The sequence below is a fragment of the Homo sapiens genome, chromosome 1, assembly GCF_000001405.40.
Source record: "Homo sapiens chromosome 1, GRCh38.p14 Primary Assembly".
Taxonomy (NCBI): Eukaryota; Metazoa; Chordata; class Mammalia; order Primates; family Hominidae; genus Homo; species Homo sapiens.
This window is the reverse complement of record NC_000001.11, coordinates 209,301,100-209,356,425: the sequence shown is the minus strand read 5'-3', so window position 1 is coordinate 209,356,425 and position 55,326 is coordinate 209,301,100. Positions and strand designations below refer to the sequence as shown.

General features: G+C 41.4%; 1 long non-coding RNA gene across 1 annotated transcript; it reads right to left on the bottom strand.

Annotated features, from left to right (window-relative positions):
- Nucleotides 1–27,893: 27,893 nt before the first annotated feature.
- Nucleotides 27,894–30,970, bottom strand: LINC01696 (long intergenic non-protein coding RNA 1696). Its single transcript, NR_135085.1, has 3 exons — nt 30,846–30,970; nt 28,954–29,078; nt 27,894–28,135 (listed from the first exon to the last, which is right to left on the bottom strand). It is a non-coding gene; the product is annotated as a long intergenic non-protein coding RNA 1696 (long non-coding RNA).
- Between the last annotated feature and the right edge of the window lie 24,356 nt (nt 30,971–55,326).

Sequence of the window (55,326 nt, the reverse complement as noted above, 5' to 3'; positions counted from 1 at the left end):
GTGGTGTCAGAAAGGAGTCAAATGCCTACTCCCAAACACAGCATCACTCACTCATCTTGGTTTAAATCTTAAAGGGATAGGAGAAGAAAGAACTTTCTTGCAGATGTGCTTCTTTACCACTGAAAGGAAGCAGCCTTCCTCAGAAAGTGACAACCTCCTTGTTGAAGAAGTAGAACTGAGGCAGGGTCTGAAAGAGCCTTGGGAAGAAGACTCTGGCTCTGGAGGGAGTTGGATTCTATTCTCTCCCAACTCTGAATCACATGACCCCATAATCCTTAGATATAAGCTGGGTCAAGCAGGCTTGCAGTAAACTGTGATCACAAATAGTTAATGGGGGAAACGGTCTCGGCCAGTGCAGTTGAAGATAAAATTAAAGAGCTTGAAGAACACATAATGGGAGGGAGGAAAAGAAAGACTAATTGGTAGAATAAAACCCTGCCCTAAATCTACAGAAATCTTAAATCCACAAAGGTGCAGGATTATAAAACCCATCCATAAGTAACAAGGTGATCCACATAGATTTCCTTCAGCTGTGCGAGAGAGCAGGCTGCTAGCTATGCCCGCTCTAGCTTCTTCCAACATGAATTTGCCGGTTCTTTTCCTGCTCCAGTTTGTCCTCATTTAAATGAAGCTGGTTATGTTTGCACCTCCTGGTTTTGCCTCTGTGCTCGTATACCAAGGAGTTGCCCGTCCCTGCTAAGCAGAGGCACAATCCAGGCGGGAGAAGCAGGGGATTAACATTTGCATGTTGTGTCTCTGTTCCAAGAGCTGTGCAAGGGGTTTCAGCATTTATGGTCTGATGTAATTAAAAGTCATTCTCCACACCCTCTTCTCTTCATTCCCTGGAGGGATTCAGGGAAGGAAGGACATGAAACTTGTCATTGGCTTCTTGCCTGTCAGCAGCTCACAGAGCTGTGGGAGGACAGGGGCCTTTTCTGGGAATTGCATTAGGCAGCACACCTGACCAGGAGTTTCTTGTTTTTGTTATTTTAAAATAAAATCTTGGGGCCGGGGACGGTGGCTCACACCTGTAATCCCAGCACTTTCAGAGGGTGAGGCAGGCAGATCACTTGAGGTCAGGAGTTGGAGAACAGCCTGATCAACATGGCGAAACCCCATCTTTACTAAAAATACAAAAATTAGTCGGGTGTGGTGGTGGTGCATGCCTTTAATCCCAGTTACTCAGGAAGCTGAGGCAGGAGAATCGCTTGAATCCGGGAGGCGGAGCTTGCAGTGAGCCGAGACTGTGCCACTGCACTCCAGCCTGGGTGACAGAGCGAGACTCCATCTCAAAAAAATAAAAATAAAATAAAATAAAAAACAATCTTGATACTAAGTTGTGATAGATCCTGGCCACAGTTTGCCTGTGACTCTTCTACATAAATTCAGCAGCCCAAGGCTGCAACTTTACATGGACATAACTAAAGACTAGTGCTTGTAGTGGACTGATCCCCAGAGGCAACCAGATGCAAATATCGCCAATGTTTTCTCTTCTATGGCCTTCCTCTGCTTTCCTGTCTACTTACTGTAGCGGCCAGTAAAGGCACCAAGCTTAGGGCCGAGGAGCTTTTCAAATATTTTTCTTAGGAAAATATGAAAAAGCCCTCCTCCCCACAACAACAACAAAAAACCCTCACATTGGCTCCATAATTCAAAAAGAAAACCAATGTTTAACTACTGTCTACAAAACATGCCAACTAACTCAAAAGCAACTCAACTCTTAGCTACATGTAAATTTATTTAGTGTGGGATGTGGGTGCATTTTAGTGTCTTTGAAGTAATGCAGGATGCGACCTCTAAAATAAGCTTGCCTGAGGCCCAGGAAAGCTTTGCAGCGTTCTTCTACGTGGCTTCTGGGAAGGCTCCAGCCCCTACAGAAGTAGTGAGGCCTTCAGCGGTTTCTCCTGCACCTGCTTCTGAACACTAGGTGGCAGCACGGAACTTCCTAAGTCTTCTCCAGAGGCTGAGTACAAACCTGAGCAATTCCACCTTAAGAAGGGCCATGCACAGAACCATGCAAAAAGTGCAGTAATTCTTGGACGTGGCTAATCTCTATAATTCACCAGATTGCAGATACAAGTGACAGCTGCAATAGGGGTGATGTTCTCTCATTCGCTGTGTCACCGGGATGCTATTTCGAATTTTCCCGAGATTAGAAAAAGGATTCCAATTGCCCCCAGGGCCTTGCCGTGTAATTTTTATCAGTCTTGATCTGTGAGTTCCCCTAGGCAGCGCGTGTGCCTGTATGTGTGTGTGCGCTCGCGCGCGCGTGCTCACACGTGTGTGAATAGGTCCTTGGTGAGATATGAGGCTCTTGTGGACCACACAGAAGTTGTTTCAGAGGATGAATTTCCAGATTCATCCCCAACTCCAAGACTCTTGCCTTCTCACTTGTTCATTCCTTCAGATTCAGTGGTGCAGCGCCAGCTTCATAGCCATACAATCTGTGCAGTTGTACGTTGCCTGGTGTTCAGCAGGTCCCTATCTTTGATTTCATATTCTGCTGTCACTGTCTTGAAATTCTTAATACTTCTTGAACAAGGAGTCCTTCATATTTACTTTGTACTGGGCTCCATATATGTTATATAGCTGGTCCTACTGTGGAAAATTATGGCCAGAGGTAAATTTCTCTCTAAGATGTGACTCTGTTCTTTCTCAGCATCATCTCAATGACTGGCTTGTCTTAGACTTGAGAATGGGAAAAACGTGGGCTTTTGGTCAGATGTACTTGGATGCAGGTTGGGAGCCTGCTACTTACTGCCTATGTGACCTAGAGCACATTTGTTAACCTCTGCAAGACCACCTCATCCTTTAGAAGAATACAATCGTCCTTTCCTCATAAGATGTGGTGAGTACGAAGTGCTAGGATCCATGCAAAATGCCTAGCACACAGTAGGTATTCAACAAACATTCCTTTATTTGCCCCCATCTCTCCTGGAAATCACCGTCAATTATTTCTACATTATCTCCCCTGTCCAGAGTACCCAGCCTTAGTTGGAGTTAAAGCTTGGTTTTATTTACAGTGAAGCAGGTTTAGGGCAAATGTTCAGTCTCTAACCCATCTCGCTGTGAGTTGAAAGCAGTTTCTTATTCTATTCAGGTCTCTGTGTTGAGCGAGATGCATGACCAAACTGTGGTTATGATTTCTGCACCACGGGAAAAACTGGCTTTACAGAGCTACCTACTGTTTGGGGAACCTCTAAAGAGAGCTTCTGATTGAAATGCCATCTTCAAGGAATTTCCCTTGTACTAATTAGCTTAATATGTTGCACTTGTATAATGTGTTTTTCTCCTAGGATCTGTGGATACTTGGCAAACAGCCATTAATCACATCCTCTTACCTTGATGTCAGATGACTGCAGTTGACACATTCATATCCCTGCCTGGATAGGGAGTTGGAGGGCCCTGGGTCTGAGGCCTGCCTCTGCTCACCATTTTTGTGTGGTCTTGAACAACTTTTCTGGACCTCAGTTACTTCATGTGTAAATTGAGGTTAATAAATTATATTTGGAAATTGATTCTATGGCTAAATTCTATGAAGATGAGATAGTCTCCAAATAGAACACTCTTTATAAAGTAGAAATAATTCCGCAATGCAAAGGATGACAATATTACATTTTGACAGTGAAGTTCAGGTTTAAATTCCAGTGCTATATTGAACATTATGCTTTTGTAGGCATTGAAATTTCCTCTTGCGAGGACTGGGATTGGATATCCAAGAGGCAAATGGAAAATTCCTTTGACCACTAAGATGTTAATTGGCTTTAAGATAATGTTCTGCAAACAGTCCATTTGCCCAACACTAACAAAAAATGAGTACACACCGGAGGCTTGATGAATTCTCACTGGGCCTTTTCAGGACATCCTTAGGTCCAAGTGACTCTGTGTCATCCCACCTATCTATTGATGAAGGTCAGGCAAACTAGGGTCACCACTTGTGACTTGAAGCATTGCCCTGTCTTCTCATCTTGACAGTAAGCTCCTTGAGGGAAAGTCGGGGGTAAAGTGGTATTTGCCATTACATACTGAACATAGTCTCTGCATCAGTAGGCCCTCAACAATGACTGCAGTGTGAAAGGGGATGGCTGAGTTAGTCCACCACTGCCGACTTCAAAGGTTCTCCAAAAAGCTCAGCAGCTGTGTAAGAAGAAAACCGTCCGGTAGTGCCTCTGTGGCCTGAGCTAAAGTCTCCCATTCAAGAACAACTTTCCTGTACCAGGCTGATGCTGACTTAGCCTTTAACCTGCGAGGTTCTTCCTCGATAAATGCAGTTACTTTTGGTGATTTCGTTAGTCTTATGAAGGATTTTTGGTGACTGGTGTGGGAAAGTTTATCAAAATTGTACCCCACATCTTTCAAAAGGGCCAAAGTGCTATTATCCTATTAAAAATCAGAAGGCCTTTCAATGTGAGCTTTGAGAGAATAAGGCTGTAGTTATGAAGTAGCTGGAGCTTCTCACTATTAAACTGCAGATATGATCTCAGACTGCTTTATCATTTAATTCATATGCTAAGTGTATCTATATGAATTTCTACTTATATATTCTTGTATGTCTATATGCTTTTTAACATTTTTGAGCCTATCCCTTTCTACCAGCTTGCACAGTTCTTCCCATAGACATCAGACAGGAACGAAACTGACATTATATATTACTGATCATTAAAGATTGATACTATCTCTCATTTAATGAAAGGAGATAGCTATTTACAACATTGATTAAAAGATGAATTTAGTGTGTATCGTGTAAGCTATAGGGAGAATGGGGAATAGACCTTAAGCCATCTGTCCCTGACTAATCATTCTGTTATGATAATTAAGGCCACAGTTTTGTTTTTGTTTTTTTTTTTTTTTTTAAGTTGGCCCCTGGAAGGGAAGCAAAGCTTGGAATCTCTTGGAGTTAAATAGCCTCTGAAGCAAAAGGTCAATTTCTTTTAGCCCCAAATCATGAACCCCCTTTGGTATAACACTCACTCCTCATCCTAATTGTCTTTCTTCCTGGCAGGAGGCAGCTGACCTTGACCTGATCCACGGCACTTTAACTCTGGTAGAGATGGGGCTGACTATGCCACTGAAACCTTTTGCTGGGGAGGGGGAGTCATAAGGAATCTTTATTTTGGGCTGAGGTTTTTCTGAAAACTATAAAGCTGATCATCCCTAAAGAGAGCTTGACTTCACTCCCAAGCTCTACTTCTTGTCAAAAATCTACTTCTGTTGTCAAAAAAGGAGCCACAGTAAGTCATTTAGTCCATTCCTCTGTTTCTGTGCTGTATTTTGTATAAAAATTCCAGAAAGGTGGAATAATAACAGTCCCCATGCTTGATAGCACTTTAGTGTTTACCAAGCATTTTACATACATCATTTCATTTATTGCTTTCCACAAATACTTCAAATTAGTTATTACTGTCTCCATTTTACAAAGCAAATTGAAGGTCAGAGAGGTTGCAGCATGCTGAAAGTCAGGCTGCTTGTAAGAGCCAGTGCCTGGGCATGGACCTTATCTAATGTCCTTTCTACAACATGACTGCACCAGACTATCTGGTGGATGTAGGCTCTTTCCAGGCAAAAAATTTCCACCACTTCCTATTAGGTCCCCTGGCCCTCAGAGATACCTAATATCAATTTCTCCTTCTGTACCTAAACCCATAACTTTTGTTCTCTTACCTAATGCGAATAGGTTTCCAATCTTTAAATAATAATCTTAGACCAGCCTAAAGTTTAGAGGAGCTGTTTTCCTAGTCCTATCTTCTCAACAGTGACTACTTCAAGCTGCTCTAGCTTTTTCTCCTCCTGCTTTGGAGTCAATCAGTTCTGCTACTGGACAAGTCATTTAACTGGCATATATTTTGTCACCTGCAACAGGAGGATGATGCCACCTCTCTTACAGGATTATGACGAGAAAATTAGAAAATGCATGTAAAGTGCACATATGAAATGCACAATAAATCAATATGCTGTACTTACATTTTTTCCCCATTCCTACCTTTCCTTTACCTTCCTCTCTGGTGTTTTTGTTGTCCTTGAAGATACCCAGAGAGAGGACGCACTCCCCATTTAAGTATGTAAATTGATAGCCTGGCACTTTTCTAGGAAAGGGACTCTATTTGGACAAACTTCTCCAAACAAATCATGGAGAGAATCCTGGAAGTACTTGAGGGGCTCGTCAGAGGTTAGCAGTCTCTCTGCTGGCTCAGTGCCTTGTATTCTTGTATCATCCGCATGCACCAATTATGGGCCTAAAACATAGCCAGGAGACGCCACCTAACAGCATTTGATTTATCAGTTTTATTAAACACAGATGCCTTTAATGTGGAGTTGTTTGTAGCTTGTGCTGGATTTCCAGCTACTTTATCTTATCTACTGGCCAATGTATGAATTATCTTCAAAGGACACGGCTTTTGCTTTTTATCACACTTTCTCTCCAACTACCAAGGAAGAGGTCACTTGGGAGACACATCCTTTCATGGCAAGAAAGTAGCCTCGTAGATCAAACGTGGGTTTGTTCTGGAATGGCAAAGCAGCCAGGCCAGGCCTAGAGGAGGGGCTGGCATCGCTCAGAAATGCTCATCAATCACTCACCAAACGGGACCCATGGATAAAGGCTTTGTTGGGAGATGAGTCTCAGCAATCAATTTAGTGGAGGGAGGGAGTGTGGTGCAGTAGGAGGTGCATCCACTCTGGGGCCAGACCAGGTTTCAATTCCTGTATTTGCAGCATACTAGTTTTATGTTTTTAAGGCAAATTATTGAACCTCTCTGAGCCTCAGAAACTATATCTGTAAACTGGGGTTCATACTGGCTTCCTGCTAGCATCCTTGTAAGCACCGATGAGATCATCAACCAGTATGCATTCCTTTCCCCTTCCCTTGATAATTACAGCCTCAGCTGAGGGTCTGATGTTGAGGGCAGGGGTGAGTGAAAGGGATGTCTGTGGGAGGCCCAGGAGTCTCTGCTTCACTGCAGTTTGATGATTGTACTGTGCCTACTCCTTAAAAAGATAAAAAGCCTTTCCTGCAACTTGTATTAATACTCAACACATATTTCATTCTTCCATTTTCCCCTATTCTGTTCTAAGTTGCATGAAAACAGTGCCCTGTTTTTATCCATCCCTGACTTTCCTGCAACACCTGCCATACAGGGCAGGTGGTCAGAAAACGTTTTTGAGATAAAGTCAAAGGGACTCTTTTTTTTCACCTCTGTGATTACAGTATTTTGTTTAGTTTCTGTCTGGCCCAGCAGACTTAGGAGGAAGGTTCTAAGCGTGTTGGCTGCTGCTATTAGCTTTTGAATTCTAGGCAATAGCTTTATATTCTGAGGGGGAGAAGTCAAAAACCACTGAATGGTGACTAAACAGACCAAGGGTCCCTGCCTCATGTGAGCCGGCATGAGTCCTGGCTTCGCATGAACTTGGGAAAGCTATGTAAGCTCTCTGAACCTCAATTCCTCAACCATAAAATGGGGATGATAATAATGGTATCTACTTTACGGGGTTGTGGTGCAGATTAAATGAGTTGCTATCTTTAAAACCTTAGAATAGTGCTTGGCCATAGTGAATGCTTCTTGTGTTTGTTTATGTCACGACTACTATTATTTCTATCTAGTTGTGTGATGGGTAGAGCAAGGTGAGCAGGGCTAAACTCTGCCAGTTATACTATTCTGTGGGCTTTGATGAGCTCAATGGAATAAAAAGGAACAAGAAAGGCAAGACAAGGCAGAACTTGTGTGTGAGTGGCCTGGACCTCAGTCAATCTTCTCTGATGCTGGGCTCTGAACCAGGGTGGGAGTGAGTTCATGATGGATTTGGGGTATCCAAGGGAGAGAATACAGTAATGGATTCTTAGTTTCTGTTTCTGATTGGGCCAGTAAAGCCCCTTCCTCATCCCTCTTTTCCACTTATCACTAGAGGCAGAAACTAAAAGCCATGGCTTCAGGCTGCTAAGAGCCTAAAACAAAACAAAACAAAACAAAACAAAACAGAACAACAACAAAATAAGATGAGTTGGACAAGCTTGATTTAAACTTTGGATGACAACATTTGTCCAGGTAGTTGCTTTTTCTTTGGGTTGGATGCCGAAACAAGTAGAATGAGTCCTGCGATCCCCTTAGCAGATAGCTCTTCTGGCTTACAGAAGCTAATCACATAAACACTGGGAAGAATTCCAGCTCCCCAAAACTAGAAATAAAATTCAAAGATGAGGGTCAAGGTGGGAACTCCTATCTCGGGAATTTTTAACTCAGAGAGTTAAAAATCTGGAGGCTGAGGCTTGAACTTGTGGCAAGAATTATTCAGGTTTTGTTATTATTCCAAATAGTTTTTACCTTCAGGGGAAAATGGAGCTGCAATAGAAGTGTGAACTTAGCTGTCATTTTTGGCCTTTAGCACACTCTGTCATCAAATACTTAATACTTTGGTAAATATGACTCGGTGGTATTGGGTGGTGGGGGCAGGTGGGGTTCACAAAGCTTCGTGCTTCGAGCAGCAACTGTCTTTGGGATGGATAAACCCTCAAAGGAATAGCAGAATTTGATACCTACCATAGAGCTATGGAATGCAGCCCCAGGAGAAACACCTACCATAGAGAGCAGCACTTATAACTTTTGTGGGGTGGGGTAAGAGGGTGGGGATAGAAATAAAGTAATTTATTGCTGGCAAAGGAATGTTTTTCTTCCATCAAAAGTAGGATTTATTGTCTGTATAATGTGTGACATACCCAGATTGGAAGAGTGGTATTTTGTTGAAGATGGTTTTGCCTGGTAAATCCACTCAGGACACCAAAATTATTTAAAATATTAAAATAAACATTTTGTCTTCTTTACAGTGAATACATGCTATTATAGAAAATTCATGCACGAAAACATAAAGAAAAATTAAAGCTTTTCATCATCTGACCATCCAAGATAACCAATTAGCATTTTGTTACAATTTTAGATGTTTTCTATACTTTTTAAACATGTTTCAAAATGACACATTAACATTTTAATTCTGACTTTTAATTATGAAGCATAAGCATCTTCATGTTGCTAGAAATGTTCATAAAATGATGGTGATGACATTACAATTTTCTATTTATTTCTGTGCTTGAATTTACTAAACTATAATAATGCTGGTAAACATTTCATGTCACTTCCTATGTGCCAGATATTGTTCTAAGTGTTTGACATACATTAACTCATTTGATTCCCAAAACCACGTTGTAAGGCTTGTACTGTTAATATTCCCCATATTACAGAGAAATAAATTGAGAGGTTAAGTAATTGCCAGAGGTCACTTGACTGTTGAGTGATGGGGTCAAGATTTGAACAAAGGTAGATAGTGCTCTATGGACAATTCATAGCCCCTCTAGGCTGTTCAGCCACTGTACTGCTGTAGACCTTCAGATCATGGCTAATTTTTTAAGTGAATAAAACTTTTACGAAAGATGTGTTCTCTTTCCCTTACAAGTGACAACTCGGGGCACTGGGCCCAGATTGGCCCTTGGGGTTGGGTGTAGAGATGACAGGGCTGCTGAGCCTGGGAGATAATTTGGGGAACAAATCTCAACACGAAACTCCAACTATGGTGGCAGAGTCTGAATTAGAACCTTTATTTTCTGATTCTTTCCTAGCCTGTTTCTTTCAATGAAGAAAGGCAATGTAATCTTTTGAAAGATCAATGTCTAGAATGAGCTTTTGTGGGCAAAAACTATGGCTTATTAATTACAGAGTATTTTCTCCCTATTTCCATGTTTATAATCTTACTTAGCAAATATTGAGGTTTTTAAACAGCTTTTTAAGTATTGGGAAGGGATTTCGCATTCTTCTCTTTGCCTTGGACCATGGCAGTAGGACGATTTATCTGACTGGGAGACTGGATGACAGGCAGGGGCACAAGGATGGTTTGACCTCTTGCAGGCCTTCTCAGCCCTCTGTCCCTGCCCTTCTGCAAGAGGGTCTAGTTGTCCTTCTGTCTCTTGGGCCTTGAGATCTTTAGCTCAGGAAGACATGAGGCAGTCAGCTCTTCAACCCCCACTCCCCCCAACTGAGCCCTGTGGATTGAGCATGAAAGAAAGCTGTAAGGAGCTTTATTTTGACCACAAGTCTAAGATTCTCCAATCTTGTTTCACCAACAAATAAATTTATATTTGGACTTCCTTATACTTCCAGGGCCTATTTCTCAACTGGTTTAGAATCCATAGAGAGAGGCATAAGATTAAAAGTCCTTTTTAAACTCGGCCTTGATCTTTATGCATTAGAGACAAAAAGTATTAGGTTGGTGCAAAAGTAGTTGTGGGTTTTGCCATTAAAAGTAATTACTTTTGCACCAACCTAATGTTGATGGGAGAGTCACAGTTCCCCTTTCCCCCTAGACCCCAAACACTTAAGAGAACACAGTCTTGGCATGCTCAGCTTCTCCCACCTCTCATTCTCTAGGAAGGTTTCTACCTTGTGAGATATATTACTGAATCCCTCTGAGGCCCAACTCTTGGACTTCTGTGGTGCAGAATTCTGGCAGTGAGTGGTGAGAGACCGAAAGGAGAAGCAAGGACGGAGGGGTTGCATATAAAAGGACAGATTTACTCATGGGAGGAATGAAAGAATAGAGACAGAAGAATAGAAGAAGAAGGAGAAAAGTCAAGAGCTCACCTAGACAACCAGAATGTCTTCTTGAGGAAAGGATTCAGATCAGCTAGGGCATGTGGGAGAGAGTTAGAATCAGAGGAATGGAGAAAGAGAATTTTAAATTTTTACTGGGGGCTGTGCATTGGGTTCCTTTGACACTTTTATTGAAAGAGACTCTGATAAACATTAAAATTCTCAAAAAACTTAAAGAGATTGGGTTTCTTTGAACGCGAATCTAGTTGAAGAGTGGGCCATTTACTGGGTTACATACATCTCCCCAAATGTTAAATCTAACTTGATAGATGTGATCAAATGGGAAATGGAAGAAATACCCCAAAGTATCCTGAACCCTGGGATGGGTAGCTGTGGATATATTCAAGGGCTGGGGTCAGTCTCACTTTGAACCTATGCTGTTTTATCCTAAAACTGGGCACCTGGGGAGACACCCTCAATGTCTCCCTGGTATCCACTTGTATGAGATACTGAGGATATGTTGGGAGAGATTATGTCCTAGAGAAAGAAGATCGAGGAGTACAAGCTTGGTCTGGGACAATACCTCAGTGAGAAAGAAAGGGAAAATTCTGATACCTATTCTTCAGGGTCCAGATTCTACAATAAATTCAATACAAGAAGTGGTGTTACAGAAAGCTCTGCTTCACTGGTTGTCACCAGCACCAGGCAACGTCAGAGAGTCCTGGAGCACTGCAACCAGCTTTGGCAGAGAGATGGTGTGAGATCTGAAGCCTCTTCCGAGGGATCTGCACCTCCATCTCAGGTGTCTGTGGCCTCAGCAGCTGTCAGAGAGGAGCTCAGAGAATCAGCAGACACCACCTGCAGTTAGAGAGATGTTTGTAATCACACGAGGACAGAGGCACAAAAACTCTGTTCTGTGACTGCCATAGAACAGGCTAATGGAGAGTGAGCAACACAGCTTACTGTTTTGTTTGTTTGTTTGTTTGTTTGTTTTTGAGATCTCACTCAGTCGCCCAGGCTGGAGTGCAGTGGCATGGTCTCGGCTCACTATAACCTCCACCTCCCAGGTTCAAGCGATTCTCATGCCTCAGCCTCCTGAGTAGCTGGGATTACAGGCGCAAGCCACCACGCCCGGCTAATTTTTGTATTTTTGTAGAAACGGGGTTTCACCATGTAGGCCAGGCTGGTCTCAAACTCCTGACCTCAAGTGATCTGCCTGTCTCGGCCTCCGAAAATGCTGGGATTACAGGCATGAGCCACTGCTCCTGACCTCACAGCTTACTTTTATTTTTGTTTTTCCTCTGCACACAGGTCAGATAAACCTTACATTATCTCTCTGGGATGAAGGAGGGAGAAACTTTCAAATAGGTGTCAGCTGTACAGCAAAAAGTTTTGAAGAAGTTTGGCAGGAACCCCAGTCAGCAGTTCCATCCGAGTTCCTGACATCAGGTTGGCAATATCTGGATTCTAGACCTAGGCAGATGGACCATTTACCACATGTCTGTTTTTCCTGGCTCTTGTTTTCCAACAGCACTTGCAAACTTGGATCAGGCTATTAATGGATCTGACTCCTAGGCACTCGGCACTTTACACAGATAGGCATCCTTACACATGCAGTTTCTGGTTATTGTAAGGACATGGAGGAGTAGAGGAATGAGGTCCTTCTTCTCTAGTCAAGTATGGTACCCTCTGCACACCTAAAGCAGGCTTGGCTTTGCATTGGTGCTGCTGGCATAGATCTTCACAAGACTCTCAATGCTATGTGGACACTTGGCAGTGCATTCTGTGGCAGTGTGGGGTGGCAGAAAATAATCAAAGATCTGAGCCCTCACCTTAAGAAGCTGGATTTCAAAGTGGGAAATCCAGTGGGGGAGGGGAGGGTGGTCACTGAAAGGTTTTCAGTTCATCTCCAAAACCACAAGACAACAAATTTAAATACAGATGGTACACACTGGCTGTTAAGCAGACCACACTGGGCAAAAGTGCACTTTGTTCCAAAGAGTTAGCAGCATGGTTTAGAAGAGAAACAAAGACACACATGTACAAGTTAAATCTCCATGAGAACTTCCAGAACAGACAGCGCTGACAGCAGGCTCCATGGCTCTCTTTGTTTGTCTCGTGCTGGTATTGGGTCCTAGATTGTAGAGGCCAAATCTGGCTTCACAAGGCCATGCTCTTGTCAGACCATGTGCAGAAGCAATATGTCCCCATTTGGGTTGGGCAATTATGGACGCTATACTCATATGTCCCTAGGCAAGTACCCAGCTGTCCTAAGCTATCATTTCCATATAAGGAACAACATAAAGTTGAATAAAAACGCAAATCTAGCTGATTTACTGGATTCTTGATGTTACTGCTGGCAACAAGCGCCTGGTGGCCACATCGTTCAGGAGGCAGGGCTCAGCTCTCTCTAATGTATGCTATTGGAACTTGCTGGAAATCAGTTTATTTGTGCTGTGGTCTTGAGATTCCGTTTTCCTCCGAGGCTCAGATCAGAAGCGGGGTATTAAACTTTATCCCAACTCTTTGCTCACACAGAATAGTTACAAGATATCTATGCTTTTAAACCAGGAATATCAGAGCATGGGATAAAGGAGGATTGTGAGAATTTCTGAGCTTAGACTACCTGAAATGTCTGGTGAAGACTTTCACATTCTAAAATAGAGAGGAGTTGCCACTTCACTTAGGTTCGGTGGAAATGTAACCTTCTGGGTTTCTGGAAAAAAAGTCTCAGGATCTTACAAGCAGACTTTATATGAACATTTGGAGTTGTGAGAATGAATCAGACAAACACGGACCAAACGTTCCTAGAAAAGCAGAGGGACTGAAAATGAAACTGCAAAGTGTTTTGGCAGTTTGGGATTTTGGAATAATATTAGCACTCTCCCGCCCCAAACACCACCACGTAATCGACTGTCTGTATTCGGCTAGTATTTGTTTGTCTCAGAGACAAGTGATTTTGAAGCCTTTTATGACACACATTTCCCTTGAAATGCTTCCTTTCCTTTTTCTTTTTTTTTTTTAAATTTGTGAAGGGTGTGTCAGATAGAGAGTTCAGTCCATTTGGAGGGTGATTCTGGTTTTCAGACACCTGCCTCCAGATCAGAGCTCCCAAGAAAGGGGCCCGTGCTGTAATACACACAAAGCCTCATTTCCTGGCTTTGGTACCTGGGCCCCAAAAGCGAAGGAATCAGGAAATTCAAGAGAGGCTGCCTTCTTAAATCAGATAGCCATTCCAAGATTTCCTGCTCAGATGGGTGGGTTATTGATTTTTCCCCTTGCCAGAAGATGACTTGTAATCTGGGAACCAGAGGAAACTGTATTTACTTTAACATCTGCACTTAATGCAATTTTGAGTCAGAGCCTGATGGGCTTATTGTCTCCTTTATTCTAAGAGGGCCAGTGTCAGGCCAATCTAATGTTGGGTGGAAGTGATCAAGCTGCTCCATTAGCTGGATAAATTGCACAAAGACAGCCTCATATTAAGTCCCCTAGAGCAGGAGGGAAGACTCGAGAAGGTCTGTGAGGGACGATGTCTGGTTGTACAGAGAACAGACTCTCAGTGGAATCTTGAGAGTTGGGCATATGCTACCTTCTTCTACCTCTGCAATGGGACACTGTTGAGTCAGTTAGGTTGCCCAGTGGTCTGATGATGCAGCTATCACAGCTAGCATTCCTGAGTCCTGTGGCTGGGTGAAAGGTGGTGGTGGGGGGAGGGCTGTAGCAATTTATCTGAGTTTCCTGTTTTATTTTTCTCTCACTTTCTTTTCCACCTTCTCTACTTTTCCGTTAGGAAACTGAGGGTACCGTCTCCAACTTTCGCAGCTCCTTTGCTGTCTTCACCTGCCTTTTTGGACTTGTATAGATTTCTCTTTTCCATTTGGAAATCACACATTATTGCTATCTACACATTGTCAACAAAACCAATTTGTGCAAACTAACAGGCTTATCATCAGCGCCGCTGAAATGAGATTAAAACTGCTTCCAATGAAACAGATAAAAACCAGATGAATGAAGCCCGCTAATAAGACATTAAAGATAATGACAAGAATGATTAACTAGCATGATATATTGAGCAGTTATGAGGTGTTGGATGCCCAGGATCAGTAAACTAATAAAAAGAATCTACCTTTAATTCCTTTTAGTCAGTGAGATATAATCACATCAACATTATGACTTTTTGGTTATTTGTCTGTGAGAGCAATATCACACCTTTCCACCAAATTGTTCAAAGCTTATTAGTGAGAAGAAAAGAGAGAGAGAGAAAGACAGAGAGACTGAGAGAGACTGCCTTGGGAAGGGGAAGCTCTTCTCATTTCAGCTCTTTAAAAATAAAAAGGAATGTGGGTACCATGCTTGCATTTACACACTGATTATGCAGACAGTCTCTCATTTACGTTTCATCTCTGAGAGTGGCCTATTCATAGCCAGACTGTTTTACATTACACAATCAGTCAATTATCACATGATCAAGTCACATCAAGACAATCTGAAAATTACATTTCTACTGGGCAATATCTCGAGGTTGGCTGGGGCCACCACCACCCCGGAGGCTGGCTCTTCTCACAGTTGCGGGGATCACTTCTGGCCATCCTTCAGCTGGCTTGAGGAAGGAGCATGAAAGAAAGCTTCACTTATCATTCACTTAGGATTTCTCAGACCTTACTCTGTGACAAGGCCAGGGCTATGCTCCAGGAATACAGGCAAATAGAAACTTGGTTCGGCCCTCGAGGAGTCCACTGTAGTGGTGCAGGGGAAAGTAAGGGAGAAAGGGGAAGACAAGTAAACAAAGGTGATAACAAGTAAACAAACCCATGTGACAAATGACTCTGTTAATACATAGTGCCATGGGTGCCTAGAAGAGGGAGTAACTCTCTGGAGAAGCCACAGAGAGCTTTCCAAAAGAGGAATCCTTTGAAGTAGGTATGAAAGGAAGAGTGGGGTTTTGCTAGAGAGAGAGAAAAAGGATAGGGCAGAGATGAAGTGTGTGAACAAACAGCCAGGAAAAGGACAGCTGTGTTGTGGGAAGAAACACTTGGCGGGGAAGAGCAGCCTGGGAGACCCTGGCAAAGGAGTCTGGGGACAGTCAGGAAGGACCCTGCGTTTCACGCAGAGGTTTTCACGTTTTATCCTAAAAGCTGAGCTGATCCATTAATACTTTGTGAGGATAGCTACAGGATCAAACCTGTGCTTTGAAAATAGAACTTTGGTGAAGCTGTGGAGAATGGATTAAAGGCAGAAGAGAATCGTGTCTGAGAAAGCCTGCCAGAGCCATCATGTAGTAAGAAAACCCAGACAAGACCAAGACAGGTATGCACGGGTACCTGAACTCAGCTGCTAACTAGCCTTGCGGTCTTGAGGAAAATCATCTCCTTAACTGCAGTTTTTCCATCTTTAAATCCAGGATAGTGATACCTACTTCCTGAGGTTACTGGAAAGATTAAAAATAATATAAAACAAGGCCCAGGTGTCAACCATATAAGCACATCACACACAGTAATGATAATTCTCAATTAAGCACTGTGGTGGAAGGGTAGGAAGGGATGGAATCGGGGTCGGTAGTAGCAGGGTGTGTATGTGTATGCATGTGTGCATCACTGTTAGGAAAATTAGTGAATAAAATAATACAAAATTATTATGTTGTGTTGAGGACAAAAGGGAATCTGGAATAACAAAATACATGTTCAGTTATTTGAGCCATTGATGTACTTTGTCGAAGAAAATTGCATGAGTTAGACATGTTTGCAACATAGGAGAGAGTCAGCAAGTTATAAATAACACCCACTTCACCTATCTCACAGGGCAGCTGCAGGGACTCAAAACTGATTGTGAGATTTCTTGATTGCTGAGAATGTCAGCTCCTTGAAGATGACAACATGTTTACTATTATATCCCTCATGCCCAGAACTCATGAAAATAAGTATTTATTGAATGAATGACTGGAAAAACGGTGGAAAGGTTAATTCAACTGTGAGCCAATAGCGTCAAAAATACAGTTTCAGTCTTTCTCTCCATTCCCCTCACCAACTACGATTTTTACTCATGACTTTCAAAACATAACAAAAATTATTGAATCCCTCTAAATATTGCTGGCCTCTGTATGCCATGTGTATAGAATGAGGTACTTAGTATATAGTGGTGAATGAATAATACAGACATGGTCTTACCCTGAGCTTACAGTGAACATGGGCAACTGAGTCTCATGAAGGCTTTCAAATGTGTGAGTGTCTTTCCCTCTCTTCCCTGCACATCATTGTCATTCCAGGTGAGATTTGAATAAAGAATAGATGTGCAAAGACACTAGGTAGAAGGCTGTGTGATGGGATGAAGGAGGATGCATCCTGTGGTCGCATGCATTTGGGTTTGCCATCTCATATAGTATTTAAATATATAAATATTGCTTACTATATGGGAGACTTTAAGCCAGCTACTCAGCCTCTCTAAGCTGAAATTTTCTCATCTTAAAAATGAATATTTTCAGTAGAAATTAGTAAAATTAGGTATGCAAATCATTCAATGCATAATAGGCTCTTAATATTGTTTTTTCCTTACCAGTAGATTTTCTTGTAGACAAGACTCATAGCTAAGGAAAGACAATTGTGTTTGAAAGAACTTCAAGCTTTGCTATCCACAGGTTGCTCCTCCTGTCTTTACGATATGTTAGAGAAGACAATCAACTTATTCAAAAAGTAGAAAATCTACTTTCATATCCTCTACTACCTCTTGAAAATGTTTATCATTTCTGGTGGTTTATTAATATGCAATCAAGTCCAGATTCAGAAGGGTACATATTTTCAGATAGGGCAGTCCTCTTAAAAATTGACAAATATGATATGCTCCAATAAAGAGAAAAATCTAAAAACAGTATGTCTAAAATCAGTTCTCTGCTTAATAAAACAATCCCGCTGTTTAAGATACCAAATAAAAGGACTTGGAAATGCTAATTCCATAATTTTTACACTGACTGTTAAGTTTTATAAACATGTTTAAAAAGCCATTATTTCTGTGTGTAATAGAAATTTTAAATGTATCGTTTTCGGTATTGGTTTAAAGTTCCCAATCAAGACTTTCTCCCAGCTTGAGCCAGTCCCACACCTGCCATCTGTCCTGTGCCTTTGCCCTCTGTAGAGAAGGCAGATTCTCATAAATGTGTAATATGCTGATGAATTCCAATTTTTATAACCAATATGTTTGATTGAGAGAACACATTGAGAGATACTTAACATATCTATAGTCTATGAATGACTTTATTTAAAAATACATTTATTTTTGCAAAAATCTGCATGGTTACAGAATATATATTTTATCAACTGGGCTCTTACTCCTGCAGTGAAGGCCTAGTGTGTCCATAAAATTACATTTGCTATTGTGATGGCTTGATTGAGAAACTGCTCCCCCTCTAGTTTCCAAGATCTACTGTTTGGAAAAAGAGTTGAGGCTGATTTTTCTGGTGCACTATACCAATCTAAGAGTGGAAGTTGCAGTTGTAGGACAGGTCTAAATTGCATTCTTTCTTTAGTTTCTTTCTAGCTTGGAGTTTATGTTTCCATGAGTTAATGTTAAAATCTAGGATGAGGCTCCAGCTAGTGTCTGTTCCATTTTCTGGGAAGTCCCTAAATCACGACTGTTTCAGGACAATACAGCCACTGGGGCAGGAGCTCTGAGATACAGGCTCTCCTTGTTACATTGAGAGAGAAATTGTCTACCACTTTGTCCATGAGAAACAAGACTTGCCCATGAGGTAAGTGCAAAGTTGGTAGAGTGGAAGGGAGTACTAAAATAATACAGACTATATAACTTTTGAAATATGCATTTATTAACTTACGAATGGGTTTATGATATGGGAGAATATATGAATTAGTTCTATTCAACAATTACTTCCAAAAAAGGTGAATGTTTTAAAAAAATACAAGGAACAAGTATCATATACTTAAAGTAAGATAAAATTCCTTTATATTGGTTCTGTGAACACAGAAAATAACATAGGTCAATCATTATTTTTGGTATATCTTTTCATACATGAACGAGTGCAAATTTCATTTATTGATTGTATCAATCTCTAATACTATAAGTATTTTTCTAAAGAAGACTTCTTAATATGGCTTATTATTCAATTTTTTTTATAAAGTTGACTGCAGTCTCCCTCAAAGCTACATCTTATGCTTAATAAATTTAGAATTGTTGATAACTTCAACTGACTTTTCTTTATAGGCAATACTATTTCTAATTGAGAAAATTCCTCAGGTATTGGGGTAAGTGGTAAGCTCAGAGTATATCTGCTGATTGGAAGATATTCTTGAAACCATTTAAAAGTATTTAAATATATAAATATTTTATATCAAATGTTTTCACATGTACTATCTTTTTGCATCCATTTCTTCAAAAAATAATTTTACCAAACAAAATTTGTCAATGAATTATCTCCACATTGGAAGGCTACCTCAACATAGTTCTATTCCAGTACAGAATATAAGATTATCCAATAGTAAAAAAGGGAACCCCATCACAAGATTCTTCCCAGAGGTCAACATATTCCAAAATGTAATTATAGAATTTCAAAACTAAATGTTTTATGCCTTTCATCTCCTATCATCTAGTTTGTTCAGTTCTTCCTTTGCTTTTGTGGGATTAAATTTCATCGTTTTTCTGGTGTCAACCTTTTCTTTCAATAGTTACAATTTGATATCCATTTCAAAAGTTGAAATTATTTGGTGTTCCCTTACATTTTTTTTAATGAAAGCGGTTTTATTTTATTTTATTTTTTAACTTTTATTTTAGGTGTAGGGGTACATGTGCAGATTTGTTATATAGGTAAACTCATGTCATAGGGGTTTGTTGTACAGATTATTTCATCACCCAGGTACTAAGCCTAGTACTCAATAGTTATTTTTTCTTCTCCTCTCCCCCTTCCCTCCCTCCACCCACAAGTAGGCCCCAGTGTCTGTTGTTCTCTTCTTTGTGTTCATGAGTTCTCATCATTTAGCTCCTACTTAGAAGTGAGAACATGCGGTATTTGGTTTTCCATTCCTGCATTAGTTTGCTAACGGTAATGACCTCTAGCTCCATCCATGTTCCCATAAAAGACATGATCTTGTTCTTTTATATGGCTGCATAGTATTCCATGGTGTATATGTACCACATTTTCTTTATCCAATCTGCCATTGACAGGCATTTAGGTTGATTTGCCTTTGCTGTTGTGAATAGTATTGCAATGAACATACTCGTGCATGTGTCAAACATTTTGAATAAAAAATTGCAATTTCTTTCAAACAAAATTCAACCTTAATTTGGAGGACTGTTTTACAATAAGGTTCAATACTATTGTAAGATACTTAGGTTGATCTACAAATTAGTTCTTTAAAAATGAAAACATTTTACAAATCTAATGATGAGTGTCTTAGTCTGTTGGGGCTGCCATAAAAAAAAATGCCATAGACTGGGTGGCTTATAAACTATGGAAATTTATTTCTCACAGTTCTGGAGGCTGAGAAGTCCTAAATCAAAGTGCCAGCAGATTTGGTGTCGGTGGAGGGCTGTATCCTGGTTCCTAGATAAATGGCCACTTTTTTGCTATGTCCTCACATGGCAGAAGAGGTGAAGGATCTCTCTCTCTGGAATCCCTTATAAAGAAACTAATCCAATTTATAAGGGTTCTACTATCACAGCCTAATAACCCTCCAAAGGTCCCACCTTCTAATACCATCGCTTTGGGGTTCAAATTTCAACATATAGTTTTTAGTGGGACATAAACATTCAGTCCTTTGTTGTAAAAAGATAAAACATGCATTGCCATACTGAAACTTAAAAAAAATTAAACATGAATGTTGTCACAAAGATTTATAATTTAGCTGCTTTAAATACTGCTTCTATTTTGATATCTAAGCATGTTGGGACACACTTTATGAATAACAGGTTAGTGCAACCAATTTTAACTAGAGTTCTGCTCCAGAAGTTTCTTAATTTTATTAGAACATTGATCCAAATGAAAAGTCATGCTTCTCAGAGTTGATTATGAAACTTCTGCAGCTGTATATACTTGTTAAATTGACATCTTTGGAAATAGTCTTCTTAAAATAATCACTAACTTTTGAATTAAATGCTAATGCTTCTTCAGAATATGTGTGCCTTCTGGTAGATTTCAGGTAGATGGTAAATGTGCACCAATAATTTGTGCAATTTGCATCTTCACCATCAACTTTTTTAAGACATGAAAATTCAATATTTAATATTTCCTTAAATGTTACACTTTTTGAGATTATTTCTTTGAAAAGGACAAAATAAAACAAAGCATTACTAAACAGTAAAGTACATACATAATTGTAGATTTAGATCATACATACTATAAATACCACACCCCTGAAAAAAAGTGTTCAAACGACTCTCTCTGTGGTCTATGTTATGACAGTAAGGTCTATATTGCTTGTACATAGTTTACATATTCCAAAAGTAAGATTTCTGACAATTCCTACTATCCTACTGAGCAGTGGCTTGATGACTTCTGGAACTCACAGGCTGTGGCTTTGGGCATTGTCCTGGTCACAGCACAGCTAGCTGCTGATACACCAAGTGGCCAGAAGGGGCAGCAACAGTGAATACTTCTCCCATTGCTGCCTGAGATCAGGGGAGTTAGTGGTCCTTCGCCACCTATTACAAGCCTCCTTTTTTATCAGGGAGTGTATGCTGTCCTTGAAAAGAAGGTGTTGGCACCACGTGTCTTGAAAGGGAAAGGAAAAATAAGTTAAGCTACCACTTATCATCTGTCAGATTAAACCATGTGTTAATCAGAACACTGTCCACTACGTACTATGAGACAAGACCCTAGCAGAAGCTAGACATACAAAGTGGGAATTACCAAACTCATCTTAGTATATTTTCAGGCTTTGCCAAAAAAATGAAAATTCTAGGATGAATGTTAAACTGTGCTGGATCTGGGATAATAGATATAAACTAGGAGTATTCCAAGCAAAGTAGGATGCATGGTCACTCTAATAATAGAGATTATTTTCAATTATGGAAGTTTAATAATACTTAGTGTTGATGATTAAATACAGAGTTAGAAATCTAAAGATGTATTTTATCTACCCAAATATATTAGCAGAACAGTGCAAATATTAGACTAGCCATTGTTCTCAGTTTTTTATTGTGCTCAAGATACAGAATTGAACACTAAACAAGCGAGCAAAGCAAAGATTGCTAGAGTACAGCAGAGTCTCCCAGTGTCTATTCAGTCGCTGTAGTTCCAACCCTATTCACCTGGTTGTTCTTCAGCACTGGGTTACTTTTGAGCTGAGTTGGTTCTTGTCCTGGCTATACTCGTGTTTTCTTAAATACCCATGCGACCATGTTCTTACACTTTGCTGTAAATATGTGATCTTTCTTTGGTGCCTGCTTGATTATGTGCTGTGGCTCTTACCCGTTACTCTCCTGCAGTTGATCTTCTGTCTTGCTTCACTTATGCCAAAACTCCTTCTGATGTGCATCATCATAACATCATGTATACACATTGTAGCAATACCTATTTTTATCCATTGATAAAACTTGCTGATATATAGTGAGAAGAACCTGTAATTTAGGCTGAATTGATTAGATCAACCTCAACTCTCATTCCCCTGCCTCTGTAGTCCCATTTGAAGAAAATTTATGTCATGGGCAGGGAACTTACACATATCCAGAGGGAATTTATCCCTTCTCAGATGTCTACTTAGCCTGCAGAGGTAAGGAAAGCAGGAGAGGTAAAGCTGGTATTATGATAGGTATCCTAATAAAGACTTTCCTTATTCCTGCTAATTCATCTCAGAATGTGAATGCTAAGTTGGCATGCTGTATTATTATAGGTGACAGCAGTTTTAGGGGAGTTCTCCAAAGCCTTATCTTTTATTAGTGCTTATACCAAGGTCCCATAGAATGAATATGTAAATCATTCACTATAACTCTCGACTTTTTTTTCTGAGTCACACTAAATTTGTATACAACTGAGGGCAAGCAATATATTGTCATAATTCTGTCACTTCATTCATTCCATTTATTCATCATTCAACATTCAAGATATATCAATTGTCTACGTAGCCCTTGGCATTCACTCTTTATGCCAGTGCAGGAGATATAAATGTAAATCAAACACAACTCCTGACTTCAGGGAATTTAGATTGGTGATAGATACAAGGAGGAACCCGACACTTTTACAGAGTGTGCCCGTTGCTAAAACCATAGAACATATAAGGTACAAATGGAAGAAAATGCCTAGACCTGTGGGGGAAGATTCCATTAGTTCCTCAAAGAGTGGGTGAGTGCCTGAGTTGAGAATTTTGCCACAGTTGGTGGATTGGGAGTGGTAGATGGGAGGGCATTCCGAGCACAGTCAATATTCATGTGTGAAGTTTTTCGTATGGGCAGGTGGGAGCCACTTCTGAGGCTCTAGCATACTATTTCCTCTATTTGGAACACTCAATCCCACCCTACCCCATGCCTTAATGTGGCTGATTCTATTTTATTTCTCAGATTACTTCCTCCAGTAGTCCTTCCATGAAATACAAAGTCTGGTTTCTGTGCTTTTTTTTAAAATGTGCTTTCTTAGTATCCTGAACTTCTAACAGTGTGCAAATAAATTCAAATTTCAAATGGTAATTTTACCCATAAATTCTAAATTCCTTGAGGATGGGACTAGAAGACCATTTTTGTTCATGGTTCTTGCCCTGCTACCTGTGGTAGCCTGTGGTAAATAATAAACTTTCAGTATTTATTACAAAAAAATGAACGAATAAATGAATGTATGGAGTCAGTCCATGTAAATTGAAAGGTAATTTCTCCCGAAAGCTGACCAACATCTTTTTAGAATGCTATTAGCCGCTGCTTTTTATTTTTTATAGCCCTTCTTTCTCATAAAACTTGGTGATATTCTCCAAAGGACATTTACAAGTATTTTTCTAATTTTGTAGAGGCTGGCAAATGGAGACTTTCCCCCTCGTCGGGCATCGTCAAAATGATAGTTGGAAAGTATACAAAACAATGAATACCTGGTGGCAAATGTATGGGGGTGGGCAGGTTCATCAGCTGAGAGGTTACAGCACATCAGACAGGATGAATGGAAGCATGTTCACAGAGGAAACAGTGGGGGAAGCGGTCCAGGCTTGAGCATTTGCTGGGTGAGGCTGCAGTGCAGGTAGGATTGTCATGCTGATTAAAACCTGGACACACTTGCAGCTTGGTGTTGGTAAGGAGGGCAGAAGGGGAAAGAGTAATTGCAAAGAGGTGGGTTAATCTATGATTCATCTGTGGAAGGCTTTGCTGGTTACATCCACCCTCTCCTGTCCTGTCCTGTTCACAGAATGACCGGCAAACTCCCTAGGAAAACATCTAGATGTTCTTCTCTAAAGATGAATTTCCTGGAGTAACCAAGGCTTCTTAATTGGGAGTGGTGGCCCAGAGTAGTCTTTCCTTTCCTGGTCCCTGTGGAGCTTGTAGTCTGTGGCTGCTGACTCTCCCATTCTGATTCCACGTAACCTGGAGTGAAACTGCTAGTGGATAAGTCCACCCTTGTACAAAGACGTCAGCTCTCCCGCCAAGAAAGAGGACTGCTGGGGGTGTTAGGCCTACAAGCCCACAGTAGTTGAACTCAATCCATCTACTCAGAATAATCAACCTACATCTCAATTCTTTAATATACATAAACAAGGATCTCCAGAACTAAAGGAAACAACAGCATGAATGAGAGTGGCCAAGATCACTGGGAACAAGTATTCAAAATAAAACAGGCTTCAAAACTGCAAAATAAAAATAATTTTAAAAAAGAATGGCCAAAATAACAAAGAATAGCTGATCTTAGACAAAAGTGCCACTCCTGTAATCCCAGCAATTTGGGAGGCCGAGGTGGGCAGACTGCTTAAGGCCAGGAGTTTGAGACCTGCCCGGGCAACATGGCAAAACTCTTTCTCTAACAAAAATACAAAAATTACCCTGGCATGGTGGTGTGTGTCTGTGGTTCCAGCCACTTGGGAGGCTGAGGCATGAGAATTGCTTGAACCAGGGAAGCAGAGGTTGCAGTGAGCTGAGATGGCATCACTGCACTCCTGTGCTCTAGCTTGGGTGATCGAGAGAGGCTCTGTCTCAAAAAAAGAAAAAAAAAAAAAGAAAAAGATGCAATCACTTATGAACAAAAGAGATAAGTATACTCTAGGCAAGGAACAATCAGAGAACATGACTGAGCTCACAAAAAGAAAAAAAAGTATATAATTACTACAGCAAAGACTGCTAATGGTCATCAATTGAACACAAAATTTGTGTTCCTCCTTCCCAAGTATGTAGTTATTATGGGGAAGCAGTTGTTAACCAGGAAGTACATTTTACAGTGCACCCTACTCCTCCCTATTGCATCTAGTGGGACCAAATGACTATTTTCACCAGTTGGAATGTGAGCAGAAGAGACATGTGACATTTTCATGCCAAGGCTGTTGAGAATAAGATTTTCATCACCTTCCTCCCTCTTCTGGCAGAATGCAAGGCAATGTGAGGCCTTGGAGGACGGCAGAGTCAAAAGGTGGAAAGGGTCCAAATCTCTGATTCTTTGGATGGGGAGGAGCTGCCTGCTAAACAGGGGAACCTGTGTTCAAAAAGTTATGCTAATATGAAGTTAGTGATTATTATGATAAGCCACTGAAATTTGGGGGTTATTACAGCAGCAGATAGTGTTGCCCTAACTAATGTAAGTGTTAATATTTAATTTTTTTTAAAAATTAGTAGAATGATAGGAAGATGAGTTGAAGATATTTTCTAGAATCTAGAACAATTAGGGAGATAAACAGAAAACTAGAGAATGTATAGATGACATAAGGAATTGATCCGGAAGCTCCAAACGCTAAAAAAGAGTTCAGAAGGAGACAATATAGAAAGTTGAGGAGAGAAAACTATCAAAGATGTACTAGAAAAAATTCTCCAGGGCTAAAGATTCCATTTGCAGATTGAAAGGGATCAATGAGGTCTGAATAGGGTAAAACAATGATAAATCCCAATTTAGAAAGTCAAAACTGCAGAAGATTAAGGTTAAAAAGAAGATCCTAAAAGTCAATGCAAGAAAAAGTTATACATAAGCGAAAATAATTAAGCTGGCTTTGAATTTCTCAGCAGTATCACTGGATGCCAACAGGCAATGGAGAAATGACTTCAATATTTTGAGGAAGAACATTTGTTAACCTAGATTTTCAATTTAGACCTAGCCAACTGTTAATCAATTGTGAAAGTAAAACAGGAATATTTGTAGACATGCAAGGACTTAGAAAATTTGTTCAATGTATCCTTCCTAAGTTATCTACTCCAGCAAACTGAAAGAGCAAACTCAAGGAAGAGGCTGATGTGGGATCCAAGAAACAATGTGCGGTGTGAACTAAGAGAATCACGGAGATTCTAAAGTTCTGAACCCTGGTCTTCTTACTGGCTGAGTGTATCAATGTGCCTATTGTTGAAATTAATTCAATCAGAATTTTCTGTCTTACATTTCTCAAAGTATTCAGTTCTATACAGAGGATTTCTCTAAAAGTTATAAATCATTGTGCTAGGTTAGGTCTGAACCTCTTCCTACTTCCTTCACTCCTACCTCCTGAACTCTTTCCTACCTCAGGGTGGCTAGTTTCCAGCCCATTTGGGCCACTCTTTCTGGGATTGGGGGCCAGATTTTTTTTTAACCTTGTCTTATTTGTAAGCCTTAATTTGGTAGCTCTGTTTCCTGGGCTCAAATATCAGTCCCAAAGCCCTTAACATGTCCCCCATGAAGCTTAGGAATCTTCGTGCAAAATGTCCCAGTGGTCTAAGCCATTTTCCGAGCTTCCTGATGTAGGTATACAGGTTAGGCTTCTAAACTGACCCCTGCTCTGTTTTTTCCAGAACTTGCAAAAGAGTGGTGCCTCAGTGCTCCAGCAGCATAAAAATGGATCTGTAGATAATGCTTCCCTCCATTCTCTTCACTTGGAGAATCATACAATACAGGAGTATATTAAGATCTCTGAGAACCCTGGCAGAAAACAAACAAACAAACCAACCTGATTAACACTGTTTAACCCAGCATCTCCTAAACATAATTGACTGGAGAACCTCCTCTTCCCCCTTTTGTTTTTCTATTGTAGGGGAGAAGTGATATATTTACCTTACCCATTTAGGTTCATGGCTGAGACCGCTATAATAAAAGGCAGGTTAACAAGAGAAAAGCATACAAATATATTTAAGTTTTACCTAACATGAGAGCCTTCAGAAATGAAGACCCAAAGAAACAGAAAAGATTGTGTTTTTATGCACAGTGGTGCAGAAGTATGATTGGAGGACAAAGGAATATTACTAATGGTAATAATTTGGGGGAAACTTAGCAAGGCCTATTTGTTCAGATTCTTTTTTTAAAAAAAAATCCAAATGAGACAGGGTATTGCTTTGTCACCCAGGCTGGTGTGCAGTGGCTCAAACATGGCTCAATGCAGCCTTGACCTCCTGGGCTCAAGAGATCCTTCTGCCTCAGCCTCCCAAATAGCTGTAATCACAGGCATGTGCCACCATGCCTGGTTAGCTTTTTAATTTTTTTTGTAAAGATGGAGTCTTGCCATGTTGCCTAGGCTGATCTTAAGCTCCTGAGCTCATGTCATTCTCCCACCTTGACCTCCCAAAATACTGAGATTACAGGTTTGAGCCACTGCGCATGGCCTTGTTCATGTTTTTCTCTGTGTCCCTGTGTCTTCATTCCTTTTCTCTGGGTACAGGGAGGACTCCTCTGGAATGAGGGTCTTATGCCCTACCCTAGAGAAAAGTCAGAGAATTATTTTATGGCCCACTTCAGGGGAGAATGGCAAAGGTCCTGCTTCTGTTGTTTTCTTAAATGCCAAGGTGCCATGTTTTGGAGTAGCATGTTCTGAACTGCATGATTATAACATCCTTTAATATTCTAAGAAATTAGGTTTTCTTAGAATACATTTTCACAAATGTTATTCTAGCAACAAAATCCATCTACAGAGTGGCATGTGTGCTCATTGCATGTTTTATCTGTGGCATAATTTTAGATTGCAAGCCCCCACCTATGTTGGTTAATTCTGCTTCACATGGAAGAGACAGCCATTGGGCCAGCCCTGAACAAAGATCCCTGTCACCAAGATCCACTGCTCCTGCTGTGGTCAGGCAAAGAGAAGGGTAAGAATCTACTCTGTGAACTCAGAGAGGTCTGGGTCTGGGTGTTTTGAGCACTGTATCTGAAGAGGTATAAAGATGATATAAAATTATGTCAAACCACTGGAAACAAATAGAGTGAAATTACATAATGTGCCAAGGGAGCAAGAACAAATGGGGTGACCAGAATCATATGTATGCAGCGGTTTAATAAATATTTTTGATGGTGACATGATGATGATTAAACATAGAGCAGCTCAGATACATAGGATCCCAAGAGGGTAGAGTGGGACTCTGACACTGAGATCACCGACTGTGAGCTTGCTCTTGTTGTGGAATTAGCTCTTGCTCCCTGCCTTTTGGCAGCTCTTGCAGCAGCCGTGCTTCCTCTCCCTGTGGTCGCAGAAGGAGCAGGAAGGCAATGTGCAGAACATCTGCTTAATGGAAGAAATGGAACACTCTGATTTTGCCCATTATTTTGAAGATGAATTTTAAAAGGGAAGTTAAATTAATTAAATGCAATCAGACTTGCTACTTTCCTTACAGATCAGGTATTTACTTTTGTAAGTCACTGGGCCCTGAATATTTACAGCCTGCCTTTTCTATTCATGTGTACGTGAAAGGCAGTGTGCATGGTGGTTCCAAGTGATTGTGGAGTCAGAAACTTATGTTTGCATCCAGCTCTGTCAGTTACTTGCCATAATTGAACTAGTAATTGACTAGCCAAGTCCCTTTTTTAAGCCTCAGTGTACTTGGTTATAAAATAGAGCTAACATCCTCCTCATAATACTAATATGAGGATTACATTAAAATACTGCATATAAAGTACTTAGTACACTTCCAGGCACATAGTCAGTACTCAATACATAGTAGCTTTCATTAATAGTTCATATGCTATCTCCCTACTAAACTGTCCCTTGAGGGCGTAGGCTCCATGTACTTAATCTTTGTAACCTAAGGCATGGAGCCTTGAACACAGTATACAGCAATCAATTATTAATTGGTAACCTAAGATTATGCCACCATAGCTTAAGGGAAAATATGGGCAATTATTCATTTAACCTGGAAAATTCAGTCTCCCAAGTGAAATTTTGTTATGGTTTAATTTGGTTATGCCCTAATTAACATCTAAATAATGGCCACATCTATTATTCCTGAAGACTGGTATTGGCATGTTTGCTCCCTATTGCATACAAACAGATCCATTTATTTGCTTCGTAATCTAGAATCTGCTTTCCCGTCCTTTGCCTACATGTCTTGCGGGGTGCAGATGACAGTCAAGTCTTCCTCAAGTGGGCAGAGTGTTTCAGGTTGACCGCCATATTTACTGAACTGCTGAACCACTTGCTCCTCACTTCTCTGTCAATGGTGTGCTGGCTGGAATGCAACAATGACAAGCTCAAAAGTCAGTTCATCACCCGGACAGTTGCATGCATTCACAAAACAGACAACACATAGGAAAACACATCTAGATGACAGACCGCATTTTTCACTGCCCAGCTGGACTTCTGCATGTCACATAAAGAGGGGCCTTGGGGACTTGCAAGATGACAATCTATGCTATTGCTGATATGCCCAGCCCACAGGGGCGTGGCAGGGGAGGCGAGTGGCAGGAACCAAGCCTTCTTGGGAGTGCCATGGGTTCTTCTGCCTGCCAATTGCGATGGCGATGTGGCGGAGCCACCCCCACCCAGCAAGGCTTAATGACCGCATGCTGACTTAAAAACGTAGTCCCAGGGAAGGCATTAACATTCTGAGCTCAGCTGTGTCATCTCAGTTGCCATAGCAATGCTGAGAAATATATTTTGTGTCCAATGGTTATTTCTCCACACTAATGAAATGGACATTTTTCTTCAGTGAATTGAATCAAAACTAATTGAGTAGTAATCAGCACAGACCCTGAAGTTCAGGGGAATGTAATCTGACTAGTCTGACTAGCGCTTTGTGGAAATGCAGAAACCGTTAACTATCTTCAAATGAGATTTTTTTAAATTAATGGAATCTTAGCAACCTATTGCAGGCTGGTGTGTGTTATCATACAAAAAATTCGTCATTTGTTTAGCGCTGGGAGGGGAAATTTATTTTCAATTAATTCAAGTGCTGATAACATTCTATGGCTTGTTGTGTCCTCTCCTCCAATAAATAGCCCAAACTGATTGATGTGTGCTTCTAGATGGACTTTAAAAAAAAAAAATATATATATATATATACACACATACACGCACACATATATATAATATATATAATTCATAATTTGGATTCTCAGATGTTTTCAGAAAAGAGTGTTTTTTGCTGAGACCAACTGTTCCTGAAGCTCATTGAGCAATGGAGATGAAAAAGTGATTTTTAAAAACTATATCTTATTGCTTAATCTGTTCAATGTCAAATATCACTGTGATGGAAGAAACTACACAGAGATGGCTGGAAGCCATATGGAGTCGTCATTTTTGTCCTCGGATATATCTACAAATTCATCCTTGATTAATCTTACAGTTCCTTTTGCTTTCATTTGGATCATGAGTATAAACAAAAATACAAGTACAAGCTAGTTCCCTAAGTATTAACACTCCCCTTCTGTTATAAGTAGATCTTCATCTCCTTTGAATATGAGCCTAATTCACAGCAAAGAGACATTTGGTTACATGCAAATATGAGTGAGTTCCTGGGATAGACTGGAAAGTTTCCCCTAAATCTTTAAGACAGCTGGCTTGTCAGGTGTAGTTCAATAGTGGGTTGGGGGTGGCTAAATGAGTTCCTAATTTCAGATGTCCTGCTTCTCTTATTTATGGAGTTCGCTGAGAAGTGTCTGAGCTCTCTTTGCCCTCTGACTCTGTTGTGTCACCAGGCCTTGGGAAAGTAAGAGTGTCCATTCTTCTTCCCCTCTGCTATCCAGCATGGGGCTGGATCTACAGGGAGCAGGTTCCTGAGCCTGGCATGAGCAGCCTCAGTAAGACTGTGTGTGATCTTAGCGGCAAGAGCACAACCAGGTTAAGGCAGGTGGGGTTTGAGAAAACCACACCCCAATATTTGGCAAATGAATAAACAGATGAATCATTTTCCTAGGACTCAGAGTCTAAAGCTTCCAACCAGCACTAAATTCACATTAAAAATTGATTGTGCCATAATTTTTAAGTACAGCCAGACCTGATGGCGTATGTTAGCATTTCCTTGAGGTGAGATAAAGCTGTGTGGAGTCAGTCTCTCAGCTGATTGGCAGGACAAGGTGGGGAGGAGGAAGCCAACAGGGAGAGGGAGCAGGCACTCCTCTTCTCCGCAGACATCTACCTTTTTTATAGCCTTTGGGTCTCAATGTGGGAGAAGACACAGTCTTCTATTGCCATGGCAACATAAGTGCATCACAGTGGGATTAAGGGGTTGAAAGGCAAGAAACACCAAGCTTGGAGGAGTTGGGGCAATTGAGAGAGGATGGACTTTTGCTAGAAATAAACACAATAAGGTGGCAGGGCAATAGAAGAGAGTGGATTTATGGTTTATGACATTCCTAAAATATCTTTATTTAATAATGAAAACTTCATTATCCGGGCCTGGGTTGAAGTGTTGCTGTGGGCCCTCTGAGGATCCCAGCAAAGATCTTTCATCTTGACAGAAGTTCTAAATCACAACATTAGTGTTCTAACCGAGAGGCTGTTATTGCCTATTTGGTCTGTCCAGGGAAATGAGACACACATTGCTGGAGAGTGGGTTATTGAAATCTAGTAGCTTGGAATATTAAAAATGGGGGCTGGGTTGGGGGGAGGTCTCTTTCCCCATGAGCTAGGGATAAATTAAGTGATAAACCTGGGATGTTTACTAAAGTTTCATTATTTTTCAGGAAAAAAAAACCCTAATTCATCTTTATTATGGCCAAAGCCATTATTATGTTTCACACCATTAAGAAACAAACATAAGGAGATCCCTAAAGCTAATTTTCAGACCAACTATATGAACCTATTATGCCTTTATTTTCATCCCAGGTACCTCTGACTCCTTCTCAGTTATGCAGCCTGACCTCCAAAAAAAAGTGTTTGGTCTTCAGATTTTTCAAAGACAATTAGGTCTAACTGGCTCCCGGTGTTTGACTAATGATCAGAACAGATAGCTCTCCAGATCACAGTTCAATTTCTACTCCTTCTGGCAGGGCAAGAAAATGGCCTACCTGTGCTGGTGGAATCAGAAGAGGGCCAAGTGAGCAGAGAGCTTTGCAGTCTTTTCTTCCCTTTGCTTTCTCAATTCTTCCTCCTTATCTTCCCACCTCCCACTAATACAAACACATCCATTTTCATTTTCTGTTGGCTGTCTCTAAGGCCAGTCTCACAAAAGGGAAGGCAGTTGCCTAAGTGGTTTAATAACAACAATTAAAAAGTAGGTTTAATATGTGCTAGACACTTTGTTAAATGCTTTCAATGAATTATCTCATTTAAGCTTTACACCCATTTTATGAGGTTGGTACTACTATTAACCCCACTTTCAGTTGAGGAAGCTGGAGTCAAAGAGATTAAGCAACTGGACCAAGACAACACAGTTAATATATTGCAGCACTGGGTATTGAACTCAAGCCTTTTCATTAAAAAGCCCAGACATACTGCTCTTAATCCCTCTACTGTATTGTCTCCCATATATTGTAGTGCTAAAAGTTTCCTCCTGCCCAGTTACCCTGTATCCCCACCCTAATCCTGTCAAGGCTTGCTTTAAGATGAACTCAATACCAGCCATTCCTCTGCCTTAAGAAGGAGGGTGGCGACCCCTGGTAAAATGGAAATGTATTCCCTGGGGATAGAGTAGCAAGTTTGCTGCCTAACCTTGGTCAATGATGACACATCACCTGTTGAGTGTGGCTAGTATTACACAACAGTTTAGTTCTGCTAGAAATACTAAATGAGAGTGCTTAAAATGCCATTTTAAGTTATGGTACCACATATCCTTACATGTAAGTTATCATTATAATTATCTGGAATGATTTTTACCAGTCAATATGTAACTGTAGATAACTTTATTAATTAGCAGATAGCAGGGTCCTAAGTGATTACAAAATGGGTCAGTTCAGTGTTCCTGCAGAAAGAGATCATGAAAGGCCCTCAGTCTGGGGCACAGCTTGGGAGAGCAGGCCAGAGAGAAGGATTTCGGAAGACATCCTGGCAAGCAGAGAAATGGGCACTAGAAGTGTGTGTGTGTGTGTGTGTGTGTGTGTGCCTGCACATGTGTACTCCTGCACAAGATAGGCATGGACTATGGACGGGAAGGGGGTAGAGGGTAAGGAGAAGAAAGGTGGTGGCCTCTGACAGCAGAAAAAGGCAACACTGAGAACAAAACTTTCCTTCTTTATTTAGGTGAGGCCCTAGATATCTGATCTAGTGGTTTCCAAAACTGGCCAAGGTTCAGAAGAAAGACTTAAGAATATTCCTGTGTGCTACTCAAGACCAATTTAGTAGATCAAGGTTAGGCCATACACTTGCTACTCTATCCCCAGGGAATGCGTTTCCATTTTACAAGGGATCTCCAATGCATGGGTAGAACCTAGGCATTTATACTTTTTTTTTTTTATTTATTATACTTTAAGTTTTAGGGTACATGTGCACAATGTGCAGGTTAGTTACATATGTATACATGTGCCATGCTGGTGTGCTGCACCCATTAACTCGTCATTTAGCATTAGGTATATCTCGTAGTGCTATCCCTCCCCCCTCCCCCCACCCCACAACAATCCCCAGAGTGTGATGTTCCCCTTCCTGTGTCCATGTGTTCTCATTGTTCAGTTCCCATCTATGAGTGAGAACATGCAGTGTTTGGTTTTTTGTCCTTGCGATAGTTTACTGAGAATGATGATTTCCAATTTCATCCATGTCCCTACAAAGGACATAAAGTCATCATTTTTTATGGCTGCATAGTATTCCATGGTGTATATGTGCCACATTTTCTTAATCCAGTCTATCATTTTTGGACATTTGGGTTGGTTCCAAGTCTTTGCTATTGTGAATAGTGCCGCAATAAACATACGTGTGCATGTGTCTTTATAGCAGCATGATTTATAGTCCTTTGGGTATATACCCAGTAATGGGATGGCTGGGTCAAATGGCATTTCTAGTTCTAGATCCCTGAGGAATCGCCACACTGACTTCCACAATGGTTGAACTAGTTTACAGTCCCACCAACAGTGTAAAAGTGTTCCTATTTCTCCACATCCTCTCCAGCACTTGTTGTTTCCTGACTTTTTAATGATTGCCATTCTAACTGGTGTGAGATGGTATCTCATTGTGGTTTTGATTTGCATTTCTCTGATGGCCAGTGATGATGAGCATTTTTTCATGTGTCTTTTGGCTGCATAAATGTCTTCTTTTGAGAAGTGTCTGTTCATATCTTTGCCCACTTTTTGATTGGGTTGTTTGTTTTTTTCTTGTAAATTTGTTTGAGTTCATTGTAGATTCTGGATATTAGCCCTTTGTCAGATGAGTAGGTTGCGAAAATTTTCTCCCATTTTGTAGGTTGCCTGTTCACTCTGATGGTAGTTTCTTTTGCTGTGCAGAAGCTCTTTAGTTTAATTAGATCCCATTTGTCAATTTTGGCTTTTGTTGCCATTGCTTTTGGTGTTTTCGACATGAAGTCCTTGCCCATGCCTATGTCCTGAATGGCATTTATACTTTTAAAACAGCTTTCTAGGCAACATCCTCTGAGTGCTCAGCGCTTGGGCCCATGTAGAAACTTTGACTGCACTACTCTTCTATTCCATACAACTTGGCTTCCTTCTTCCCTATCAAACTGCCCCTGCTTAACTCCTACACATCCCACAGCTCTCAGAGCAAACATCCCCTTCCAGAGACACCTTTCTTGACCTTGTCTAGGTCAAGCTCCTTCATTATGCACTCTAGAGAGAGAAGTTCTTTTTCCTTTGAGCACTTGTCTCAATTTATAATTACATAGTTAGAGAGAGAAAATCCATGAATATGAAACAGGGATAATATTTGTTTCCTGAAACTCCAATCTCTTTCCAGCACCTAGAAAAAATCAGAATATGGTTGGTGATTAATAATGTACATAATTTTTATCCTTTGTCTTAACCTGGGTTTTCTGGACATCAGGCTTTCACCATGCCTGTTCTTTGCTCTCTTTTCAAACTATATCAAGTTAAAAAGCCTCTACCCATCAGCCCAAACTCTCCATCATCAGACCCACACTCCCTATTCAACTTGATTTCGAAGAATTTCCTCCTTAATTAGCTGGCTTCTTTATTGCCCCATGGAGTAAGCTTTTGCTTACTCCAAACTCCATGTCCTTTTTAAATTTATTTTTTATTTTTTGAGATGGAGTCTTGCTCTGTTGCCCAGGCTGCAGCAGTGGCGCAACCTCAGTTCACTGCCACCTCTGCCTCCCAGGTTCAAGCGATTCTCCTGCCTCAGCCTTCTGAGTAGCTGGAACTACAGCTGCCTGCCACCTTGCCCAAATAATTTTTGTATTTTTAGAAGAGACAGGGTTTTGCTGTGTTGGCCAGGCTGGTCTTGAATTCCTGACCTCAAGTGATCTGCCTGCTTCGGCCTCCCAGAGTGCTGGGATTACAGGCGTGAGCCACCATGCTCAGCTTCCATGTCCTTTTCATGTGCCATTTTCCTTCCTTAGAATGCAACAGACTTTTTCCTCACCACCTATATAAATCCTTTACATTCTTCAAGATCCAACTCAAGTTCGAAGAGCATCATAAAGCCTTCTGTTTTGGGCTGAATTGCGTTCCCCCAAAAGATGTTGAAGTCCTGACCCCCAATACCTATGAACGTAACTATATTTGGAAATAGGGTCTTTGCAGATGGTCAAGTTAAGATAAGATCCTTAGGGCAGATGAGCTGAGCTGGCCCAATATTCCCGGTTCCAGACTAGTGCCATTTGTAACAGGCATGCCGGGTTTTAGTCAGCCAGGTGGTACTTGAATTTTAACCCTGAAATTTTCTTGGTTCTAATTCCTGAAAAGATCTTAAGGAAGATTAATAAGCTCCTGGCAGGCTTTCTAAGACCTGACTTCTTAGAGCTGGAGACCTCATAGGTCTACCAAGAGCTTTTGCATCAGGAGACATGGCCAAGGAATATGTCTATATCTGCGGATTGTCTCTTTTCTTAATGGCCATATCAGTAGAGTCAACCAAGAGAGTTGGAAAGTGAAGCAAAGAAAAACCAATAATATACCTATCTACATATCTTTAAATTTCTAAATTATTATTTTAATTAATTAATTTTGAGATAAAGTCTCTCTCTGTCACTGAGGCTGTAGTGCAGTGGCACAATCACAGCTCGCTGCAGCCTCCAAATCCTGGGCTCAAGAGATCTTCCAGGCCGGGCGCGGTGGCTCACGCCTGTAATCCCAGCACTTTGGGAGGCCGAGGCGGGTGGATCATGAGGTCAGGAGATCGAGACCATCCTGGCTAACAAGGTGAAACCCCGTCTCTACTAAAAATACAGAAAATTAGCCGGGCGCGGTGGCGGGCGCCTGTAGTCCCAGCTACTCGGGAGGCTGAGGCAGGAGAATGGCGTGAACCCGGGAAGCGGAGCTTGCAGTGAGCCGAGATTGCGCCACTGCAGTCCGCAGTCCGGCCTGGGCGACAGAGCGAGACTCCGTCTCAAAAAAAAAAAAAAAAGAGATCTTCCTGCCTCAGTCTCCTGAGTAGCTGGGGCTACAGGCATGCACCACCATTCCAGGCTAATTAAAAAAAAAAAAAAAAAACAAAAACAAAAACATTTTTAGGGATGGGGTCTTGCTATGTTGCCAAGTCTGGTCTTGAACTCCTGGGCTCAAGTGATCCCCCTGCCTCAGCCTCCCGAGTAGCTGGGATTACAGGTGTTACCCACTGCACCCATCTTCTATAATATATTTTAAGACTGCATTCTGAAAGTAGTCTTAACTACTTACGTACCAGGGACTAGGCTTGTCATGAGAATATACAAGTGATTAGTCAGGGCCTTGCAGCTACTGTTATTTTGCTAACATCTTCCCAGGCTGGCTCACACAACTGCCTCCTTCTGGTGACAATGTCTGACCTAGTAGCAGGCCTAAAGAACCGGACAAACTGGACCACTATCACTATTTAATAAGGCCTGAGTGAAATGTATGTTGAGGTCACTCCTAGACCAGCAGTCTCTACAGAGTGGGAGCTGCCTTGGCTCCTTTCAGTTGAGCTCAGGCCCTCCTGTGCACTTCATGTGTGTCTCTCCAATTTGCCACAAGAAAAACTTCTCCTTTTCTTTTTTTTTCAGTTATGTCTCCTGAGTTCTAGTTCTCCGTCCTGAAGTCCATGTAATGTGAGTTACAAGCCGTCTGCAGAGGTGAGCATTCGACTCTGGCCAGCTCAAGTTATTCGGCAAGGTGTGATTGTCCAGTCTTGAGGCTGTTTGCTGGGAGAAGCACGACATAGGCTATTGCCAGTGCCAAGGAGAACAATCCTAATAAGACTGACAGCCCTGCCCAAATGACATGGCATTGAAAATGACACCTGACTGAATGAAGCTGACACTGAGGTAGGCACTGAGCTTCTTCAGAGAGAAGGGAGGGACCAGCCACAGAGGAGGCATGATCCAAACTTTTGGGATCCTCAGAAATGTGTGAGTGACTCCTTCTTGCCCCAAATCTCAAAACCATTTTGATAAAATAAAATATACCAGATTCTTTCCATGACATTGAACCAATAATTTTTTTTTTTTTTCCCTGAGGAATCATGAAAAAGAAGAGAGTAGAAGTGATAGGAAGGGTTTTTCAGGGTTTGGAGAATGACTTATGCTTGAGTCACGATTTTCCAACTACTTGTTCATATCCTGCCTTTGGCACTCGTCTTTCCCCAGGAAGAGATACAAATAGAGGTGGGGGAAACAAGGCTATGAGACCCGAGAGGAGGTCTTCCCTGAGGCCGAAATTGGGAGGATAGTCTTGAGCTAACCCCACCCTCTAGGAGTCTCAGGTTTCCCACAGGTCATTTATTTGCCCGGGGCGGCTGAGGGGGGTGGTGCCTTAATTTCTTTCTAGGCTAGGAAGTAGAAGGTTGATTGAGATCTGGAATCTCCACTGTCTCCTGAGCACAGGGACTCTCAATCACTAAGGTTGGGTTCCCTGAGCATTTATAATGCTGTGCAATGTTGTACATCTTTGCAACCCACCGAGCCCCATGATACCCTGGGCTATATTCTTATTGTTCTCTTTTTGAGGATGAGGGAACCATGTCTTATAAAGTGGAGAAATTATGATGAGTCACTTTGAGTGACAGGAATAGTAGAGAGACATCTGTTGTTTACATGGATCCTAGCATAAATGACATTATAAAGCTAAGCCTCATCTCCTAAATTCTTTCTGAGTTAAATCTGGGATAACATAAGGGTATACTGAAAAGATGAATTTCTAAGAACAAGTCTGATAACATAGGTTGGCTTTGGAGTTGAATTCTTATCTGTTTTCAAATGGGATACAAATGTGTCAAGCTGTTAATACAGACTGCTGGGATCTGAACACATAGCATGTGTCCCCCCAAAATTTACACATTGAAACCTAACCCCCAAAGTGATGGTATTAAGAAGTAGGGTCTTTAGGAAGTTTTTGAGTGGTATCATGAGGATGGACTCCTCATGAATGGGATTAGAACCCTTATAAAAGAGGCCTAAGGAAGTTTCCTCAGCCTTTCTGACATGCAAGCACACAGCTAGAAAGTGCCATCAATGAGGAGTGGGCCCTAGCCAGACACTGAATCTGCTGGAGCCTTGGTTTTGGACCTCTCAGGCCCCAGAAATGTTAGCAATAAATGTCTGTTGTTTACAAATTACTCAATCTAAGGTATTTTGTTATAGCAGCCTGAATGAACTAAGACACTCACCTATCAAGTTTTCCCTGATGGTTAAGTAAAATGAGCGTATGAAAATCAGGACTGATGTACTTGCACAACGCTGGGAGTGAGAACCTCCTTAAATTTTACACCCTAGACACCCCTCCTGCCCAGCCTGGTTGAAAATACCCAGCATGAGGTTTGGTGCATAGTTGATAATGAGTAATTAGATTCCTACCTTCTTTCTTCAATCTCGATTGATTAAATTGATGAGGCTTACTTACACCTTCTCCGTTCTGTACCTTCCCAGACTCTTCAACGTTCCCATTCTACTTCTCTAGATCTCAAAGTCTAATGCACAAGCAGGGTCCTAGATAGCATGAGTTCACATAAGGATGGACAGAGTGAGACTTTTGGTCTTTCGGAAGAGCCCAGGGAATTGCAAAGTTTAAGATGAACTCTAAAATGCCATCCATCTTGTTTTTCTGGCAGGATGAGCAGCCAGGTGGCAGATTTTAGTTGTGGTCTAAGGGGCAAATGCAGTTTTAAAGAAAACTTTAAGAGTACAATTACATGCTTAAGAACCTTAAATTGAGAGTACAATTAGAGGTTCTTCAGATGAATACAAAATACAATTTAGGTTCTTAAGAAGCCTTGGGTTAAGGAAGATAGACATTTTAAGTGTTTCTTCTGGGGTTCCATTTAAAATGAGCTCCCACTCTAAGGTCTCTCAGGAGAGCCAGACTGCTAGAGTTTAAATTTGAGCTTGCCACTCACTATGTGACCTTGAACATGTGGCATGACCTTTCTATGTCTCAGTTTTGTCATCCATAAGATGGGGATAATATGGTATCTATTTCAAGAGAATGTAAATAATACAAATAAAATACTAGCAAAGTATACATAGTAAGCTCTCAGTAAATGTTATTAAGTGACAGTATCATTATTTCAGTGACCACAGAGAAGAGGAAGTTCTATCACTCAGCTCTAGAAAGTCTGTTGTACAACAGTCTATTGCTTTATGCACACTTGTTATGGGTAACAAGGTGATTTTGTTTCAGAAGAGAATGCAACACCTCAGAACTTTAAACAGCGTACTCTCCACTACATTTAAAATATGACTCATTTCTCTAATTTAATTTACACCCTTTATTTAGAAACACACCTTCTGTGTAGAGCAGCACACACCTGCAGTATATACTAACAGCATCCACTGCAGAAACAGGTTGAGAGACATGAAGAAGCTGAAAGAAGCTAACATTGGTAAAGTTCCAACCATGTGCTAAGGACTCTACTTACATTATGTTGTTAATTCTTTTAAACAGCCATTTAAAAGTCTATTCTTATGTCCATTTTATAGATGAAGACATCAAAACTAAAAGCACTCAAATTTTCCAAGGTCAAAACCTGGTAGGTGGCAGAGCTGTGATTTGCATCAACTTCTGTCCATGCTCATTTTATTAGACCACAAAACTCTTGGGTAGAAAGAACTTTAATTTCTTTGCCTAATCCTTTCTTGTCTTCCCCTTGTGACTCTGCACCCACTAACCAATTCTAGTCTCCATGAACCCTCATCCAATGACCCTCCATGCTTCTCAAAGTGGAAGAATGAGCTTTATCAGCTCAGGAACTCATTCTTTTGGGGTGTGGGAGAACAGCATGATGAACAATAGAAAGCAGGGACACAGGGCTGTGGTGCTGTTTAATTAAATTAGCTTGAGATAATGGTATATCCTGAAATGGGAACACATCCATTAATGCTGTTATTATTATCAAGGACATGAATGGCCCATTGAGGATTGATGAGAGAATAAACTGTCCATATGCTACGAACCATAAGGAAACAATTGATAGGAAAAACCTCAGCGAGAAACTTTGGATGGGACTGATAATGCATCCTCCACCATAAAACACATACACACACAGTAAAGGGGATGTATGCTTGGCATCTGGTAAACCAATGAACTGTGAAGGGACTGAGGCAATAAAGTGAGCAGGTTTCACATTGATATTATAATATGATATGTTTATAGGATGGGGACATTCAAAAGTGATTCCAGCAGCAATGTATAGGAACTGTTTTAACTGAGTTCATGTTCTGCAACAGAAGTGCAGACTTCATCAATCACACAAAGAAAAGAGTCATGAGAAGGGAAGGTTTTGGACTTGTTTTCCCCTATAAGTGGCCTTTGGATTTTATTGGATGTAACCTACATAATGCATTGTTTATCCATATACTATTTAGCCAGGGAGGGTGTTTAGGAAGACACAAGCCTTGTCTACCCTATACCCAAAGAATGATAAAATAAAATATACATATCTTAATGCCTTCCTGAAGCCATAAGCTTGTTCTAGTTCACTAGGGATCCATCTCTGCCTGTATGATCTATGGTGTTATGGACAGAGGGGAGCAGAATGCAGCCAATTATAACCATGGAGCAAATCCTGGGAAGAAGAGATGTAATACAGGCTCAAGGAATGATTTGCTGCTGAGAGGGTTCCATTAGCCCCGGAAAGGGTTAGAGGGAAAAGGTTCACAGCAGAAGAGTGCAGATATGTGCCTGAGAATGTCAGGAAGGGCTGCCAAGGGTGAAACAAAGGGGAACTTCCCACCTGGAAAATGTTCCTCCTGACAGCAGTCTGTTCCAAGCGAAATCAAATGGTTTGCAAAAATGTGTTGGGAATCACAAATGTTTGGTGTGCTTGGGATGTGAAATTGTTCAATGATCAGGCCTTATGCATAGCCTTTGGATAGCTTATGGGTATTGATCTTTGGATCTTCATAGAGCCCACCGGGTTTGTTCTCATGCCCACACATCAAAACTGAGATATTCTCTCTGAGCCTGTTCAAATAAATGAAGCAGGACCCTCCCACCAATAGCTATTACCCTCTGCTGTCAAGCTCTGACATATCTTGGAAAGGAACCCAGCACCAGACTTCTCTGTTACTCTCCTGCAGTGGCCTTAATAACTAGGTTGAGGGCTGGGGAACTGCCCTGGGTTAGGGGTAGGGGTGGGAGTTGGATGGTTCATATTTACTCTACTTCTTATCCATGGGCACAGAGGGGATTTCTTTGCACATTCCAATATAAAGGGAATATTTCTGGTCCTTCTTCCTTTCATTTGTGCCTTCTTGCTGAAAGAGGAGTGATTTATCTGATTGATGAGAGTGATGTCCTTCTCCCCTTTCCTTCCACTTCTCTCTTTCCATTTATCCTGACGTCCCTTGAGTAGAACATAATCCCTCTGCATTGATTCCCAGGAAGTCAACACATACAGCCTTGGGTGTCCCTTGTTATGGAAGCTCACAGTATCCAGTTGCTCTGCAAAGACCTTCCCAGGTAGTGGGAGACCTCACTGAGTCAGACATATCCCTTCTCCACGTCTTCACTCTCTCCCTCTCTAATGGCTTCTCACCCCCAGTTTACTTACATCCTCAATCTGATTGAATGACAAAACAATTCTCCTTGCCTTTTACATTCGCTTCCTTGTTATCTAGTTGTTCTCTTCTCTTCGCATTGACACTCCTAGAAAATTAAACTTTCTCAAATGCTCTCTCGAATGCTCTCATTTCCCAGCCTCAGCTCAGAAAAGGCCTCCATGTCCACTGCAGGCGAACTGCTTTTTCAAGGCCATAAATGACCTCTTATTTCTAATCCCATGGAAATCTTACTTCTACCCTTGGCTGAATTTGAACGTGTTGATCACATCTTCCTCCTCCTTCTATAAATTCTGTTCTCCTTCAGTGTCTCTGACATAGGGCTCTTCTGTTCTTCATATTTCTCTAGACGCTTCCTCTTGGCCTCCTTTAATGGACTCTTCTTTCCCACTCATCTCTTCCATGTTTGTATTCCCCAGGTTTCTTCATCAGCCCTTTCCTTATGCAGGTCTCTCATGAATCCACTATGTATTACTTAAATGCTAATGACATCCCATCATTGTCACCTTCTTGCTGCAGGACTTCATGTCCAGGCCACTGTGGTAGCCTCCTAACTATCTCTCTGTATTTACTCTGTTCCCTCTAATTCCCTTTGGCCTTGTAGCCAGAGACATCTCTCCAAAACATAACCCTGGTTACATTGGTCTAATATTTAAATTTATCCAATAGTTCCCCTTGTTTTTAAGTAATATCCCTGTTTGCTGTCTAGACCATGCCACCACTAACTGGGTTGTGTGTTCAGATGCCAGCCAGTTTTGGGGTACCTACTCTGTGCCAGTTCCCATACTGAATTCTGGGAATATGATGATGACTTAGATAGAATCAATCTTCTGCTCACAGAGCTTATTTGTAGTTAGAGATGGTTAAACCAGTAATTACAGTAAAGTGTGATAAGTTCTAAGATTGAAGAAGTACAAGTTACCATGGGATCAGATCACAGAGCCTCTTCACCTGGAGTGCAAAAGTAGAGAAGGCTTCCCTGGCAACCATGTTTAAGCTAGAAAAAAAAATTATTTTACAAAATTGACTATCATCCTTGCAAAGGGCAATGCTCCCTTTTGCTCTTTTTTCATACACCCCCTTTGTGTTACTTTCTGCCCTCCAGCAGTGAGGAAAGCTTAGAGGTTCCTGAAAAGACCATGCACATTTTTAGTCCTTCTCAAAGTTAGCTGGTACCCATCCTTTAAAGCTCTTTCATTGGGTGGTTTACAAAGGGCAGTGAACTTGCTGGTTAGTGCTGCAGTACAGCAATCCAGGATTCAGTTCAATTGTGCCCCTGAGTTGTGCATCCTTGGGAAAGTTATTTAACTTTACTGAGCCTCCTTTTTTAACTTGTAAAATAGGGATAACAGCGGTACTTCCCATTGGGATTCGAAGGGACCCAATAAATGGCAGCCCTCTTTCCTATCCAAGTTTTGAACAAATTGAAAAACACAACAAAATAATAAAGTAGAAGAGAAACTGAACATCCGTTTTATTAGTGATTAAGCTGGTACTAAAGAGTATGGCTACTGTATTTTATTGATACTAAAAGGTACTTTCCCTTCACATTTAACATCTTTTCACTGAGGGTGCATTTCACAATCAATTGGCATGTTACAGTTGCTGCTGGCCAAGTGGCAGTCGTGACATAGTTGTTAGTGCCTGCACACACATGAACTTGGGTTATTCTTGGTGGCAAACCAGGCCACTGCATCTCTTGATGTTTCCATCAATAAAATACTAAGAACCATTTAGGGAAGAATAAATTAAAAAGTCCTGGTTGTTGTCTAAAACCTTCCTTTGCTGTCTTCTAAAAGACAGAATGCTAACAGAATGGATGTCTTCAGCTTGGAAGAAAATTCCAGAATAATAAGAAACCAAGGCTGTATCTTGATGGCAAGGAGGAAATATATATATATTTTTGTAAATCATGTAGCTACATAACTCTGAGTCAAAATGTGATTCAAAACAGACTCTAAATGTGAATTTTAAAGGTATGCATTAGCAATTTATTTTCCTTTTTATGTACACAAAAGAGTGACATGTCATAAACATGTATGTTTGAAAGAAACAATCTTATTCAGTAAGCATTAAAAAATTCAAAGTGATAGAATGGAAAGTATTGCTTCATGGTCAGTGTTTTTCTTTCTTTGTGATACATAAAATCATCATGCCACTTTCACTGATGGTGCCTTCCATGAGGTGAAATATCATGTATCCGCAGGCAAGCAGGCTTCAAATGCGGAGCCATAGGACTGAGCAGACATCTCCATGAGGGGTGAGAGCTGGTTGCTTTGCAGCCTGTAGAGGCAGAGCACAATTATGCTTCCCATGGGAAACTTGTTCCTAAGAAAAGGGGAAAGGAAGAAGGAGTTGGATCTCCACATGTGCAGTTCATGTGTAATCCAACTCACAAATTGCATTAAGTCACTCCTCCCTGAGAAGAGATGGAGAGAGTTCAGGAACGTTACCCATGTGGAGTTCCCTCGACATGGAAGGACACATCAATAGAGTAGCTATCTCACAGATTTGGCGTGACAGCAAAATTAAGTGGGTAATGTAAAATGTCACTCAGTTGTCTTTTAGCATTCAGTGTTGCTGATGAGCAATTTGACATTTGACATCAGTCTGATTCTTGTTTGATCAATGGCCTATTTTATTTTGCTTCCCCACCCTTGTGGGAAGACTTTATTATTGCTTTAGTCTTAGTATTCTGAAATTTCAAAAAGATCTGTCTAGGGGTGGGTCTTTCTTTTTCTTTTATTTTAAGTTCAGGGGTACTTAGGCAGGTTGGTTACATAGGTAAACTTGTATCATGGGGTTTTGTTGTGCATATTATTTTGTCGCCCAGGTATTAAGCCCAGTACCCATTAGTTATTTTTCCTGATCCTCTCCCTCCTCCCAATCTCCACCCTCCAAAAAGTCCCAGTGTGTGTTGTTCCCTTGTATGTGTCCACGTGTTCTCATCATTTAGCTACCGCTTATAAGTGAGAACATATGGTATTTGGTTTTCTGTTCCTGTGTTAGTTTATTAAGGATAATGGTCTCCAGTTCCATCCATGCCCTGCAAAGTATGTGTTCTCTTTCTTTTTATGGCTGCATAGCATTTCATGGTGTACATGTACCAGATTTTCTTTATCCAGTCTATCGTCGATAGGCATTTATATTGATTCAATGTCTTTGCTATTGTGAATAGTGCTGCAATGAACATACCTGTGCATGTGTCTTTCATTTACACTAATTAGAATTTTGTTGGTACTTACATTTTGAATCTAATGTCTACGTTCAATTCTGGGAAATTGTCTCCTGTTATTTTTTTGATAGTCCCCTCTTCTCTGTTTCTCTGCTCCAACTTTCTGGAACTGCTCTTAGTCAATGCTGGATCTCCTGGATTGAATGGCTATGTCTCTTATTTTTTCCAGCTCTTTTTAATTTTTTATTTATACATTTTTTGAGACTGTCCAACCCCTTAATTTCTAATTTCTTAATCCTTTTTTTATAGCATCTTGTTCTTGTTTTGTAGATGCAATATTTTCCTGAATCTCTCTAGAGACTTCTGGGCAGGCCAGAGAAAGCCAAAATGTGAAGCAAAATGGGTTTGGTGCTGGTATGGTGGACAACAAATTCTGTTGAAGTGGTCTTGAATGCTTCCCCTAGTGATGTGATAGTTTCTAGTATCATTGCCTGCTGGGGCAACACATCTTGTGATGGCAACTTAAAAAGTTTACTGCTTTCTGATGCTTCTCCTCTTCAGAGAAATCTAGGTTAAGAAGTCCCACAGGCCAGGTGTGTTGGCTCATGCCTCTAATCCCAGCACTTTGGGGTGCCAAGGTGTGAGGCTCACTTGAGGCCAGGAGTTCAAGATTGGCCTGGAAACCATAGCAAGACTCCATCTCTACAAAAAAATTTAAAAAGTAGCCAGATGTAGTGATATATGCCTGTATTCCTAGCTACTTGGGAAGCCGAGGTGAGAGGATCTATTTAGCCCAGGAGTTTGAGGCAACAGTGAGCTATGATTATGCCACTACACTCCAACCTGGGTGACAGAGCAATATCCTGTCTCAAAAAAAAAAAAAAAGAAAAGAAAGAAAGAAAAGAAGTTCCATAGACTTCTTGGCACTTTGTGCTTCACAGTATCGGAGCACATATTTACTGAGTACCTACACTATGCTTGAGTCTACTTTCTCCCTTGCTTTGATCTAGCAACTGGATCATAGCATGCATTCAGTAAATTCTTGTTGAATGAATGATTTCACTTAAATACATTTCAATAATTACTCGTTAAATACCTCCCAATATATTTCCAGCAGAATACAAAGCATTGTGTGTTGTTTAAAACAAAAACAACAATATCAACAACAAAATAGTGCAAGTCACACCCAATGCCGTTGTGGAATTTAGAGTTTAGTAGAGTAATTAAATTAACAAATAAAACTCCAAAGCGATACAAGACAGTGTTTAGGTATTCAGATAAGCGTTAGAATGCAGTTTCCAGGCTGGGCGCAATGGCTCATGCCTATAACCCCAGCACTTTGGGAGGCCGAGGAGGGCGTATTGCCTGAGGTCAGGAGTTTGAGACCAGTCTGGCCAACATGGTGAAACCCCATCTCTACTAAAAATACAAAAAAATTAGCCAAGCATAGTGGCATGCACCTGTAATCCTAGGGCTTCTGAGGCTGAGGCAGGGGAATTGCTTGAACCAGGGAGGTGGAGGTTGCAGTGAGCCAAGATTGTGCCACTGCACTCCAGCAAGTCACTGGATGTCACAGTACTGGGGGACAGGTGGCAAAGAAGAAGGCACCTTTGAAGGGATCATTCACATCAGGGGCCCCAGTGGCAGGTCTGCATAGGCATGGCAACATGCAGATCTGAGCTTCACCCCCTTGTCATTTACAATATTCATGCCGTGTGGCGCTATCTACATCACCTCTTTTCCTTCTAGCCTTCAGAGAAGAGGAGGCAAGTTCCAGGACATTAAGTATGCTTTGCCACTTCCTGCTCAGATCCAATTCTAAAATGAGTGGTTATCATCTGCCCAGCAGTCTTTTGAACTGTGGCAGCAGTGGCTTTGTAGGAATCTGGCCATTCTTTTTTTTCTCTCCTGCTCTCTGTTCATTTCCCAGGCTGCACATAAGCCCATTGATTGCCGTCCTTTGAGTTGTGTTCCTATGATGCCTTGTTATTTTTCCTTCCTTGTGTTCTTTTTCTGCATAATGGCTGGTGGCAGTCACTTGGACAGGGCTCAAATCATTGCTAGTTCTCCTTGTGCGTAGATTTCTTATATTATTCCTACCAAATCTATTAAATGTTGCTGTTGACATTTTCTTTTTGGCCACATGACAATAACAATATTCAGATCTCTAGCCAAACACCTGCTCAGGAAATATGTTACTGAGGAACTTGAAGCCTTCATTCTTATCCCACACCCCTGGGCAATATTGTCTTCTTCCACAGCATGGCTTTATAGTTTACGCCCCTTTGCCTGGCACTCACAGCCTTCCATGGTCTGATCCATGCCTGCTTTGCCATGGTGTTTGTTCCCTATAAGTCTTCTCACATTTGAACAGTGATGTCTGAAGTTGCAGGACTAGGAAGAGGCTGGGTCAGGATCAGAACCCAGCTCTCTGATTTCTAGAATGAAAGTTCCTGTTTAGCAAACAGCCTGCCTTTAGTCTTCCTCTTCAGCCAATGGGGCTATTTCTTCCTGATGACATCCTCTAGCATTGACAATGCCTCTCAAGTGACATTTACTCAAGTAGTGCTCTGTATTCTTGCTTAACTTTGTCTAGGGTTGATATTCCGCTGGTATCGTCCTACATGGTTGTATAGCTTGTTAAAATATCAAAATAATTCTTTGGTGGTTAGTAAATAACTGTTACTCTAAATCCCTAATTAAATTGCCCAACCATCATCCAGGCTGTCCTGGCACCTTCTCTGGCACCTCTCTAGATCTTGTGATCTAACGATTAAGGGTTAACACCTGGTGCGGTAAGGCGTCTGCATTACCCAGCTCTAGTCCTTGGCTGGTGTTTCTTCTTACCAGCTGATGCCTATGTCATACGGGTTTCTTAGAAATTTTGAACATCAGCCATGATGTTGTGTCTGTGTCATCTAAATGCTTGCGGGGCTCATCAGTCTGTTTGGCAAATGAGATGGCACTAATATTGATACCTAGCTTGGGGGCCTGTACCTGCAACATTACTGGATGCCAGGAATCTCTGCTCAAAGGTCTCTTGTGCCGGTAGAAATTGGAGCCACTTCCCATGCCGCTGCCCTCACTTTCTGCCTAGCCATAGCTCCATAAGTCTCTCCACAGCTGCCATGATTGGAGCATTTCCCACTTGCCATCTTCCTCCTTTCTCCAATCAGCTTAGTGCTAACTACCTGTGCTTCTGTATCAAGCCACAGTCACGTCATTCTTCTTGGGATGCAGCCTATAAAGCTGATGCATTCCACTCTTTGACCACTAATGTTTCCTCTGGGAGCTGCATGTTTCGTTGTTCTACTTGGGTTGGCACCATTCACTCACACTACAGCTCTACCCACTGCTGCTCCCCCTGAGCTGTTAACTGATAGTCCTTCTTTTACCAGGTCTCCAGTTGTCACCTCACTTTCTGGAAGGTGAATAACTACTTTTTCTCTGTGTTGTACTTTTTTGGAGGGTCTCCAGAGCAGTGTTGCTTGGGCCTCTAAAATTAAAGATTTGTTAATGCTTATAGACAAGCTTTTGTTTTCTTGGAAAAAATATGTGCTTGTAGGAGGCTGCATTCAGTCGCTCCCTGCTGTAGTGGAACCAGTTCTCTTCCCCACTCCCTGTGCTATGCTGCTAAGCCCACCTCATCATGCTAGGCAGGTTCTTTCTTCTCTCAGAGTAGACTGCTTTCCAGAGGTGGATCTCACACACCTCCATTGTAGTTTGGCCTTCATCAGGATCTTTCTCAAACTTATCCCAGTTTTTCAGAAAACCCTATTTGTTTCTGAATTCCCCATACTGAGAATTGAGGTTTTTTTCCATAGGGAGGTCCCCATTCCCACAGGAATCAGTCAGTGGAAATGAACTCTGGGGAAAGGGAAGTCACCAGCCCCCACTAAGTCATTTAGCCAGCAGTCCCTCTTAGCGCTTTCATACCTCACTGAACTTTCTTGGGGGACGAAAAGTGTCTTTTTTTTTTCCTTTATATTCTCCCATGTCCTCTAGCATAGGTCTAGGCACTTTGTACACATTTAATATAACTTTGTGGAATGAATGCATAAATTGATTCATTTCTCTGCTAGGCATTGTTGCTGGAGCTTACATTAGAGATTTCTTATTTGGCTGTGTGTCATGAGGCTTCGGGGATCTCATGAGTTTTTTTTTTTTTTTTTTTTTTTTGAGACACGGTTTCACGCTGTCACCCAGGCTGGAGTGCAGTGGCGCAATCTCAGCTTATTGCAACTTTTGCCTCCCTGACTCAAGCTATTCTCATGCCTCAGCCTCCCAAGTAGCTGTGATTACAGGCACACACCACCACGCTAATTTTTATATTATTCATAGAGACAGGGTTTCGCCATGTTGGCTAGGCTGGTCTTGAACTCCTGGCCTCAAGGGATCCACCCGTCTCAGCCTTCCAAAGTGCTGAGATTACAGGCATAGGCCACCACACCTGACCGAGCTTTGTGAAATTATAAATAAAGATTCTGTATATGTGAGATTTTTTGAAAGGGAGAGTCTATAGCTTCCCTCTTCTCTCATCCCCACAGATTTTCAAGTAAGTCTATGCCCCTCTACCTTTAAGCATTTCTTAAAGGTGGATCTTGAGGATCTTGAAGGGGTCTTCTTGCTCAGAGGAGGCTTTGTGGTACTTAGTGTCTCTGTATCTAATTGAGTCTGGACTGGTAGAACATGAAAGTGGGTGACTAGGTAGGAATTTTCTAATGGACGTTTATCCTTTAAGAGTTCTCTAGGGTTGCTCAATCATAGAAGAAAGGACTGAGAATGCTTTGTCTACACACTGATCTGATCTAGCACCCTTCTATCTTGGCCTAAGCTTTTTGGTGTAGAATCTTCCTGGTGACTGCTATCCTTTGTCCACTTGGCAATCCATTGGCTTCTGTCTGTTTCCTGGTCTACCTGTGTCCTTGTTATCAGTGTCTCCACGTGTTTTTCAAATGGGCTGTTTGTGCTTGCTGTTTACATAGATGTGTATAGATGTTTAGGTCATCTACTTTTGGCAACCAATGGAAGGCTCCGTAAGTACGTTCCTGAGTCCTTGCCTTCAGAATTATGCCCAGAGGGGCACTGACCAAATAAGGTGAGCCATGTTAATGACACCTTGGGTTGAAGACACATTTGAGATTACTCTTTTGCTGTCTTGAAATCCTAAAATCAGGTTACCCTGAATCCATGATGCTTTTCCTAAACTGGAATATTGTAGAAGTTAAATATTCCAAGTGGAAATGGGGATGGAGTCTTCAATTGTGAAGCATTTTATCAAACTGATGTGATTATAGTGTTTTTTACATGAGAACTATCTTCTCCAACAAGTGAAATATCATGACCTGGCATCACCCTACCCTTTCCAAATAGCAGGCAGACAGTTTAGAGCAACGAAAAACAGTGTAAGTGCCCCAAGCACTTTAGGAGCTGAAATAATCACAACTTTCCTCTTGCAACAATGCCTACTGGTTAGAGATTCACAAGACTTTTCACTGTCTTTGTACTTCACTGTTTGTGGGAGGGGTAGATGAAAAGAAAAAAAGAAAGGGGAGAGGCAGGAATGTAGCCCAAGATCTCAGGAGGAGGGAGCCTTTAGCTGGAGCCTCCCTCTTTTTCTCCCAAGAGGATGATATCAGGATAGTAAATTACCAACCCTGGGGAATCAGCTTGTCCCTTTAAGGCTATTAAAGGGACCAAGATGAGCTGGATTCCTAAATGAGCTTTGAGGATTACTCTGCCAGGTGGAAGGTGACTGACCATGGGGGAAAGAGAAATTGGCTCCCAGTATATCATTTTTGAGCTGTCCAACGGTAATCCCCACACTGATTTAAGCAGGAGGCATTTGAGATAGTAATGGACAATTGCCTCTTGCTTTTCTCTGATAACAGCAGGTGCTCTCAGCAGCAGCAGCTTATCCTAGGTATGGAGAATGTGAAAGGTGGGAGCCTTGGACAGGACATGAGGATAGAGGAGAGATGTGGATTGGCACTTGGAGGGACGCGGGACAGATTTGGAAATGGCAGGTATCATCTCAGTCCCCAAAGGGAGCTGCCTCTCAGACTGAGTTTTGGGAAGAAAGATCAGGACTGCTCTTGTTCAGCAGAGGGAATATAGCTTCAGGGGCAGATGTCATTCTTCAAAGGCAGGAGCTAATTTTCTCTCTGGATTAAGGAAAAGATTCATGAGGTCAATGGTGTGGGCTGTGCAACCCACTCAGTGGCTGTCCTGGAAACATCAATCAAGTCCAGGCATCCAGTCTTGACCACTGGCAAATATCTATTTTAGATTGACCCCATCCTCACTTGCTGGAGAGAGGAGATGTTATTCAATGTGTCAGGGAACTTACTAAACTGCTAGATGGCAATATTTTAAAGTTAACTTTAAAAAAAGTGTCCTTGGCATATGAGCTCTGAGAGGATATTGGGATCGTTTTTTGACAGGCGAAAAGCCCTAACACAGGCGTTTGGGTAGATGGATGAGTTAGAGGCTTCATGGGCTTTCACCTGGATGATTGTAATGTCCATAATGGTGGTCTCATCCTCTGAAGTCTCCCCACATCAATCTGCTACCCTCCACACTGTTTTCAGTGTGTAATTTCTAAAAAGGCATTAAAACAAAACAAAACAAAACAAAAAAACCCTTTGCTTAAAAACCTCCAGAGACTCCTGGTTTCTATCATTGATACAGTCTTGGTTCCCCAGCATGCCTATTACTGTATTCATCATCTGATTTCAACATGCTTTTCCAGGCTCATCTCCCATTACTTTTTGCCCCGAATGTCTGCTCCAGCCCCTAGAAACCACACGTTTCCCTGTGGATGTGCTCTTCTCTTTTCTACCTGAGCTTGTTGCTGGTCCCTCTCACTGAAATCTGTCTCCTCCACCATGCTCTGGCAGGGGGATGCCCAAGAACCAGTTCCAATGTCACCTCACTTAAAAGCCTCCTCTGGTAGCTGCCCTTCTGCACACTTCCTGATTAAGGCAGATTTTGTGGTTTCCTCTGCTGTTCTTGCAAATAATTTTTAGTAAATTTCTGCTAGAACACTTGCCCCTGCTGTACAAATTATATTGTAACTTTTTGTTAATATGCCTACCTTCTCCAATGGAACTGGGAGACTATTCTCGTTCACTTTTTTCTTCAGTTTCAGCATCTATTACAGTACCTAGGAGAGGTACTCAGTACATACTGGAAGAGAAAATGAATGAAGGCTTGAATGAATGTAGAAAAGAATAGAGCACAGAAAGAGAGATCTCCAGTGTATAGATAGGAAAGGCCTATATGAGGTTATGTGCTCCCCCGCCCCCAGCCGCTCTCCCCCTTCCAACTTACTGCAGGCAATTTGCACCTAAACTGTCCTTTATTTTTCTGTTCCATCGTGTCTTGTTGCCCTCAATTGCTGTAGTCTGATGTTGACCCTGCATGACAAGCAGATCAACTCCTAATCTGCCAGAGCCCCAGTTTTTCTGGGACATTTGCAAGCTCCTGACAGAACCCGAGGAGAGGAAAACTGTCAGCCCTCACTTGTCAGTTCTTGGAGCAGCCAGTCCAAGGCTTAATTTGCACCTTGAAATCCCCTGGGGCCACCATGGCTCTGATTGCTGGTTTAGGCCCCTTCAATAGTTTATCTTAGGGGATAAGTAGGATAGAAGGATGGAGGATGAGGACTATCACCACTTTATTGTTGCATCTCCAAAAAGTCGGGATGGAGCAGGGGTGTGGGGATAGGGGTGTAGACAGGGAAATAGAAAATGAGGAATGAATAGACTGGTTTTAAGTTTCACATCAAATTAGAATACTAATGGGGAAATTGAGTTGGGAAACATTAAAAAAACACAAAGATGACTCAGTGTAAACAGCACTGTCTAAAAAGCAGCAAAAGATCCACACAGGGAGAAGCTGCACTTGAGTGATAATAAAGGAGGCAGCTAAAGCAAAGAGATCTCCCCGTCTGCACCAGGTTTCTATCACTTAATCAAAACTGACTCCAGCCACTGCAGCTGCAAAAAAATGTTCCCAATCTTCCACTAATTTCCATACAATAACCCTGTAATGGGGGAGCTGTTCGGGGGAGGAGCGCAATCAATCTGGCCTAATGACACACTGGAGACCTGGGGAAAATGCAAACTTGGAGCAATTTCATGGCAGGTGCAACCTTGGAAAGCATTACCATTTTTCTAAGTTAATTTGTTCCCTTGGTATGTTTGAAATCCATATTTGTACTTTAAAGATCTAAAATGCAAGATGATTAAAAAATATAACCGGATTTTTGTAAGCCTTTCAGCAATAGCGGGTGATATATTTGCTGCCTCCCTCCTTCCTCTCCTCTGTGAGCAGGGATCACTTTGCCTTCTTTTATCCTTTGCTGTCATCTGAGGTGGCTGTAGATTCTCTGTTTTGTTTACTTTTTTTAGGTTTTCCCTTGGCTCCCGCCTTCTGGAACCCTTTTGCACTCTGGGCAGAACCAATCTAGGAAATGGCAGCCAGACCTCTGGGTGGGATTTAGACCCTAGAGGAGGAGGAGCAAAGAAATACCATTCCCGGATTGGTCGTGGGTGGAGAGACTGCAATGTCTTCTCCTTGTTTTGGGCTCTTCCTCCGTGCCCAACTTTTCTTCCCAGACAGGTGAAGAAAGGTCCAGGGAAACAAAAACAAAATCTGGCACTTGGCCCTCATTCAAGAAATCGAGAATTCAAGAAACAAGTCCCTTGATTTCTCAGTTTCACTGGCCCTCCCCTGGCCTTGCAGCCTGAAGCTGGCGTCTGGAGGTCATCTAGGCAGAGGCCTAGATGTCCTTGGCAAATCCTTTTCCTCTTAGAACTTGTCCTAGGAAGTAAAAGGAGAAGTACTCTCTGCCCCACTGAAATACACACACATTCTCTCTCTGTCTCTTTTTCTCTCTCTCCCCTTCAAACATCTACTTGGAATAAAATGATCATGTGCAGATTTCTGCTCCCTGGTTTGCCATCTTGCCAAAGGTCTTACAGACTAGCACTGTTTATGGAACATGCAGGTAACTTCCCTGCCTCTCCTCCACTTTAATCTAGGGAACTTTACGTTGAAAGAACCCTTTCTAGATTCTTGCGGATTATTCTTCCCATGCTTCAAGTGGCTTTTCCCATTCCGGAAGCAAGGCACGTGGGGAGCCCTGTGTATATCTCTCATTGGTAGGGCATTCAAACAACCAGAACCTCGTAAGTTCTTCCAGCCTTTGAAATAAGGTATATTTCATTCCATTTAGCCTTAAGGTTTATAAATTAATCCAAAAACTCTCTGAGAAATGCATTTGCCGTCATAATTGAGAATTTGATGATAACTTACTCAAGAATCCAGCTCTAAGGCTCATTGATGGTGCTTAGAGTTCAAGGGTTTCATGCTGCTTAACTCTGTTAAGTGCTCTGGGATGAATTAACACTGGAGAGAAACACAGATCTTTTAGGGCCGGAAGTTAGCAGACAGTCTTTTTTTCTGAACTATCATTAATTAGCTCTTTGGGAGCTTTAATTCCTTGCTCAGAAAGAGGGAATTAACATTCATTCCATACTTAGGAAATATTCTCTTTACTGTCTTGCACTGATGCTATCCCAGCACCTTAGTATAGTAGCTGTGAGAATGCCCCATGCAAACCTCTAACTCCTGGGGGGCATAGTTAACCAAGAGTCCCAGCTGCTGGGCTCTGAGCTGCATTACTGTGCTTATGCCAAGGTCACACCTCCCAGAGGTGGCTCCCGGACAGTGACTGAGGTTGGCAGGGATACTAAGGCAAACCAAACTCTAGGAAATACCGGATTCTTTAGATTTCATCTTGATAATTGCCCTATGGCCCTGCTGTACTGTCCTGAGTCTTCATGGTGATCTAAGACAATTCTACCCAATCTTTCTTCCTGTCTTTTTTCTTTGGAAGTCTCAGACTTGCATGGTAGTCTGATGGCTCTTCGCGTCTCCCCAGCTCCCTTCTTATTTTCTCTTACAGGTATATTCTCCATAAAAGTATTTCACCATGTTTAATCTCAGCTTGGTGTCTGTTTATCAAAGAACTTGGACTAACACGAATAGTCGCAGGCACCAGAGAGACTATGTCTCCTGGAAAATGAGAATTCAATTGGTTATATTCCACTAGGCTTCAGCAGTTCAGATAGAATTATTTATTTTGCATTTAAAGGTAAGGACTACAGTATAAAATAATGCCCAAAAAACCTGTTGAACTCTTAGATTTTTATCTTGGTTTTG